A 72089-nucleotide genomic window follows, 5' to 3' on the forward strand; every position below is an offset into this window, starting at 1 on the left:
CACTGCTGTTTGTTTGTTTATTTATTTATTTATATTTCAGCTTTACTGAGGTATAATGAACTAGTAGAACTGTAAGATAAATTGTACACTGTGGTGATCTGATGCATGTACACATTATGAAAAGAGTCCCTCCATCTAGTTAATTCACCCCTCTATCATCTTATGTATTTGTCTTCTTGGGTTTAGTTGAGAATATTTAAGTTCTATTATCTTAGCAAATTTCAATTATGATATACAGCATTATCAACCATAATTACCATGCCTTATATTAGAACCTTAGCCTTTATTCATCTTATAGTTGGATGTTTGTACCCTTTTATCCCCACCCCAGTCCCTGGCAACCCCTTTTCTCTACTGCATCTATGAGTTTGCCTTTTATCTTATCTCATCTCATTTGATCTTATCTTGATTTCAAATATAAGTGATAGTATGTAGTATTTGTTTTTCTCTGCCTAGCTTATTACACTTAACAAAATGCCCTCAAGTTCCACCCTCATTGTCGCAAATGGCAGTAGGTCCTTCTTTCACATTATTGAATAATATTCATATATATATATATATGAATTCATATAAATACTTAAGTTGCTTCCATTTCTTGGTTATTGTGAATAATATTGCAATAAGTATGGAGTGCAGAGATCTCTTTGATATCCTGTTTTAATTTCCTTTAGATATATCCCTAGAAGTGGATGTATCATATGGTAGTTCTATTTTTCATTTTTTGAGGAACCTCCATGCTGTTTTCTGTAGAGGCTGAATGAATTTACACTCCCACCAGCATTACACAAGTGCTCTCTTTTCTCCACATCTACACCAACACTCATCATCTTTTGTTTTGCTTTTTATGATAGTTATTCTAACTGGTATAAGGTGATAGTTCATTGAGGCTTTTATTTGCATTTCCCTGGTGATTAGTGATAGTTCCTGATGATTAGTGATAGTTTATTGAGGCTTTTATTTGCATTTTCCTGATGATTAGTGATATTGAGCACATTTCATATACCTGCTGGCCATTTGTATATCTTCTTTGGAGAAATGTCTATTCAGTCTATTTATTTTTATTTATTTACTTTTAAAGATTTTATTTATTTATTTGACAGACAGAGATCACAAGTAGGCAGAGAGGCAGGCAGAGAAAGAGAGAAAGGGAAGCAGGCTCCCTGTGGAGCAGAGAGCCGGATGCGGGACTCGATCCCAGGACGCTGAGATCATGACCTGAGCCGAAGGCAGCGGCTCAACCCACTGAGCCACCCAGGCGCCCCAGTCTATTTATTTTTAAATGAGATTTTTTTTTAATTTGTTTTTTGTTTTCTTTTGTTTTGTTTTGTTTTGTTTTTTTGCTATTGACTTACACAAGTCCTTATAATTTTGATATTAACTCCTTAGCATTTATATAAAAACAGTACAGATTTGGCTTAAAAATAGACACATAGACCAATAGACTAGAATAGAGAGCACAGAAATGAGTTCATACATATATGCTCAATTAATTTACAACAAAAGTGCCAAGAACATTGGGGAAATGGTAGTCTTTTCAACAAATGGCATTGAGAAAACTGGATATTCAGAAAGCAAGAGAATAAAACTAGATCACTATCTTACACTATAAATATACACAAAAAATCAACTAAAAATGGATTAAAAACTTGAATGTAAGACCTGAAACCAGAAAACTCCTAGAAGATAACATTATGAAGTAAGCTCCTTAACGTGGGTCTTGACAATGATTTTTTGGATTTGACATCAAAAACAAAGGCAACAAAAGCAAAAATAAACAAGTGAGACTGCATCAAACTAAAAAGTTTCTGCATAACAAAGGAAACCATCAACAAAATGAAAAGGTAGTCTACAGAATGGAATAAAATATTTGCAAATTATATATTTGAAAAGGAGTTAAATTTCACTACCATTTAAAAGCCTTTCGTGATTTAAATTGCTCTAATCCTAGCAAAAGTATTTACTTTTACTTACTTTTAATATATGCTGCATTGTGAAAAGATTCAAAGGCATATATTTTTTCCAAAGGAAGCCTTCTACTCTCTCAAACTACATATCTGTCAAGTTATGGGATATGTTCGCAATGATTTTTCTTTTAGAAAGAGACGTTTCTACATACAATTTTGCACATAGGAAGCTGCCAACTACCAAACAAAGAGATTTTGCTATTGCTCACTTTTATACCATTTATCAATTATCTGATATTTGTAAAGAATATGTAAGACTCTCTGATGCCTTTGTTGACCTCTCAATGGTTATTCATGAACAGGGAGTAGTCAGGGGCAAAATAGTCTTAAGTTCAAGACACGAGCTGTTGTCAGGTCAATGAGGGAAGAGTAAAATTCTTCAAGGGCTACTGTAGGGTTACAGGGGTGTATTCCTTTAAGAAGATTAATGTATAAAAAAAGACTAATTTACATCATAAATTAGATTGATAGTTGCTCAAATAATCAAAATCCAGGTATGAGTGTGTTTCCTAAGACAGCTCAGGCTACCCTATTATTAGTATTAGTCAGCTCAGGCTACCCTAACAAAACACTATAGGCTAGGTAGCAAAAACAATAGAAATTATTTTCCAAAACCAGTATTATAGGTGTGCATGCATGTAGTAGAAATTGTCACATTCTCTTATCATTTACATTGGATTTTTTTTTTAATTTTTTATTTTTTATAAACATATATTTTTATCCCCTGGGGTACAGGTCTGTGAATCACCAGGCTTACACACTTCACAGCATTCACCAAATCACATACCCTCCCCAATGTCCATAATCCCACCCCCTTCTCCCAAACCCACTCCCCCCGGCAACCTCAGTTTGTTTTGTGAGATTAAGAGTCACTTATGGTTTGTCTCCCTCCCAATCCCATCTTGTTTCATTTATTCTTCTTCTACCCACTTAAGCCTCCATGTTGCATCACCACTTCCTCATATCAGGGAGATCATATGATAGTTGTCTTTCTCTGCTTGACTTATTTCGCTAAGCATGATACGCTCTAGTTCCATCCATGTATAACATTTGTAAATGTTAGGCCCACATCAAGAACTGACCAATTCCAGTATGGAGTGTTGTAAGCCTCCAAAAGAGGCAACAACATTTGATTACTAAGGTGGTTTTTTGAAGTGGAAGTAAGAGTAAATTACTATCATAATTGAAATAATTTATTCATCAGAATCTAAAGAATTTAAGTTATGTGTAAGAAACTCTACATAGGGTAAAGATAGGGTGGTAGTGATATAGAGGTACATACTTGGGTCTTTCTCAAAAAAAAATTTTTTTTCTGCTAAACAATCTACACTCAGGAAGTCATAGATGGAGTCTGTATCTAAAGTTGATATTCCTATAGAAACATTTTTTTTTCAGGTCGGGAAACTAATAATGCCTTGACAGGGACGACTTCATCCCTGCCCTAATTCAATTCCAAGTCTAACTCAGAAGTGACTTAAACCCTATATTTGTAAAAAGTGTTTGGCTGTTGGGAGGGAGACAAACCATAAGTGACCCTTAATCTCACAAAACAAACTGAGGGTTGCTGGGGGGAGGGGGTTTGGGAGAAGGGGGTGGGATTATGGACATTGGGGAGGGTATGTGCTTTGGCGAGTGCTGTGAAGTGTGTAAACCTGGTGATTCACAGACCTGTACCCCTGGGGATAAAAATATATGTTTATAAAAAATAAAAAATTGGGACGCCTGGGTGGCTCAGTTGGTTAAGCAGCTGCCTTCAGCTCAGGTCATGATCCCAGCGTCCTGGGATCGAGTCCCACGTCGGGCTCCTTGCTTGGCAGGGAGCCTGCTTCTCCCTCTGCCTCTGCCTGTGCTCTCTCTCCACCCCCCCCCTCTGATAAATAAATAAAATCTTAAAAAAAAAAAAAAAAAAAAAAAAAAAAAAAAAAAAAAAAAAAAAAAAAAAGTGTTTGGCTGTGTGTTTTCCCTTCTACACCAGAAGACTCTTACCTCTGAGATCACAAAATATTCTATGCATGTCCCCACCAAAGTACTTCTATTTATTTAACTGCCTGCCTGACACCTCCTGCCAGATAATGTCTTTGATGATAAAAACTCTATCTTATTGTTCTTTGTTATGGTGATAGGGGTCAAGATGTTGAGATAGTCCTTGGATTAGTCCCAACATATGTGATTTTCTGAATTATACAGTGGAGTTCAAAATTGGCATGCATTTGATGCCATGAGCACAAGGTTAAAGGAGATAGAGATGCAAAGGACTGACTTCTTCATTAAGACAAGGGTTTAACACTAGCTAATTCAGCACCCTGGATAGTGCCATGGTGGCTTCTAATAATATTTGACATAAGCTTTCATCTGTAAAAAAACCCACAATGAATGATCTTCTGAAGTTCCATGATTGGCAAGCATTTTATAATAAACTTTTTTCTAATGGTTCTTTGGATCTGTCTTCACCACTCTCCCCACCATGTTACATTACCAGCTTTTAGTAATATCTTAGTCAGAAACAAAGTTCACCTCTTATTGCCCACTCCATTAGGATAGCCACACCCTTGAAAGGATACAACTAATTGACTGAATGGTCTTTTACCTTTCATAGAACCTTTTTGCCCCCTTTATGAGCTTAGATATTGCTAATTTAGGAGTATAGACTTCATTCCTTAAAAGATATGAAATGGATAGGAAAAGACTATTTGACAGAATTTCCATAATGGAGTTAGTCCATGAATGATCCCTTCTATATGTTTCACAGAAATGATAGTAATTGTTATTTTAATCCTTTGTGCTGTTACACTTTCTTTGGGGTTTCTGAATTTTTAAAATAAATAACCCCAGTTTTTTTTTTTCTCACTTCAAAACATCTACTGTCTTTATAGATATTCCTCCCAGTTCCTTTCAGCTTTATACTACAGCTTTATTTCTGGTAAATCATAACTGAGACATAGTAAATACATCATTAGGTAAGCAACTTGAGCTGAAAATTGGCTATATTTGAAAAATGCTGATGTATGGGATTTGGAGGTCTTACCTTACCTGACAGATGGCAAAAGAAAATTAAAGAAAATAGTCACAGCAGATCCCTTCCTCCACACTTCAGTGCTTTGTTAAATAAGAATAAACCTATTTAATTAATATTGATTTAACACTGACTGTCCTTGAGATATATTACCCTTTGACACATTTTTACCTTCAAAACTGCCAAAATTGCAAAATGCATAATAACAAAATTCAAATCCATTTTTAAGCTCAGAGTTATTGTGGTTTGTTATCACCAATTCCCAGCTACTCCAGGAAGGAGCTACGTGTCTTAGCAAGTGGCAATGTCTTTATTTATGACCTCCAGTGATTAGTTAGGTTTGCCACACATTTCTCAGAACATGGCCTAGGTCACCCAGGAGTAGGACTCTAGGGCAGGATAAAAGGTTCTGGTAAATTTGGCTTATGATCTTGGCATTTGTTAGAACATGACAACCTCACTTTGATAGAAATATTAGGTAGTTATTTCTTTCTAAGTAAATAATACAAAGGAGACATTTATCAGCTAGAAGAAGAGGAAACATTTATTACTCTTGACACCTTCTATCTGGTCATTTGAATAATGGGTAAATAACCAGAAACCCTTGTTTACCTATGGCTTTTTTACTTGAAAATTTGCTTACTCAATTCTCACTCTTTTATTTCATCCAAACTTCAGAATAGGCCTAAGTATGGTCCCTTCCAATAAAGCCCTATCTTCTGTGAGGGGAGATAGATACATCATTAGATTCGGAAGTTCCTCTGAGATTCCCACCCCACTTACAGTCTCAGAACAATAGGTCAATCATTCTACATATAAGTTATACTCAACTATCTTAAGTAACCGTGACCCTCCTTTGTGTCATGGTGCATATCACAATATTTTTCCTAATGCTGACTCACCCCCCCCATAAGTGAATGACAAGAAAGGAGGCCAAATATCCATTGAACTTTTCAAGTAGACACTGATTGGAAAAGGAGATTGACCATTTTTGCTCTCATCACCATGTAAGTCATTTCCCCTTGGAAGTCCTCTGTCCAGATATGAGGAAAAGCATTTGCAGTTTTCAGAACAGCATGATCAGAGGTTCTCTTCCTGGGGCAATGTGAAGCCAAAAGTTAGAGCCTTAGAAGTGAAAATCTAAGCTACCTTCTCTTTGAATTTTCTGCTACTTTTATCTCTGTAATAATGGAATGGATTTGTAAATAATGACAGAAAACAGAAAAGCCTGGGACTAGGGCAAGCCATCATTCCATCTAGCTTAAAGGAAAATGCGTGGTCACTCAGACTGGTGTGATATTCTTGGTAGGGTTGAGGCTAAATGGTTGGACATGAAAAGGGGTCAATATAAAATCAGTTGACAGAACAAAATGATTCTGAGTTGAAGTACAAAAGTCAGGGCTGGTAAAAATGAAAAGGCCCTCTCTGGAGCAACTTGCACTAAAAGCATCAGGGATAATTCCACTAATTGTTACTGCTGTGAGAATGGGATTTTATAGAAACTGGTGCCTTATTTTCCTTTTTGGTAGTTTTGCTCCTCTTCTCTGTTTTGTTCATAGAGTGAGCCATAGGCCCTTTCTCTTGATCATAACCCTATTCTCCCTCTAGACTTAGCATGTGTGGCTACAACTTATTTCCACACTCCCATGAAGTATATTGTCACAGAGAATCAATGGTTTTGTTGTGTTGGGGGCAGAAAAATAATGTTAAATATGCCTCTTTCTGAAAAAACTGTAAATTACTCTAGCATCTGAAGAGTCATACTCCCATTTCATTCTCTATGATAGCTCACCTGTTTGGCACCCTCCTCTAGGAACACAGGGAGCCACACTTCAGAAAAGGCTTCTTCTAATGCAGAGATCACAACAAAGGTTTTAGTGGAGTCTCCCACATGTGCATTGTCATTGTCTTCAATCCTAAAAAAGGTAATTGTTATAATTCCATATGTGGGTATCTTTGAGGAGTCCCTTGGGCACATACACCATCCATTCTGAAACCTCTGACTCTCCCCAAATCTTTCCAATAAAAAAAAATTATGTTTGGGGAAAAATAGAAATAATAAGTTATGACTGTTAACTATCATTATCAAGTAAATCACCTCAAGATATATGCGCTTCCTTTTTTCTAGAAGATGTTTGATATTATTTCTACAAATATAACATGTCACACTTGCAAAATTCACACTTGAAACATCTGCATAAAGGTGTGACAATACCTTGTTTAATACTTCTATAAAAGAACAGAAAGAAGGAGCTACACCTTGACTCTGCCTCAAGTGAATCTTGGAATTTTGACTTTACATCATTGCTGCCAATCATTTCTGCTCTGGAGGAAACTATTAAAGGAGTTAGAAAAATCCCACTGTTAAAACTTTCCATGGTTATAGTCAAATTTTTCATTTGACTGCTCCTAAATGATAAATACTTGAAACAAAAGAACCTTGCAAAATATAGGGAGAACTGAAACTGATGGGGGTTTTCAGAAATGGTAGTAATATTGGTTAGATTGGAAAATGCAAAGGCAATCATATGAATTCTTAACTAAACTCTAATCTCTTGCTCTCTTAAGACCACCTCTTTGGTCATTGCATACAAAGAAAAATTAGACCAACACTAAAAATTGGAGCCATCCTGATTTTGGCAAATACCTAAAACAAGAAATCAGTTCTAAGCCTGAAAGAACCATGGGCTTGGCATTCTGGAACCCAAAGATGAACTTCACATTTCTCCACCTATTTGCCAATCTGCAAATATCTTAGCCTTCTGGTACTTTCTACATACACATTGTCATAATTTCCCCTTGTGTAACAAAAAAATAATGGTCCAGTAAGAGACACCTATATGTGAACAATGCTCAGATGAGCTCAAGAATCTCCTGAGCATTCTGTTAACCATCCCTGTATTCATATTGATTTATGGGCCTCGGGTCCATCATTTCCTCACCATTAGCCATCATTAGACCATTATGACTCCCCATAGTCCCTCAGCTTACTGCTTCCAGGGAGGTGGTGTAATCTTGCCCAGCTGTGTTGAGCTCATTTTCAATACCACTAATTTTCTGATAGAATCTATGAGTAATATTACATTTCATGCTGTTCCAATAAAAACGTTTGCTCCTTGACAGGGAGCTTGTTGGAGAAACTGTCGCAAGTCCCTAAGGGGGCAAAGGTGACTGAGGGACTTTGTCATGAGAAAAATTGAATACCTGCCTCAGCTGACACAGCAGATCAAAACAAAGAAAAAAGGAATGAGGTAATCAGGTCATGACCCAAAGACTTTTAGACATTTATTCATTTACCCAACAATATATTTTGAGCACCTACAATGTGCCAGACACTGTGCAAATAGAATTGTCATGTCTGTTGGATACAATCCCTTGGAGCCAGAAGGTCTGGGATCTGCTCCATGTTTCCACTTTACTGAGCTGTGCAACCTAATAAAAATTGCTTAACTTTGTGAGGTCCCTGGCTTCTAATCTTCTAATCTACCTAACAGACATTTGTTTCCTAATATCTCTTTGTAATAATTTATGCAATATAATCTACATAATAATCATGTAGGTCTCAATTTTTTTATAGAAATTCATGGAGAATGGCATTATAATTGGAGGCATTTGGAAAAATGTGTGTGTGTGTATATATATGTATCCATATCTATAGAGAGAGAAGAAAAGGAATGGACTCTTAAGAGGAGGATATTTTCCTATGCACACACTCATCTATTCACTGTAGCAGAAAGGCAGGCCCTCACAGCATTCAGCTAACACATAAGTGTCACCTCCACATTGCCATACTCATAAACCAAACACAAAAGTCAGCTGGACACCAGGCAGAATAATGGAAGCACCCAGTTCTCTAGGGCATAATTTTAAGACTTATGCTCAGGTGATTGAGACATCAGGAAATGTGCCTGAAGTATTGCCTCCAGAGGAAGGCACTGTCAATCACAGAAATCTCAGACCATCCCATCAGTTTCTATTTACATCACTGAGAAAATCTGAATATGCTGATGCTTCACTGAAGTAACATTCCCCATCTCTGCATTAGCCTCCAATATGTTGTTATTGCTGCTCTGAGGCTTTGAACTCCATTTATATGAAAATTGCTGGAACCTTAGATAAAGTAACCATGGTGGTTACTTAGTATATTCCATACAGGTTGCCCTGCATTCCTTTTTAGACCCCATTAGCTGTGTCTCAAGGTAGAAATGGGATGTCTAGACCTCTAATTCCTCAATCCTCAAATGACCACCATGAGGGAATCTACTCTCAGTAACTACCTAGAATATGCACCATGAAATGCCCTCTGACCAGGGCTCTGTTTCCAAGTGCCCAATCTGTTCTCCCATCATGGTTCTAGAACTATATGGCCTTCACTGCCTCTAGTTCATGTCCTGGCCAAAAAGCTCTCCAAGGAGCTTGCTTAATGCTCCCTTTTCCCTGAACCCCACTCTGGTTATTTCTTGAAGTTGGTTGTGGGTTCCTCTTGAGAGGGAGGCATTCCCAGGCCCATTTCATAGGACCAAAGAATATCCTTGATAAAGAGTAAATCAAAAACATTTGCAGAATGAGTTGATCTAAAAATTAAGAGAGGAATAGTGGAGCCATCTTCCACCAAAGCCCCTCTGTGGACTTATGAACTCCATCCTGTTCCTGAGACCATGTTAGAACTCTCTTAAGAACGAAGGCTAAAAGATGGATGAAATACAATGAAGAATGAAAGGCAAAATGGGTGAAGGTGGTCAAATGTGTGAATTCCAGTTATAACATAAACAAGTCCTAGGAATGTTAGTACGGTGTGGTGGCTACAGTTAACAATACTTCATTGTATATTGGAAAGTTGTTAAAAGAGTAGATCATCAAAGTTCTCATCATAAGAAAAAAATGTTTGTCACTATGTGTGGTGATGGATGTTAACTAAACTTATGAGGTAATCATTTTGCAATATAGAAATATATCAAATTACTATGTTGTATACCAAAAACATACAATGTCATATGTCAGCTATACCTCAGTTTTAAAAAAAAAAAAAAAACAAAAACAGAACAAAAATTGCAGGTGATGGTATTTTGAGTATCAGCTTAAAATTTCCTACTATTATCCATCTACCTGTGTCTCACCTCAGTCTCACACTCTTGCAAAGGAGCGGACTAATGAGCTAATGATCCTTTCTCGCCAGGGGATAATTAGAATTTAAAACTAAGACAATTCAGATTGCTTTGGAACACTCCTTGTAGGGCAGGAGGTCTGTGAGCAGTATTTTTGGTAACAGGCCCACCTGCTGGGCCATCACAGCTGGTATGGCTAGAGGGGCCCATCTCAACTGTTGAGGGCAAGTAAAGCCAAGGTAGAATTGCTTACATATTATCTTGTTCTGCCCAATACTCCTGCCACCCTGTTCTGTACTTCCAATACACACATCCCTGTTCTCCTGACAAGATTCACATGGTTTTAAAAATAATTTACAGAGAGGGGAGTCTGAATGGCTCAGTGGGTTAAAGCCTCTGCCTTCAGCTCAGGTCATGATCCCAGGGTCCTGGGATCCAGCCCCACATCAGGCTCTGCTCAGCAGGGAGCCTACTTCCCCATCTCTCTCTGCCCTCCTCTCTGCCTACTTGTGATCTCTGTCTGTCAAATAAATTAAAAAAAGAAAAAATCTACAAAGATTTTATGAAGTTCAGGAATGTTCCCTCTATCCCTATACTTTGAAGCGTTTTAATCAAGAACGGATGCTGGATTTTGTCAAATGCTTTTTTTGCATCAATTTAGAGGGCCATGTGCTTCTTCTCTCTTCTCTTATTGATTTGTTCTGATTGATTTGTGAATGTTGAACCATCCTTGTAACCAGGGATGAATCCCACCTGGTCACAGTGGATAATCTTTTTAATGTGCTGTTGGATCCTGTTTGCTAGGATCTTGTTGAGAATCTTAGCATCCATATTCATCAGGGATATGGTCTGAAATTCTCTTTACTGGTGGGGTCTTTGCCTGGTTTGGGTATCAGGGTAATGCTGGCTTCATAAAAAGAGTTTGGAAGTTTTCCTTCTGCTTCAATTTTTTGAAACAGCTTCAGGAGAATAGGCGTTATTTCTTCTTTGAAAGTTTGGTAGAATTCCCCAGGGAATCTACCAGGTCCTGGGATCTTGTTTTTTGGGAGGTTTTTGATCACTGCTTCAATATTGTTACTAGATATTGGTCTATTCAGATTGTCAACTTCTTCCTAGTTCAATTTTGGGAGTTCATAGATTTCCAGGAATGCATCCGTTTCATCTAGGTTGCTTAACTTAATGGCATATAACTGTTGATAATAACTCCTGATGATTGTTTTTACTTCCTTGGTGTTAGTTGTGATCTCTCCCTTTTCATTCATAATTTTATTAATTTGAGCTTTCTCTCCTTTCTTTTGAATTAGTGTGGCCAATGGTTTATTGATCTTATTGATTCTTTCAAAAAACCAGCATCTGGTTTCATTGACACATTCTGCTGTATCTCTGGTTTCTACTTCATTGATCTCAGCTCTAATATTGATTATTTCCCTTCCTATGTGTGGAGTTGGTTTAATTTGTTGTAGATTCTCCAGTTCTTTAAGGTGTAGAGACAGCTGGTGTATTCTGGATTTTCCAATTTTTTTGAGGGAGGCTTGGATGGCTGTGTATTTCCCCCTTAGGACCGCCTTTGCTGTATCCCAGAGGTTTTGGACCAAAGTGTCTTCATTCTCATTGGTTTCCATGAATTGTTTAGGTTCTTCTTTGATCTCCTGGTTGATCCAAGCTTTCTTAAGCAAGGTGGTCTTTAGGTTCCAGGTGTTTGAGTTCCTTCAAAACTTTTCCTCGTGATTGAGCTCCAGTTTCAAAGCATTGTGATCTGAGAATATGCAGGGAATAATCTCAGCTTCAAAGTATAGGGATAGAGGGAACACTCCTGAACTTCATAAAATCTATCTATGAACGACCCACATCAAATATCATCCTCAATGGGAAATAGCTCACAGTCTTCCCATTGAAATCAGGAACACTACAAGGATGCCCATTCTCACCACTCTTGTTAAACATAGTATTAGAAGTCCTAGCAACAGCAATCAGACAACAAAGAGAAATAAAAGGTATCCAAATTGGCAATAAAGAAGTCAAACTCTCTCTCTTTGCAGATGACATGATACTGTATATGGAAAACCCAAAAGACTTCATCCCTAAACTCCAAGAACTCATACAGCAATTTAGTACGTGGCAGGATACAAAGTCAATGTACAGAAATCAGTGGCTTTCTTATACACTAACAATGAAAATACAGAAAGGGAAATTAGAGAATTGATTCCATTTACTATAGCACCAAGAACCATAAAATACCCAGGAATAAACCTAACCAAAGAGGTAAAGGATCTGTACTCAAGGAACTACAGAACACTCATGAAAGAAATTGAAGAAGACACAAAAAGATGGAAGACCATTCCATGCTCTTGGGTTGGAAGAATAAATATTGTTAAAATGTCTATACTGCCTAGAGCAATCTATACTTTTAATACCATTCCGATCAAAATTCCACTGGTATTTTTCAAACAGCTGGAGCAAATTATCCTAAAATTTGTATGGAATCAGAAGAGACCCCAAATTGCTAAGGAAAGGTTGAAAAACAAAAATAAAACTGGCAGCATCATGTTACCTGATTTTAAGCTTTACTACAAAGCTGTGATCACCAAGACAGCATGGTACTGGCATAAAAACAGACACATAGACCAGTGGAACAGAGTAGAGAGCCCAGATATGGACCCTCAACTCTATAGTAAAATAATCTTCAACAAAGCAGGAAAAAACATACAGTGGAAAAAAGACAGTCTCTTCAATAAATGGTGCTGGGAAAACTGGGCAGCTATATGTAGAAGAATGAAGCTCAACCATTCTCTTACACCATACACAAATGTAAAATCAAAATGGATAAAAGACCTCAACGTGATACAGGAATCCATCAGAATCCTAGAGGAGAACATAGGCAGTAACCTCTTCGATATCAGCCACAGCAACTTCTTTCAAGATATGTCTCCAAAGGCAAAGGAAACAAAAGAGAAAATCAACTTTTGGGACTTCATCAAGATCAAAAGCTTCTGCACAGCAAAGGAAACAGTCAACGGAGCAAAGAGGCAACCCACGGAATGGGAGAAGATATTTGCAAATGACAGTACAGACAGAAGGTTGATATCCAGGATCTATAAAGAACTTCTCAAACTCAACACACACAAAACAGATCATCATATCAAAAAATGGGCAGAAGATATGAACAGACACTTCTCCAATGAAGACATACAAATGGCTATCAGACACATGAAAAAATGTTCATCCTCCCTAGCCATCAGGGAGATTCAAATTAAAACCACATCTGAGGGTTTTGAAGGGGCGGGGGGTGGGAGGTCGGGGTACCAGATGGTGGGTATTATAGAGGGCACGGATTGCATGGAGCCCTGGGTGTGGTGCAAAAATAATGAATACTGTTATGCTGAAAATGAAAAAATAAAAAAAATTAAAAATTAAAAAAATTAAAAAAAAATATTGAGATACCACCTTATGCCAATTATAATGGCTAAAATTAGCAAGACAGGAAACAATGTGTGTTGGAGAGGATGTGGAGAAAGGGGAACCCTCTTACATTGTTGGTGGGAATGCAAGTTGGTGTAGCCACTTTGGAGAACAGTATGGAGAATCCTCAAGAAATTAAAAATAGAGCTTCCCTATGACCCTGCAATTGCACTACTGGGTATTTAGATGTAGTGAAAAGAAGGGCCATCTATACCCCAATGTTTATAGCAGCAATGGTCATGGTCATCAAACTGTGGAAAGAACCAAGATGCCCTTCAACGGACGAATGGATAAGGAAGATGTAGTCCATATACACTATAGAGTGTTATGCTTTCATCAGAAAGGATGAATACTGAACTTTTGTAGCAACATGGACGGGACTGGAAGAGATTATGATGAGCGAAACAAGTCAAGCAGAGAGAGTCAATTATCATATGGTTTCACTTATTTGTGGAGCATAAGAAATAACATGGAGGACATTGGGAGATGGAGAGGAAAAGGGAGTTGAGGGAAATTGGAAGGGAGGTGAACCATGAGAGACTATGGACTCTGAAAAACAATCTGAGGGTTTTGAAGGGGCAGGGTGGTGGAAGGTTGGGGGAGCCAGGTGGTGGGTATTAAGGAGGGCACGTATTGCATGGAGCACTGGGTGTGGTACAAAAACAATGAATTCTGTTACACTGAAAAGAAATTTTTAAAAAATCTACAAAGAAATAGTCTGAATTTGCTGAGTTCTTGCTTGATCATGTTTTGCCGTTATTAACTTCTTCCCATGATTAAGCACTGTACACTCACCTCTCAGCCCTCCAGCACTCCCACTAGCATCCCAGCACCCCCAGATCTACCAGTTCCTTCCATTTCTCCAGGCCTACAGTGACCTCAACAGCATATACAAGGTGTGCCAGTCTTTCCTGGGAACCAGTAATGATGTGGATTCTCAATTTCCTTGATTCCATGACCTCATGATGCCAGTCTGATGTTCTTCATGGCCATAATATTGACCGAGAGAGTGTTTATGAAAGAAATAATAAGTTTAAACCTCCATGTTATGTTCATTCTCCACATGTTGGTGAGGACAAAAGAATAAGCTAATTACAATCTTCTCAGGAATGGAACTCCATAGACAAAGAACAAAGCTTTAGTTAGCCAATAGACTGCTTGCCATCATTGATTTATGGCAATGCCTCTCTAAATTTAGTTTGAATAAAAATTATCTGGGGAGGGGTACTGGGGTGGCTCAGTCGGTTGAATATCCAACTCTTAGTATCGGCTCAGGTCATGATCTCAGGGTCATCAGATCAAGCCCTGCATCCTAATTTGTGCTGGGCTTAGAACTTGCTTGGGATTCTCTCTTTCTCTCCTTCTTCCCCAACCCCATGCTAGCTCTCTCTTTCTCTCTGTCTCTCTCTATCTCAAAAAAAAAAATTAATCTGGGGATTTTCTTATAAATGATGAGTCTATACTCTCAGAACTTCTGAGCCTTGATGGTCCCCGAACAGGGGTATATCAGAAATTTCTGAAGGTCACGCTCTGTGGACAACACTTTATAAAATATTGGATTACAGTTAGGGGGAAAGTTTGACTTTATGATTTTCCTATTCAACTGATACTGGTTTGGGCTTCTCTTCTTTTGTACTGCCTTTATGTGGTATTGGTATCAGGATAATATTACCTTCATAAAATATATGGGAAAGTATTCTCTTTTTTTCTATTTTATGGGATAGAGTATGTAGTATTGGTGTTAATGATCTTTTAAATATTTTCCAGTGAAGATATCTAGCACTACAGATTTCTTTTGGGGGATCTTAAAATTCAATTCCATTGGGGTGTCTGGGTGGCTCAGTCAGTTAAACATCAAATTCTTGGTTTCAGCTCAGGTCATGATATTGTGGTGGTGGGATCAAGCCCTGCATTAGGTGTCTGGGCTTGGTGATGATTGCAGAGTCTGCTTCAGCTTCTTTCTCCCTTCCCCTCTGTTTTTCCCACATCCCTGCTTATTTGTGCACTCTCTCCTGCTCAAATAAATAAATACTTCAAAAAAAATTCAATTCCCTTAATAGTCATAGGATTATTCAAATTATCTATTTCATATTGGGTGAAATGTGGACATTTGTGTTTTCCTAAGAATTGGTCTATTTCATTTTAAGTTAGCACATAATGCATGTAAGTTGTTCATGGTATGCCTGTATATGTTAGTTTTCTATGACTCTGTGGCAACTGACCACAAACTTGTTTGCTTGAAACAACAGAGATTGATTTTTTTCATACTTCTGGAGAAAATTAATTCAACACCAGTTTTACTTGACCAAAATAAATTCTTCACCTGGCCCATGTTCTGACAGTTCTAGGGAACAATCCATTCCTTATCTTCTATCTTCTGATGACATTCCCTGACATGAAGCTGCATCACTCCCTCCCCACCTGTGGTCACATTGTCTACTCCTCTTCTATGTGTATCTAATCCCCCTCTGCTCCTCTCTTTAATAAAATACATGCAACAGCATTTAGAGCCCATCTGGATAATCCAAGATAATTCTCCTTCTCAGTCATTAATTTAATCACATCTGCAAAGAACTTTTCCACAAATAAGGTAATATTTACAGATCCTAAGGATGAGGACATGATATTTTTGAGGCTACCATTCATCCCACCACACCTTATTATCCTTTTGATACCTCCATGGTCTGTAATAATATCCCTCGTTTCCTCCTTGATATTGGTAATTTGTGTCCTTTTTCTCTCAATTGTTCAATCTGTCTCTGTCAGTCTTATACATGTTTGTCAATTGTATTCAGTTTTTCAAAGAACCAGCTCTGTTGTATCTACTATTTTCAGTTTCATTGATTTATCCCTCTACACTATTTTTCCTTCTTATTACTTGCTTTAGGTTTATTTTCCTACTCAAGAACTCTAGGTTCTTGAGATGAGAATTTCAATTATTAATTAGAGATTTCCTATTTTCTTATATGTGCATCCAGTGTTATAAAGTTCGCTCTCATTATTGCTTTATCTGTATTTTATAAGTTTTGTACTTTTGTTTTTATAGTTCAATATACTTTTTAATTTTCTTTGAGATGTCTTCTTTGATCCATTGAGTATTTAAAAGTTTATTTTTTAGTTTCCAAATACTTGGTAATGTTCCCTTTATCTTTCTGACATTGATTTCTAGTTTGATTCTATTGTAGTCAAGGAGCACACTCTGTATGATTTCAGTTCTTTTCAATTCGCTAAGGTTTGTTTGATGGCCAATGACAATTCTTTTTTTTTTTTTTAAAGATTTTATTTATTTATTTGTCAGGGGTAGAGGGAGAGAGAGCGAGCGAGCACAGGCAGACAGAGAGGCAGGCTGAGGCAGAGGGAGAAGCAGGCTCCCTGCCAAGCAAGGAGCCTGATGTGGGACTCAATCCTAGGATGCTGGGATCATGACCTGAGCTGAAGGCAGCTGCTTAACCAACTGAGCCACCCAGGCGTCCCTGGCCAATGACAATTCTACCTTGTATGTATTCCAGGAACACTTGGAAGAATGTACAATCGGTTGTTGTTGGGTGTAGTGTTCAATGACTGTCAGTTAGATCTATTGTTAACAATGTCATTGAGTTCTTCCAAGCCCTTGCTGATATTCTGTTTTATCAATTGTTGAGAGAAGGAAACTGAAGTCTCCAACTGTAACTGTGGATTTGCTTGTTTCTACTTTCCGTTCTACCTTGCTTCACAGAATTTGCTATTCTATAGCTTGGTGTATAATATTTAAGACTATTATGTCTCTTGGTATATTGGCACATTATTTTATTTATTTTTTTTCAGTTTTATACCTTTATTTGACAATCACCAATTAGTTCTGATCCATAGTAGCTGTCTGTAGATTTTTTAAAGTGGTGACAGAAACATAGGTAACCAATGTACAGGGCTTGTTTGGTGAATCCTCATCCTCAGTACCTTTCCTGGACAACTGCACACAGAGATGGTATGGAACTTTCCTTATTCCTTTGGCCCAGGCAGCTTTGTTCAGCCTGGCATCAATGCACCTATCTGAAGTTCCCATCTCCTTCATGACAAATTTCTAGATCTCTTTGAGAACTCAAGGGGCACACTTCTAGAAACTCACCCCATGCATGTACTTGCAAATATTAACAGTGTGTTCTCTTTTAACTACCTCATTGGTGGCAGAATGGCCCTTCTCACCATGCTTCTTTTTTTAAATTTATTTTCGGCATAACAGTATTCATTATTTTTGTACCACACCCAGTGCTCCTGCAATCCATGCCCTCTATAATACCCACCACCTGGTACCCCAACCTCCCACCCACCCATCAATTCAAACCCTTCAGATTGTTTTTTTTAGAGTCCATAGTCTCTCATGGTTCTTTATGGAAGCCATTCTGCCAGGCCCTGGTTGGAAAGAAAGAGGGCACATCATTTTAAAGCACCCTTCGCAGTCTCTGGTAATATTTTTTTGCCTTGAACTGTACTTTATCTGGTATAATATAGCCACTTCTGCTTTCTTTCGATTTGTTTGTATGATATATCCTTTTCTATCCTCCTATTTTCAACCTGCCTATATCACAGTATTTGAAGTGAGCTTCTTGTAGACAGTATATGGTTGAGTCATGTTTTTAATCCACTGTACAAAATTATATTTTAATTGGTGTATTCAAATAATTTGCATTTAATGTAATTATTGCTTTATTGGGACTTAAGTCTACTATTTTATTTTTGTTTTATATTGTCTCTACTTTTTATGTCTGTTTTCTTCTGTGGTCACCTGAACATTTTTAGAGTTCTATTTTGATTTGTCTGTAGTGGGTTTGAGTGTATATTCTGTTCAGTTTCTTTTAGTGATATTCTAGGTAATACTAGTATTACTAATATTACTCTAGTACATATATATGTGGAGATATATACATATATGGGTATATGTATATATACATAGATGTGTATATATATATATATTTGGATGAGTGGCTATTGAACCCAAGTTCTAACTCCTCAGTCTCCTTCCTGGGTTGCCTTCCCTTCTTATGTGTTGGCTCAATGGATCTTGTCATTGGAGTGTTAGCTAAGCTGTGATAGTCCTCCCACGCATTCCCTCACACACACCATTGAACAACCATTCTTTACTGAGGATTGTACACATCTCTCCCTTAGATGTTCCACTTCTTTAAAAGTACAATTTGAAGCATTTTTTAAAAATTTATTTCTTTATTTGAGAGAGAGAGAGGAAGAAGCAGGCTCCCTGTTGAGCAGGGAGCCAATGTGGGGCTTGATCCCAGGAGCCTAGAATCATGACCTGAGCCAAAGGCAGATCCTTAACCAATTAAGCCACCCAGGCACCCCCAATTTGAAGCATTTTAATTTTAGTTCCTTCATGAATCTGATTCTATCAGATTTGACATTTTCATAGGAACCAGTCTCACTCCCCAGTGAAAGGAAAGTCTCCTTATTTTGAGGTTGCAGTAAACTTGCTGTCTCCTTAGGAGTCCTCTCAGCTCTTTGCTTCTGCATTTGCCTCTGACTTACCAAACTGAAAAGAACTACAAGTAAGCCACAATTGCATACATATTAACTTGGTTAACCTTGAAGTAAAAATAGAACCAAAATGCATGACTAATTCTGGCGAGTCAATAAATGGAAAGCCAGGTAGGAAGTAGAGTGGGAGAATATGAGAGCTGGTGGTTTAGAGGGAAAAGAGGTTTCAGGTGACATATGAATTCTAGAAATGCAACTCAGTGTACAGAGGGATTGCTTCAAATCATGTTAGAGGTCATTTCATTTCTAAACCAATACCTTTTCACAATTTGACTATTCATCTTGACTTGAGCATAGACAATATTTGGAAAGGCAAATTTCAGAGCAATGTGATTTAATTGTTCGTCAGATTAGGCCAGTCTCCAAAATGTCATTTGCTGCTTTCTCCTGCCAACTAGAGCTAGATACATACTCAGAGGACTTTAACGTCAGGGCCCAGGAAGATTGGCACCTCCCAAGATCTGAAGTGGCTCAAAGGGGATTTTCTCCTGGACACATAAACTTCATTAGGCAACCTGCCTCTCAGTAGTCTCAAATACAGATACCATGTGGGGTGTTTGCCTTTCTGCTTCTTTTCACCTTGGCCTCAATGAAAATCAAAGCTATATAAATAAATAAAGGTTTGCGTCGAATTTCAACAGCATTTCTAGAGAAATCTTTGAGAGTTTATTTGACACTGGCTATATTTATAAAATAGGCTGTTTGGGTTTTCATTTTTTTCTTCTTCTTCTCCTGGTTAGTTTCCAGGTAATCTTAGATTTAAGCGTTGGTCTAGGGACCTAACACCACCTCTGCTCTTCATGTATAAATCTCAGCCATAGGATCCCTCACCCTTCTATTCCTCCTGCCTTGTAATGAGCTAAGAATGGGAAACAGATGTAATTTTGAGACTCTTTCATGCTGTGACACTTCAGCTGAAAATGACATCCAGAAAAAGGTTGTGTTCTGATCATAATAAATGTGTTACAAAAGGAAGATGAAGCTACAGTCTCATGTATTGTCTGTTAAGTATATGACATAACTTTTTTCTACAATTATTTGCCTTCATTTTAATGTTTCTCTTTCATTAGCTCTCCTGGGCAAAGAAAGCTGGAACACTTAAAGCCAAGTTAATGCAAAATGTTTAAGCAATGTTGCTAGGAGCCAGTGTCCTGAGGATATTGATGGAGTCATTACCACCGAGTATTCCTCTGGCTCTGATGCAGCAGATTTGACTTTGAGCATTTATAAGAAGCAAGTTTTGGATATGACCCCTTCCACCTGATAGGCTAGAGGCCAAGAGTTATAGTACCAGCCTTGTAATAAAGTAAACTAGAGTAAATGTAAACATGTTAACATATGAATAAAAGAGGAAGAGACATGATAGATAGATAGACAGACAGCCTGAAGTTAGATCCAATATATTCAAGTAGCAAGTATCTTGTCAGTAGGCTCAAATCTTGCAGAGTATGCAAAATACAGGGCCATAGTGATAAATAAATAATGAAAGATTGAGCTAAATTTGCAGACCTAAAAACAGGTAAGTTTTCATGCTTATCTCGACCAGTTTAGCAAGAACCCATAGAAGAAATTATTTCAGGATTTGCTTGCAAGCATTGTAATAACAGGGAGGATGTGTTTGGGATAAGCTGCCAAGTCCGAGGAACATTACATAAATTCATTTATGAGATGTCAAAGGGTTGGGTTGAATTGTGGTTTAAGAGACACGCGGGATTAGGTAAAGATCAAACTATGGGTTGTGAAGGTACAGGACTCAATAGTTATCCAAACAATATGGTTAAAAATTTTGAAAAACAAACAAACAAAGAGGTTACTTTATGTCAGAAGATGCTTTTGAGACAGAGCTTATCTAGCTCATGCCAATTAGTATGACTAAGTCTGGCTATGTCCAGAGCCCATCCTTCACGGAATGAAGGCACAGAAAGCCTAGGCTCTGGTTTACTGAGTTATTTGTGTTCTGACAAGCCTAGCTGGACTTGTTTAGAAGACCAGGATCAGAATCGAGGACTCCCCAAATGCAGGAAATAAGCATTTGTGTATCATTCAAGTCATTCATGGCCAGTTCGGAATCTTTTAGAAGCACAATGGTGAAGACAAAGGACTTTGGGTCCAAAGTCTAGATTCTAATCTCATTTCTGTGATTATCAGATGTGTGCCCTTGGACAAATCATTCCATATGTATGTCTCAATATCTGAACCTAGGAAATGTTGAGTTTGTTCTATATTAGGATTTCATACAGTCTTCCAAAACCCATTTGTTCAGTGGCCCATGATAGATCACACTCAAAGATAGCCACAATTTCTTCCTCCATTCCATGTGCCCTTTTGTGGTGTGAGTGTCTGTTCTCCCATCAAGTGTGGACATTAATTCATGTGTCCCTTGAATATTGCCTGGTTTTGTGACTTGCTTTGTTTAATATGATATATCAGATGTAATGTTGTTTGACTCAAAGTCTAGGCCTTTAGAAGCCTTGTAGTTTCTGTTGTTTGTTCTATTAGAACACTTCCCTGAGTCCACTTTGTAGGGAAGACTTGAGGGGGATAAAAAACCATATGGAGGGCCAGGCCATCTTGTACCTGCCAACACAGAAATCCACAGAACTGTGAAAGATAATCCATCATTTTATTTTATTTTAAAGATTTTATTTATTTATTTGACAGAAAGAGATCACAAGCAGGCAGAGAGGCAGGCAGAGAGAAAGGAGGAAACAGGCTCCCTGCTGAGCAGAGAGCCCGACGTGGACCTTGATCCTAGGACACTGAGATCATGACCTGAGCAGAAGGCAGAGGCTTTAACCCACTGAGCCACCCAGGCACCCCTAATCCATCATTTTAATGAAGCCGCTAAATTTTGGGGGGACTCACGATGCAGCAGTAGATAACTGAAGTGGTATTCAACAGAAATGTGATTTTTACTATCAAATAAATTTGGGTGAAGAGCAACTTAACAATGTCAATAGGTTTCTCAAACTGGAATGTCAGAGCTTTGACTATGCTAACATTGATTTAAAATGCAAAATTGTGAAAGAGATTTGTATGCTGTGTCTTCCAGACTTATTTAATCACAGAATATTGTTTTTCCTAGAAAACTGTTTAATCACTTGTGAATCAGTTTGAGAAACGCTGATGTAGTTGAATTCCAAAGGCCGTGCCAGCTGTAGCATTCAAAAAATCTGCAAATGAAGCAAGGAGTGTTTTGGTCACTATTTCTTCTTGATTATCTTGATGACAAGAAAACTCATTCTCTAGTTGGTTGCTACCAAATTTCATTATTCACTTCCACTGAAACCATTTTTTAATCAATTAACAGAAGAAAGCAGTATCGGAATTATTAATGAGCAATTAAATAGAGATTAAAGAGCTATTAACCTGCAGCTCAGTGGTGGAGACTCGGCTGTCAGGTGGTGTGGGAGCCTGATGGATGTAGACCCATGAGAGACTGTCACAATGATGAAACAAGCAAAGAACAGGCTAATAGATTTATCTATTTCTTCTTGGCAGATTGTAATAGGATATGAAATTGTCCTGCTGATCTACGGATCTATAGAAAGCCCTTCATAAAAAGAATGTGAATAGAACAAGATGAAGTATACTCTCTATACTCCATGTGCTCACAGACTAGTCACATGATCAAAGTGTGTGCACGGGATGCTTGTGTGACATCCGAGATTTGTGTGACAGCGGGTATGGGTGAGTGTGTTTGAAAGGACTGTCTTTCATGCTGATTATATGTGGCCTGTCTGTGTATATTTATGTTGATCAGAGTGTTCCTGACTTAGTCTATACATATTTGTGTGGATATTTTTCTATGTATTTTCTTGCATATTCATGTGGTTTTATCTGTGGAGGCAAACATACATGCACACACAAATGATAGGACAGGATGTGATTGATAATGATCCACTGTTCTCTGTGTACCTAAAGGACATAATCCAAGGTGATGGGGATAAATCAGAGGGCAGGAAAGGGGAGCCATCATGGTACAGCGATTTATTAAGGCTAGTATACTGCTTAAGTGGCTCCATTGAAGGGAAGCTTTGCCTTTGTCTGGAGGCGAGTGAACTGGCTCCCTGTCTTGGCCAGTTCATCCCCTGTCACGGTGAGGAAGATCACATACAACAGATAGAAATGGACCAATAAGAAAACACAAGCCTAGGAATCAAATCAGCAAATTCAATCAATTCCTGGCCCTGACTGTTCCAATATCTCCTTTGAAATAGAAAGCTGAGAAGTATAAATAAAGCTTTTTAAAAATGGCTTAAATGGGAAAGGGAAATTCCTCAATTTTCTCCATACTTAGTATTTGCCCCACGTAAATTATCACTCATTTGTGGTTTCTTGTTTTATTTTGTTTTTGATAAATCAACCCAATCCAAACTCATTTGGGATCCTATCACTCAGTAATTTCTAAACTCTGGAATTGATAGTATGGCAAGGAGGCTCTCACTCTTAAGTAGTTTGTGGCATTTATTGAGTAATGTCAAGCCCTCCGTTTGCATTTTACATGCATTGCCTCATTTAATCTTCATAACAGCTGAATTAGTAGTGTTATTATGCCCACTACACAGAGGAAGTACATAGGGTATAGTGAAGTTTAGAACCTGGGCCATGCAGCCACATATTCAAGCAGATTTCAACTCAGAGCTATTGTGGATTGACCCCAAAACCCATGTTTGTGATAACTGTACCATATTGGTTCCTTTAAAGGGAAAATTGCCCAAGCTCTTTATCTACCATCTCTGACCTATTGGGCTTCGAACATGAGCATGGAAGAACCTTAGTTTGGTTGCCTGTAGCTGATGAAAAATCTCCAGGCTTCCTTCCATTATTCCTGTTCGCCAAGAACAATTTTGCCCAAGACACACACGTGGACACAAGGAGAGGTGGTCTTCCTGGCTTGAATGGTTCCCTGAACTCTGTTTCAAGGCCCTCTACCAGAGAAGGAGGATACATTTTGCTTTGGGAACAATGACTGGATAGGTCTGGGAAAGAGCACCTGGGAGCAGGTCTAGCTTCTACCCCAAAACAAAAGTGTGAGTCCTCTGGTAGTTAGGAAAGTCAGTCACAACAATGACAATGATTGCATTTTAACAATAACAACAACAAAAAAATCCCAGAATATATTCCTTATGGATCAACAATGTCTATGACTTCCAGTGTGGGAAAAGATCAGCTGCTATGATCTGAGGAACTTGGAACAAGTATTACCATGTTTACCTGAGAACTTTTACCTTGTCAAGTAGACAGGTAAATAGGTTAGGAAGGCTCCAAGAACACCATGGGATTATTAAAAATTCATTTCTGCAGAAAGTTTAGAATTAATCCTTGACTGCCCTCTTCCTTTTGATTACAAATAGTGATGCGGGGTGCTGGCTGGCTCTCTTGATAGAACATGTGACTCTTGTTCTCAGGATCATGAGATTAAGCACCACATGTGGCATAGAGTTGACTTCAAATAAAATTTAGAAGTTTTTTTTTAAAGTGATTATATAATAAAATTTTCATGATTTTGTGGTCCTGAGTTCTCAAATTTCCTTCACATGAAACTGACAGTCTGTAGCCAAATGGTGGAAGTACACTACTGAGATAACTTTCAAGAGAGGAAAGAAAGGTGACAGCATATTATCAAACACCTATTTCATGCCAATTACTATGATGCCATCTCTGCACATGTTACCTTACTTAATGCTCATAAAAGACCTAGGTGGTAGATATGAACATGTCTATTTTTTTTTTTCAGTAGGCTCCACACCCAGCATGAAGCCCAATGCAGGACTTGAACTCACAACCCTAAGATCAAGACCTGAGCTGAGATCAAGAGTCTTATGCTTAACTGAGCCACCTAGGCACCCCTGATCTTCTCTATTTTATAATTGAAGTTGCAAGATATTAAGAAAACTTCCTAATGTCTTGTGGTTGCTAAGAGGCAAAACCTGACACCAACATCAGTGTATTCCTCCTTTTCCTCAGTCTGCATTTGCCTAAACTAGGTCATTGTTATTATTTAAATAAATGGTTTATAAAGAGGAGATTTCCCCCAAACATGTACATGTCCACTACCTCACTACCAAGGGGAAGCTTTGAAACTGATAGAAGAAAACATGACATGCTCAGGAACATAGAGTTAGTCTATGTTCAGTGGGGTAGGAATTTTTGTGGGAAAAGTGAAGTATCCAAAACAGAACCAGACTGCAGAAAATCCTCCCTTCATTGTAAGGATAGGTCTTGTCTTCTGCATCTAGCTAGTAAGATGAGATTCATGACTACCTTCAGCTGTTGTCTTCGTATAAACAAGAGGGGAGGCAGGAAGGAGCTTCAGAGAAAGTCTGAAGTCTATGCAGCAAGACTCTGAAGCATGCCTTCAACTGTGGGTCCTGGACTGAGACAACAGCTACCTCCTGTTTGACCACATGATGGCTGATCAGGTCATGAAAGTAGAAGCCATGGGGTACTGGGAATTAGAGCTCCTGCTGGAAATCAAGACTGTTTCTGACATTTTCCCATACATACATCCTGCCACCCATGGTGGGGAAGAGTCAGGACAGTGATCAAGTATTCAGACATCTAGAATGTATAAAGAAGATGTGGTATATATATATACAATGCAATACCATACAGCCATCAAAAAAACACAAAATCTTGCCATTTGCAACAACATGGATGGAACTAGAGGGTTTAATGCTGAGTGAAACAAGTCAATCAGAGAAAGACAATTATTGTATGATCTCTCTGATATGAGGAATTTGAGAGGCAGGGTGGGGTGTCATGGGGAGAAGGGAGAGAAAAAAAAAGAAACAAGATAGGATCAGGAGGGAGACAAACAATAAGAGACTCTTAATCTCAGGAAACAAACTGAGGATTGCTAGAAGGGGAGGAGGACCTGAGGGATAGGGTGTCTGGGTGATGGACATTGGGAAGGGTGTGTGTTACAAGGAGTGCTATGAATTATGTAAGACTGATGCATCACAGACCTGTACCACTGAAGCAAATAATACATTAAATGTTAATAAAAAGTTTTTTTTAAAGTATTCAGACATCTAGATTCTGGCATTCTTTCTCACTACAGATTTATAATCTTGCTTTATATGGGAGGAAATTGAGGGTTCTGAGAGATAAGTCACATGAAACCAGGAAGTGATTGTACCAGCATTGCACCCAGTCTGAAGCTAAAGTCCATTATCTTTCTTTGTACCCCCTCCATTTCAGTCTAGGAAGCTATTTGAGAAGGGTCAGGCAATAGGTTACCATTACTATTCCAGGACATGAATTGAGTTGTTATGTTCTGGGCTGACACTGTGTTTGCATGGCAGGATACAAAATTAAGTCTTGTCCCTGCCCTCCAGTAGCTCCTGATCTAGTGGGAAAGACTTACTAGAGTAAAAAGCAAACCACAAGAAGAGGTATAACAAAGGCTATTATAGCAGAGATTCACAAGCATGAAAAACATTGAGTTTATATTCTCCTGGGAAGCTTAAAAGAACACTTTATTGTGAAAGCTGTTCTCTGAAGGAAGGGCCATTTCAAGAAACAGCACTGTGTAGGACCTTTCAAGCAGTGAGAATAATATGAACAATGACAAGGGTCTGGAAGCCTCGAGGACATACTCAGGAATAAGCAAGCTTTGTTGGGGTGGGAAGGTCACTGTAGCAGAGGGGAGCTGAAGCAAAAAATATCACTGAATTTGAAATCCATATTAACTGATAATAGACATGCTTACATTCCAAGTAGTCCTGCAGTACATACCTTTCTTAGGACTATACTATTTGCATAATAGGGAGACCCAGAAATTCCCTGAAAAAGGACCTATAGGAACCTCTCTGGTAGCCACATAAACAGTAAAGAGAGCAGGTGGAGACCCAGAGCCTGGGAGTTCAGGCAGAAGTGTTCACTTCCGTGAGGGTGAGAATGATGGGTCTGCTGCTCATTATCTTGCTCTGATCTTTGTTTTTCTGCCACTTTGTGAGACACAGGCCCCAAGTCCCCGTGTGTGCCTTTCACAGGCAATGGTCCACAGCTGGGAGGTAGTGATTTTGCTAAACATCCAGATTAAATATTTAGGGCAGGATTACCAGAGAATGTGTCAGAGTTTAAAATATAGAGTTGCACAAAGATATCTCTATGTACTCCAAGTCACAGTGAGGAATCAAAGAGAGCTGCCAAGATAATAGCTGTGACAAAGCAGAGGGGGATGATTCTCCCCTCCCTCTGAATCTAAAGAGAGAATCCAGATCACAGAATTCATTTTGCAGAAAGGAAAACCAACCATTGGGACAGTGGCCAACTAGGGACATAACCTGGAAAGAGTTCACATAAGTTCAGGTACTGGCACTCATGGTCTACTGCCATCTATTCCAATGCCAGGATGACAGTTTTGTGCTTCAGATCTAACTGGTTCTAGTTAGTTCCTAAGCAGGCCTGGTTGTTGGTTCAGAGACTCGTTCCTACTAGGAATGGATCTTCTTTGGATCCCAGCAGACAGGCGGTCTTCAAATCAGACACCCCAAGTGTCTCCCAGTCTTGTCTGTGCCTATGTATTGGCTGAGTCTGGACTCCTGCCATGAACATTTGTCCAAATCCCCTTGTCCTGTTGGTGCTCACTCTTCTCACCATCCCTCCACCCCACAGGAAGGGCAGGTCTGGGTCCATCTGCCCCTGACAGAGGCAGATTTAGTGGAGGCATGTCTCTACAACTTCTTACCTATTACCCCATACTCCAGGGTCCTGATATTTTGCCATACCTACCAGGTTAGACTCCTCGCTCACCCTACAACTTACACCAGCCCAGCGGATTCTAAGTTTTAAAAAATAATGTATGTTAGCCTATAGTCTTTCCTACTACATTTTGATATACCTTAGGATTTCATCCTACTCCTGACCCCACTTGACTTTGTATCATCCCACCCTACCCTTCTTCAACCTGAAGTCATTTGGAGGCAGTGTGATCTTGGGTAAGTTAACAAACTGTTCTCTGTCCCAGTTTCTTATCTGTAAGTGTGGATAAATGATGACTCCTTCAGAGCACTGTCAGGACAATAATATCAAGCCTATGAAAGGGCTGGGTACAATGGCTGACCTAACACGGACCATCATCAGATAATGGGGAGTACCATGGAGAACAGCGCTTCTGGGGGAGGGGATCAGAATGTTTGGATGAGAGTGGAAAATACGGGGGCTTTTTTTTTTTTTTTTTTTTCAGGATTGATCTCCCTGCAAAATACTTAGCTTCAAAACTCTGGGGCATCAGCCACTTCAGAGACTGTGTAGCCCAAGGTGGCCCAAGCCAGCTTTGAAGCTCACCCAACTCTGGATGGAGGGTGATGGTCTCTTCTCCAGTTGCCTTTCACCCTTCTTGATGCTACCTAATTCTGGAGTGGAAAAATGCTAAAAGGAAGGATAGGAACTGTGCTCCCAAACACAAGTATCTTAATAATTTAGGCTGTCATGTGTTAAGTGTCACCTGCCCCTTCTATCAGGATGCCCTGCACTTGCTTCCTCATGGGATTTTCTTTTTTTTTTTTTTTTTTTAAGATTTTATTTATTTATTTGACAGAGAGAGAGATATATACAAAAAGAGAGGAAACACAAGTAGGGAGAGTGGGAGGGGGAGAAGCAGGCTTCCCGTGGAGCAGGGAACCTGATGCGGGGCTCAATCCCAGGACCCGGGATCATGACCTGAGCCGAAGGCAGATGCTCAACAACTGAGCCACCCAGTCATCCTATCCTCATGGGATTTTCACTGCTGCAATATTTTCTGCATCCCTGCAGCACTATGATCTCCAGACAAGCCGGGTGCCTGTTGTTTTCCTCTCTCGCACCATATGGGAGAAAGTCTGGCACAAAGTAGGGCTGGCTCCCTGATCCCTTGCAGATATGAATGCATGACTGAATTAAAGCAAATGGTCCAAGGGACTCCAGAGGCAGGAGACTCAAAAAAGATGTAAGGCAGAATAACTACAAAGGCAGTCTATACTTCCTGCTATCTTACCTCCAAGTTTCCAGAGAGCTGGTTAAGGTTTAGAGTAGACAAGTTTTTTTCAGTATTTCCACAAGAAAACTCCAAGATCTTATTCTTGCCCTTCCACAGTACCTGGGGAGCAACTCTGGTCTTGCCCAAATATCTCAGCTCTCCGTCTGACCATTCCTCTGTTCTGTGTGAGTCTTAGCAAGATAATTTAACCTCAGCCTCATTCCTATGAAATGCAGCTAAGAGCACTCCTGTGAGTGGCCCTATAGCCCTTGGGGGGTGAAATTACATGAGGCCTACTCTGCAGATGAAGATAGGGACAGATAACAAGGAATACTAAGAGGACAGCACACACTGTATTATTCTCCATCTGCCTGAATTAATTTTTAATAAGGCAAACAATGAATGTTTGAGTTTCCTCCTAAAATATTTTGACTAGCAATTCCATGAGTGGGAAGGTTTTAACCAGGCTGTCTCCAAAATAGTAAGTAAAGAAAACAAAGTGAAACATTCTAATTTTTGAGAAAATTAAATCACAACATGGCTGATATCAAGCAATGTTAAAAAATAACATGTAAGAAGAGAGGTAAATTTGATTCCCACCCTTGTACTGTGAGGATCCTACTCTACAACCCTAGGACTTGGCCCCATTTGACAATCTGGGGTGCCTTGTACCCTGTTAGAGGAAGCAATATCTTCCATCAATATCTTCCCATAGCAAGACCAAGTATCTAAAACCAGAAGGTTCTGAATACATTGGGTCTTAGCCTGACTTTCTCCCTCACCAGCTGACCTGCACTGAAGTTCTTCATTCCAAAAAAGTCCTCAAATTCATCAACAGTCCTGTTTCTTCTTCTCTGCTCATTCCTGTCTTTTCCTTTTGCTTCACTGCATAAGGTATAAGACATAGCCTTTTCTTTACCTCAAGCCTAGGGCTTAGAGAATCTGAGGACCCCTGAGGGTTCTGACGACTGGACGGAACACACTGCTTTTGATGGTCATGTTTCCTTTCCTGGAGCTTGAAGGGCCTTGCTTGTGCTACATGGGGCTCAATGCATTCCATGCTCTTCCTAAGCAAAGCAGGATATTGTCCTTTAAAGTTCTTTTGTTCTATGTTTGAAGGTTTCAGTTCACATATCTATATAGAGGCAAAGAGGCTGATCTTACAGTTAATCTTTTGTCCTCAACTATTCTATGAGAATTAAAATATTAAAATGCCAACTCTTAGAGCAGTCTGTATAAAAACACCACATAAAAATATATGTTTATAAAAAATAAAAAATTAAAAAAAAAAACAAAAACAAAAAAACACCACATAACTGTAAGCTTCTGCTCCCCCAACAAATTTTGTGTTTCCATGCGCAATCTGGGAACCCTGACACTGCCAAGTAGACAGTCCCAGTCCAGCATGCTGAAAAACAACAGATATGTGACCCAATGGTCCCCACACTCACCCAATAAACAGCTAACCACCGGAAATGAGCATGAGAGCATCCTAGACCAGCCAATCTTCTGCAATCTAAGCAAACCCAATAAACATCTGGGAAGCCCAACGGAGACCAACAGAAGTGTTCATTCATAGATCTGTGATCAGTAAAAACATGTTGTTTGAAGCCACTAAGTGCTTGGGTTGCAGGGTTGTTATGCAGTAACAGGTAACCAATGCACTAAAATCTGTGATCATGTCATTTCCTCTCCTGCATCTTTGCCTCGGTTAATGAGAGAATTTGTGAGTACATTAACTCCAGCCCAGTAGAGTCTGGGAGAGTGGATCAGCAAGTTCAGAGAGAACAGCTTTGCAGCACAGATGGTACTATCACACAGATTTGTTTTTGTTTTTTTTTTTTTTTGGTCACTATCTCTGCCTCCAATACTTTTTGAGGTTGTTATGAATACAACACAATCTTTTTTTTTCCATTTTCTGAATAAACATGATTGTTTATATATTTTTTTTCAACTATAATTTCAGCATCAGGAAATATAATAGCCAGGCTGCACAAGAATAATCACAAAGGCTACTTGGAGGATATAGAGAAGTACCTAAGTTCTGAAAATGGGTTAGACATAGATATTGAAAGGAAATTTCCTGTCCAGGGAAGGAAGAATTGGGGAGGAAAAGGTATTGATTGATTCACCCAACATGATTGATCACTGCCCAGGGTCAAGTCCTATTCTAAGATGAATATAGATAAATCAGTGAACAAAACAGACAAAAGTCCTACAGCCAGGGAGGTAGGGAGTAAATACGTAAAAAATTGTCAGATGGTGATAGGAGCTGAAGTAAAAGAAAAAGAGGGATTTCTAGGGTTTGGAGATTGGGTCACAATTTTAAATAGGCTGGTTAGAGAAGGTCCCACTCAGATGACATTTGATTTATGTTCTAAAGGAGACAAGATTATAAGTTTTGCAGATATACAGGGAAATAGTATCCTAGCCAGAGGAAAGAGAAAGTGCACAGGTCCTGAGGGATGAGCACATCTAAGGTTTTCAGGGGAAAATAAGGAAGTGAGTGCAGCTCAGAGAGGCTGATCAGGGTTAGCAGGGTAGAAGGCTGCTAGTTGCAACCCCGATACGGATAATCATACAGTCCTTGCTTTCCAGGAGCTCTGATTCAAGTTCCCAGACCTGCAGCCCAGGTCCCTCAGGGCATCCTGCTTTTCCTTACCTTTCCTTTTCCATTAGTCCCCCTCAGAGGATAAACTGTTGGCCGATTCATGGGCCAACATCCTTGGAACTTCGACAAGATAGTATGGTCCTGGGTCCAATGACACTACCAGATCTTCTTCTCTTCCTGTCATGATTAGAGCTCCTGGCAATAAGGTTGGTAGTTTTCTAGACCCTCTGCACACACTATTTCCTCTAGCAAGCACGATACTAAGACTCCCTCTGCATGCAAGAGGACATGGCTAGACATCTGGGGAATCTAAACCCCTGGATGAGCCCTGTACCCATGACAAAGGGACTTGGCACACATACATGCCACCTTCCTTGCTTTGTGCATAGGACAGGTTAGAGGCACATTCTACACTGTCCCCAGCAGTCCCAGCAAGACTGAGCCCCAACTGCCAACAGTGGTAACCTACTTACGAACATACCCTCCACTGACTTCCTGCTCTTCCTTATCTCATTTTTTACTCCCTTCCTGGTGTGTCCTGGCACAAATATTCACACTCAAGACCTTGTCCCAAGCATCACACACTCCCCTTCACTGAGTGACGGAGCAAGAGTGCTATTAGGATGAGTACCAACATTTGCAGGCCCCTCAGCAGGGGCTGGATCCTTAAGCATGCAGGGACTCTGTGACAAACAAGCTGATTTTTGCCCTTTCCAAGCCTGGATTTATTGACAAATGCCTAAAACTCTGCTTGAAACAAAATGTTTTTTAACTCGGTTGTAAACAAACTAATCCTCAAACAAAGCATTCCCTCTGTTTCCTCTCTCCTCAACCCCCAGCACAATTTGTTCAGGATCCTTGGTTGACCTTTTAATTGTATTTCAGTGGTGGATGGAGGGGAAAATAAATAAATAAATAAAACCCCTCCCATCTGCATTCATACAAGCAAATGGTTACAGCTTAGGACAGCGTCTGTGATCAAGACAGGGACAGGGCTCTACCAGCTGCCTAGATAAGCCAGTGACCTTTCCAACCCAGCAGATGCCCAACTTCTGCTCCCCAAGCACAGAGCTTTTAGGGAATCCCTTTGGCTGGCTTAATTGGGGGGTTACTCGCATCTGTTCATCCGGCTTAAGAAAGAGAAAGAAACAGGAGAAAGACAGCTTAGACAAGCAATGGACTCAGCATAGTCCCTGTCCTGATTTCCGGAACCTTGGGAGTGGCTCCCTATAGAATCACATTTCTTCTTCATCCTTGTCTCTCTGTACTCTTTCCCTGGTGTTAATGCTGAATTTCTCCTTATATTGTAGCACGTACAGTCAAAATAAAGGTAGATCATAATGACTGTGCTGGCAAAGAATGTGTGTCCTGTTTTCTAATGTGTCCTGGGTGCCTTGCACGCGATCTGCACACAGTAGGCATTTAAACACTAAGTACAGAATAACTAAACAAGCAAACACATAGTCTCAGGGAACAAAATGTATACAGGGTATGTATAGTTTCAGGGTACAAAAAATGTATACATTTGTAGTGACAAAACAAATTGTGGTTATAATGTCTTCTGTTATTAGAGTTAAACGAACAGCAGACACACGTGCACATGGCATGCACACACACACACCAGTTCCTGGTGCATGAAACACATAGCGATGTTCCAGATTCTGAAAGAAGGTATAGGCAGTATGTCACAGGGATATTGTGGCTCAGCCTCCTTTTTCAGCTGATTCTCCAAAGCTGTAAACAAGTTCCTAGCACTTAAAACCTATGTTAAAATCATTTTTCCTTTTTGCTAACTTGTTAAGCCCCATTTGTCTCCGATTTGCCGACTCAGTGATTGCTCCAGCCCTCTCTCACACAGTTTTCTCACCTATAAAAGTAGTTATAATACCCGCCTGAAGAGGTTCTTCTAAGACGATTAAGTGAATTATTTCAGGAAAAATACAGAGAACAGTATGTGGTGCATGGTAAACTCTAAAAACCGTTAGCGACTGAGTTTATCTGACTCCCGAACAATGGTAGCGTGAGCGAGATGACAGGAACCTTTGTCCATTCTAAATCCCATCAAATTCTTTACACCTTCCCAAAAATGTCATGTCTCAGTCGTAGGTGTGAGTAAAACTGGTGACAACTCTACCACATTTCAGAGAAACCAAACTAATAAGCATCTCTCCTCCTCTCTCTGGCCTACCCTCATGTTACCAGCACCACCTTGCCAGTTGCTGGCTCAGAAATAAACTCTCCAAGAGTAAGACAGAAGGAAAAGCAGGCCCTGGCAGCAGCCTCCTTTGCTGTCCCTTGTGGGTCTGACAGACCCCCGCCCTCATGCCTGTAGCAGAAAGCTGCTCCGAGGGCCAGCCCCTCAGACTTACCCTTGGGCGTCAGAGGTCCTCAGAGGGCAGGCTCCAACCTCCAAACCTTGGGCTGGGAGGGCAGATCTCTGTGAAGGTGAATAGACGTAAGGAAGGAGGCCCAAGCGCCAGGACTCCCGCATCCCCATTCTTGAGGGTGCCTCTCCTTCAGGTTCAACACGAACCAAAAGAGCCCACTCAGCCCCTCCCAGGAGATATGAATACTTTAGTCCTGGCTTTGGGGAAACAGGTAGATGGATGGGAAATGGAGAGACGGAATGAAGAGTGTTTTAACTCTGGAACTCCCCTTTTGTGACCTGATTATCTGATGGGCTATGCTCTAACCGAAGCTTCACTCACAACCCATACCAGGAGAGTGTGGTTAAAAGCAGTCTTTTCTCTGCCATGATCTGCTGTGACTTTCTGTGACAGTTCCCCTAGAGAGAGTTGGAGAGAGAGGAAAAATGTCAGGGAGAAAGACGGATAGACAGAGACACATAGAGAAAGACAGAGAAAGAGAAACATAATCAGACATGTTAGCAAGGCAGTTTGCCAAATTAAACATAGAATTAGCTACTTTGGAATTCATGAATTTAAGATTTAAAGATAAACAAAATCCAAACAGAACAAAATTTGATTAAAACCAATTCCAGAGGGCAGTCTTGGCATTAGCCTCTTGGACTGATAATTAGGAGGACTAGAGAGTGTAGCGGCCCATGATACAGTTTGGTAGAAAACTGTGATGGACAAATCCTCACTAATGTCTGTGTATCCATTTCCCTGGGCTGCCGAAACCACGCCATGAACTGGGAGACTTCATCAACAGAAGGGCATTGTCAAAGTTCTGAAGGCTGGAAATCATAGATCAAAGTATCAACAGAGCTGATTCCTTCGAAGGACTGTGACGGAAAACCTGTTGCCTGCCTCTCTTCCTGCTTCTGGGGCTTTGCTGGCAAGTGTTGGTATTCCTTGGCTCCTGGGGCATCACCACGACCTCTGCCTCCACCTTCACGTTCATTTCCCCCATGTGCATGTCCATGTCTGTGTCCAAATTCCCCTTCTAATGAGGATACCAGTGATACTGGATTAGAACCTGCCTTCATGACCTCATTTTTTTTTTTTAAGATTTTTTTTTAAATTTGTTTATTTGACAGAGATCACAGGTAGGCAGAGAGGCAGGCAAAAAGAGAGGAGGAAGCAGGCTCCCAGGGAGCCCGATGTGGGGCTCGATCCCAGGACCCTGGGATCATGACCCAAGCTGAAGGCAGAGGCTTTAACCCACTGAGCCACCCAGGTGCCCCTTCATGACCTCATTTTAGCCTGACCATCTGCAATGACCCTATTTCCAAATATGGTCCCATTCACAGGCCCCGAGACTTAGGACTTCAGCATCTTTTTGGTGGTCACAATTCAACCCATAAGAAGCTGAAGGCCTTCCATTCCTATCTTTCAAGACAAACAACTTCCTCAAGTGTGTAGAACTTTGGTTCCTGTAGTTTTTGTCTCCTTTAAGTCAGGCACAATTAGTGCTGACAGTAATTTATTTTATGATGGAGTATTGCAAATCGAGCAAAATTTTGGGATGATTTTTTTGCAGAACAGAGTGCTCCAGTCTGGGTCAACTTGGAAACTTAATAAACTTTTCTGGTATCATTGATACTAGCTTCCTATGGCCACTGTAACAAATTACCATGAATTTGGTGGCTTAAAACAACATAAACCTATTCTCTTACAGTTCAGAAGACCAGAGTTGTGAAAGGGGTTTCACTGGGCTGAAATCAGAGTGCTGGCAGGGCCATGTTCCCTCTAGACCATCTAGGGGAGAATCTGCTTCCTCGCCTTCCATAGCTTCTGTTGGTCGCCCATATTCTTTGGCTAACCTTCCTCCATCTGCAAATTTCTTTGCTCCAGACCCTGCTCCCACCATCACATTGCCTCCTCTTCTGTAGTAAGTAATTACATATCCACTTTTGCCTCCCTTTCCTAAGGACACTTAGAATTACATTTAGGACACACCCAGATAATCCAGGACAACTTCCCATTTTAAAAGCCTTAATTTAATCACAGCTCTAAAGTCCTTTTGCCAAATGAGATAACATCCACAGGTTCCTGGGATAAGGATCTAAATATATATGGGGAATACTCTTTAGTTTACCACACCAATCATCCTAGAACAACTCATCCTAGCCCACCTCGTTTCCACAACCATAAACCTTTCCCATAAAAGAACATTAGTTTTCCTGGGAATTTCCTCAAACTTCAGTTTTCTTCTTAGATGCAGTTCCCTCTATTCAACACCATATCAAAGCAGAGTCTTATTTCCAACACAGGGGCGCCCCACTGATCAGAGCATGGAGAGATCTGAACTGTAAGAATATTTGTAACTGTTATTAACCTTCAATTCTGCAGACACACTGTAATTTCTCATGCATTATCATTTTTTTTCCAAATAAGAGGAATTTATTACCTTTGAATCAAAGCATGTGGATTTTTCAAACTGGCAATAAAGGAATATGGACACAGAATCCATAGAATATCATATTTTAGATATCTAAAAGACTTCAAAGTGAAGAGTATACATTTTTTAAATGCTACATAATGCTACATAATGACAAGATGACAGGTTGTGACAAATAGCATTTTAAAAGCTCTACTCATAATGGAACGGAAGGTGTCATTTCCCTATAATTTTATATATGTCATTAATTTACTGTATCTGGATACAACATATTACCAAACAGATGTTCATCAAAGACTAAATCATTTTTAATGGAACATAATAATTTGACCCTACATCTATTATTCATTTTTTTCGATCTAACATTTATAGTCTTGCTAAACATTTTATCAGTTGTCGACAAATTAAAATAAAATAGGATAAAAAGTCGTGTTTGGAAAAGTAGATTTTCTTTGAAATTTGAATTTAAATGAAAATATTTGCTGATATTTTCAAAACTTTAAATGTAATTTTATATCTATCTGACCTATCAGATGATATAAAATTTTTGGAGAAAATATGACATATTTTTTGATCTTGGTTGAAAGTATTAATAAAGAGCAACTGTTTGTATTATATGTATTGTGGTATCTTAGTTAATAAACATGAATAACTGGTATAAAATATGTTTTTTTAAAAAATTTATTTATTCCCTTGACAGAGATCACAGGAAGGCAGAGAGGCAGGCAGAGAGTGAGGAATGGAAGCAGGCTCCCTGCTGAGAAGAGAGCCCATTGTTGGACTCAATCCCAGGAACCCGAAACCATAACCCGAGCCGAAGGCAGAAATTTTAACCCACTGAGCCACCCAGGCGCTCTAAAAATATGTTCTTTTTTTATATAGAATTATAGTTCTTGCCAAAATATGGAACTAGGTGGAACTGAATGCCTCCTTCAAAGTCAGCTCTGGAGAAATTATGCAAGTGTAATATGGAACTATTTCAGATATGAACCAAAAACAAAGAAATGATGATAAAATCCTTAAAAGACTCAAAGTTGCTCTTGACTGGTATGTTTCAAGCTCTATTCCTGGTTTGAGGACAGGTTTTAACAGGCCTGTCACTGTAGAAATCAGCTGGATGTTTAGAGGCTATCAGAACTGTACAAAAACCTTGAAGGTGAAGGTGTAAAGCCTGGAAAATTCTTTAGATAGATTAGCTCCCTAAGGCATTATTCATCCACACATTTTCCTCCAAACAATTAAGGCTGATGGATGAGGGGCACCTGAGGGTCTCTCTCATCACGTGGGTGGTGGGTTAAGCCTCTGCCTTCATCTCAAGTCATGGTCTCTGGGTCCCGGGATCCAGCCCCACATCGGGCTCTGCTGAAAAGGAAGCCTGCTTCCCTCCCTGCCTGCCCGCCTCTCTGCCCACCTGTAATCTCTCTCTCTCTCTCTCTGTGTCCAATAAGTAAATAAAATCTTTAAAAAAGGCTGATGGATGATAAATTATGAAAACTGCTCCCTCCAAATGATGCTTCTTCATAAGGATTTAAGAATTTAAAATATAAAATTGTAAGAGTTTAAAATTGAAACTTGATCATAGGATATATGTTACAGGATAACATCAATTGAAGGCAGTTATTATTAGATTTGAAGTTTGAGATATGAATTCTTGGCCTCATTAGTAAATTTATTTTTAAATTCTCCCATGGAGTGGTGATTGGCCGTCAGTCTTTCATTGATGTACATCATTGGGTCAAATTAGATGTGTGTGCCCAGAAATATATATAATCTTCTTTGTATTTCACTGGAGATGGCATTTCTGAGTTTTGTTCAATTGAATTTGGACAGATGTTTTAATATAATTTTTTTTTTTTTTTTGCTTTTCTGCCAAGTTTTTATTTAAATTCCAGTTAGTTGGCATACAGTGTAGTATTAGTTTCAGGTATAACATACACTAATATTAGTTTCAGGTATATTATACAATATGGTGATTGATCACTTACATACAACACCCAGTGTTCATCACAACAAGTGCCCTGCCTAATCCCCATCACCCATTTAACCCATCACCTGCCCACTTGCCTTCTGGTAACCATCAGTTTGTTTTCTTTAATTAAGAGTCTGTTTCTTGGATTGTCTCTCCCTGTTCCCCCCATGTTCATTTGTTTTGTTTCTTAAATTCCACATGTAAGTGAAATCATATGGTATTTGACTTTCTCTCACTGACTTATTTTTTTTTTAATTTTTTATTTTTTATAAACATATATTTTTATCCCCAGGGGTACAGGTCTGTGAATCACCAGGTTTACACACTTCACAGCACTCACCAAATCACATACCCTCCCCAATGTCCATAATCCCACCCCCTTCTCCCAAAACCCCTCCCCCAGGCAACCCTCAGTTTGTTTTGTGAGATTAAGAGTCACTTATGGTTTGTCTCCCTCCCAATCCCATCTTGTTTCATTTATTCTTCTTCTACCCACTTAAGCCTCCATGTTGCATCACCACTTCCTCATATCAGGGAGATCATATGATAGTTGTCTTTCTCTGCTTGACTTATTTCGCTAAGCATGATACGCTCTAGTTCCATCCATGTTGTCGCAAATGGCAAGATTTCATTTCTTTTGATGGCTGCATAGTATTCCATTGTGTATATATACCACATCTTCTTGATCCATTCATCTGTTGATGGACATCTAGGTTCTTTCCATAGCTTGGCTATTGTGGACATTGCTGCTATAAACATTCGGGTGCATGTGCCCCTTTGGATCACTACGTTTGTATCTTTAGGGTAAATACCCAATAGTGCAATTGCTGGGTCATAGGGCAGTTCTATTTTCAACATTTTGAGGAACCTCCATGCTGTTTTCCAGAGTGGCTGCACCAGCTTGCATTCCCACCAACAGTGTAGGAGGGTTCCCCTTTCTCCGCATCCTCGCCAGCATCTGTCATTTCCTGACTTGTTGATTTTAGCCATTCTGACTGGTGTGAGGTGATATCTCATTGTGGTTTTGATTTGTATTTCCCTGATGCCGAGTGATATGGAGCACTTTTTCATGTGTCTGTTGGCCATCTGGATGTCTTCTTTGCAGAAATGTCTGTTCATGTCCTCTGCCCATTTCTTGATTGGATTATTTGTTCTTTGGGTGTTGAGTTTGCTAAGTTCTTTATAGATTCTGGACACTAGTCCTTTATCTCATATGTCGTTTGCAAATATCTTCTCCCATTCTGTCAGTTGTCTTTTGATTTTGTTAACTGTTTCCTTTGCTGTGCAAAAGCTTTTGATCTTGATGAAATCCCAGTAGTTCATTTTTTCCCTTGCTTCCCTTGCCTTTTGCGTTGTTCCTAGGATGATGTTGCTGCAGCAGAGGTCGAAGAGGTTGCTGCCCGTGTTCTCCTCAAGGATTTTGATGAATTCCTTTCGTACATTGAGGTCCTTCATCCATTTTGAGTCTATTTTTGTGTGTGGTGTAAGGGAATGGTCCAATTTCATTTTTCTGCATGTGGCTGTCCAATTTTCCCAGCACCATTTATTGAAAAGGCCGTCTTTTTTCCATTGGACATTCTTTCCTGCTTTGTCGAAGATGAGTTGACCATAGATTTGAGGGTCTATTTCTGGGCTCTCTATTCTGTTCCATTGATCTATGTGTCTGTTTTTGTGCCAGTAACATGCTGTCTTGATGATGACAGCTTTGTAATAGAGCCTGAAGTCCGGAATTGTGATGCCACCAACGTTGGCTTTCTTTTTCAATATCCCTTTGGCTATTCGAGGTCTTTTCTGGTTCCATATAAATTTTAGCATTATTTGTTCCATTTCTTTGAAAAAGATGGATGGTACTTTGATAGGGATTGCATTAAATGTGTAGATTGCTTTAGGTAGCATAGACATTTTCACAATATTTATTCTTCCAATCCAGGAGCATGGAACATTTTTCCATTTCTTTGTGTCTTCCTCAATTTCTTTCATGAGTACTTTATAGTTTTCTGAGTATAGATTCTGTGTCTCTTTGGTTAGGTTTATTCCTAGGTATCTTATGGTTTTGGATGCAATTGTAAATGGGATTGACTCCTTAATATCTCTTTCTTCTGTCTTGCTGTTGGTGTAGAGAAATGCAACTGATTTCTGTGCATTGATTTTATATCCTGACACTTTACTGAATTCCTGTATAAGTTCTAGCAGTTTTGGAGTGGAGTCTTTTGGGTTTTCCACATATAGTATCATATCATCTGCGAAGAGTGATAATTTGACTTCTTCTTTGCCGATTTGGATGCCTTTAATTTCCTTTTGTTGTCTGATTGCTGAGGCTAGGACCTCTAGTACAATGTTGAATAGCAGTGGTGATAATGGACATCCCTGCCGTGTTCCTGACCTTAGCGGAAAAGCTTTCAGTTTTTCTCCATTGAGAATGATATTTGCAGTGGGTTTTTCATAGATGGCTTTGATGATATTGAGGTATGTGCCCTCTATCCCTACACTTTGAAGAGTTTTGATCAGGAAGGGATGTTGTACTTTGTCAAATGCTTTTTCAGCATCTATTGAGAGTATCATATGGTTCTTGTTCTTTCTTTTATTGATGTGTTGTATCACATTGACTGATTTGCGGATGTTGAACCAACCTTGCAGCCCTGGAATAAATCCCACTTGGTCGTGGTGAATAATCTTTTTAATGTACTGTTGAATCCTATTGGCTAGTATTTTGTTGAGTATTTTCGCATCTGTGTTCATCAAGGATATCGGTCTATAGCTCTCTTTTTTGGTGGGATCCTTGTCTGGTTTTGGGATCAAGGTGATGCTGGCCTCATAAAATGAGTTTGGAAGTTTTCCTTCCATTTCTATTTTTTGGAACAGTTTCAGGAGAATAGGAATTAGTTCTTCTTTAAATGTTTGGTAGAATTCCTCTGGGAAGCCGTCTGGCCCTGGGCTTTTGTTTGTTTGGAGATTTTTAATGACTGTTTCAATCTCCTTACTGGTTATGGGTCTGTTCAGGCTTTCTATTTCTTCCTGGTTCAGTTGTGGTAGTTTATATGTTTCTAGGAATGCATCCATTTCTTCCAGATTGTCAAATTTATTGCCGTAGAGTTGCTCATAGTATGTTCTTATAATAGTTTGTATTTCTTTGGTGTTAGTTGTGATCTCTCCTCTTTCATTCATGATTTTATTTATTTGGGTCCTTTCTCTTTTCTTTTTGATAAGTCGGGCCAGGGGTTTATCAATTTTATTAATTCTTTCAAAGAACCAGCTCCTAGTTTCGTTGATTTGTTCTATTGTTTTTTTTTTGGTTTCTATTTCATTGATTTCTGCTCTGATCTTTATGATTTCTCTTCTCCTGCTGGGCTTAGGGTTTCTTTCTTGTTCTTTCTCCAGCTCCTTTAGGTGTAGGGTTAGGTTGTGTACCTGAGACCTTTCTTGTTTCTTGAGAAAGCTTGTACCGCTATATATTTTCCTCTCAGGACTGCCTTTGTTGTGTCCCACAGATTTTGAACCGTTGTATTTTCATTATCATTTGTTTCCAAGATTTTTTTCAATTCTTCTTTAATTTCCCGGTTGACCCATTCATTCTTTAGAAGGATACTGTTTAGTCTCCATGTATTTGGGTTCTTTCCAAACTTCCTTTTGTGGTTGAGTTCTAGCTTTAGAGCATTGTGGTCTGAAAATATGCAGGGAATAATCCCAATCTTTTGATACCAGTTGAGTCCTGATTTAGGACCGAGGATGTGATCTATTCTGGAGAATGTTCCATGTGCACTAGAGAAGAATGTGTATTCTGTTGCTTTGGGATGAAATATTCTGAATATATCTGTGATGTCCATCTGGTCCAGTGTGTCGTTTAAGGCCTTTATTTCCTTGCTGATCTTTTGCTTGGATGATCTGTCCATTTCAGTGAGGGGAGTGTTAAAGTCCCCTACTATTATTGTATTATTGTTGATGTGTTTCTTTGATTTTGTTATTAATTGGTTTATATAGTTGGCTGCTCCCACGTTGGGGGCATAGATATTTAAAATTGTTAAATCTTCTTGTTGGACAGACCCTTTGAGTATGATATAGTGTCCTTCCTCATCTCTTATTATAGTCTTTGGCTTAAAATCTAATTGATCTGATATAAGGATTGCTACTCCTGCTTTCTTCTGATGTCCATTAGCATGGTAAATTCTTTTCCACCCCCTCACTTTAAATCTGGAGGTGTCTTCGGGCTTAAAATGTGTTTCTTGGAGGCAACATATAGATGGGTTTTGTTTTTTTATCCATTCTGATACCCTGTGTCTTTTGACAGGGGCATTTAGCCCATTAACATTCAGGGTAACTATTGAGAGATATGAATTTAGTGCCATTGTATTGCCTGTAAGGGGACTGTTACTGTATATGGTCTCTGTTCCTTTCTGATCTACCACTTGTAGGCTCTCTCTTTGCTTAGAGGACCCCTTTCAATATTTCCTGTAGAGCTGGTTTGGTATTTGCAAATTCTTTCAGTTGTTGTTTGTCCTGGAAGCTTTTAATCTCTCCTTCTATTTTCAATGACAGCCTAGCTGGATATAGTATTCTTGGCTGCATGCTTTTCTCGTTTAGTGCTCTGAAAATATCATGCCAGCTCTTTCTGGCCTGCCAGGTCTCTGTGGATAAGTCAGCTGCCAATCTAATATTTTTACCATTGTATGTTACAGACTTCTTTTCCCGGGCTGCTTTCAGGATTTTCTCTTTGTCATTGAGACTTGTAAATTTTACTATTAGGTGACGGGGGGTGTGGGCCTATTCTTATTGATTTTGAGGGGCGTTCTCTGAACCTCCTGAATTTTGATGCTCGTTCCCTTTGCCATATTGGGGAAATTCTCCCCAATAATTCTCTCCAGTATACCTTCTGCTCCCCTCTCACTTTCTTCTTCTTCTGGAATCCCAATTATTCTAATGTTGTTTCGTCTTATGGTGTCACTTATCTCTCGAATTCTCCCCTCGTGGTCCAGTAGCTGTTTGTCCCTCTTTTGCTCAGCTTCTTTATTCTCTGTCATTTGGTCTTCTATATCACTAATTCTTTCTTCTGCCTCATTTATCCTAGCAGTGAGAGCCTCCATTTTTGATTGCAACTCATTAATAGCTTTTTTGATTTCACCTTGGTTAGATTTTAGTTCTTTTATTTCTCCAGAAAGGGCTTTTATATCTCTCGAGAGGGTTTCTCTAATATCTTCCATGCCTTTTTCGAGCCCGGCTAGAACCTTGAGAATTGTCATTCTGAACTCTAGATCTGACATATTACCGATGTCTGTATTGATTAGGTCCCTAGCCTTCGGTACTGCCTCTTGTTCTTTTTTTTGTGTTGAATTTTTACGTCTTGTCATTTTGTCCAGATAAGAGTAAATGAAGGGGCAAGTAAAATACTAAAAGGGTGGCAAGAACCCCAGGAAAATATGCTTTAACCAAATTAGAAGAGATCCAAAATCGTGAGTGGGGAGAAAGGGGATAAAAAGAGGTTCAAAAAGGAAGAAAGAAAAAAAAAAAACAAAAAGAAAAGGAAAAAAAAAAAAAAAGAAAAGAAAAGAAAAGAATTTTTAAAAAAAGAAAACACCTGAGAAAAATGTAAAAAAGAAAAAATATATATATTAGATAAACTAGTAAAAAATCGTTAAAAAAGAAAAAGGTAACAGTTAAAAAAAAATTTTACCCGAAGGCGAGAAAAAAAAAAATGAAAAAGAAAAAATTAAATTAACTGCAAGACTCAAAAAAATCACAGGAAAAAAGCCATGAGTTCCATGCTTGGCTTTCTCCTCCTCTGGAATTCTGCTGCTCTCCTTGGTATTGAAACCGCACTCCTTGGTAGGTGAACTTGGTCTCGGCTGGATTTCTTGTTGATCTTCTGGGGGAGGGGCCTGTTGTAGTGATTCTCAAGTGTCTTTGCCCCAGGCGGAATTACACCGCCCTTACCCGGGGCCGGGGTGAGTAATCCGCTCGGGTTTGCTTTCAGGAGCTTTTGTTCCCTGAGCGCTTTCCGTAGAGTTCCGGAAACAAATTTTGGGAATACAAATGGCGGCCTCCTGGTCTCCGGCCCAGAGGAGCCGAGAGCCCAGGGCCGCACTCCTCAGTGCGCGCTCAGAGAACCGCGCCCAGTTACTCCCGTCTGCCTGACCTCCGGCCGCGCTCCGAGCTCACCGAGCCTGCAACTGGTTCAAGGTCACCCCGAGCTGCGAGCTTACTGTCGGCTCTGTCTCTGTAGCCGGCTTTCCCGTTCCAATACCCGCAAGCTCTGCGACACTCAGACACCCCGATCCTTCTGTGACCCTGCGGGAGCTGAGGCCACGCTGACCCCGTGTGGGCTTCGCCCCGGTTTAGCCTCTGGAGCGATGTCCCTCAGCGGAACAGACTTTTAAAAGTCCTGATTTTGTGCGCGGTTGCTCCGCCGCTGCCGGGAGCCGGCCCCTCCCCCCGGGGTCTATCTTCCCGTGGCTTTGGATTCACTTCTCCGCCGGTCCTACCTTTCAGAAAGTGGTTGTTTTTCTGTTTCCAGAATTGCTGTTCTTCTTCTCTTCGATCTGCCGATGGATTTTCAGGTGTTTGCAATCTTTAGATAAGCTATCTAGCTGATCTCAGGCTAGCTGAAGCAGTCTCAGCTTGCTACTTCTCCGCCATCTTGACTCCTCCTCGTGCATTATCATTTTTATGAAATCTGCACTACAAGTTTTCTGTAGGATGCTAAGAAAGCAGCAGAATCTTTTTGGCAAATCAAATAATTTCAAGTATTGTAAATTAGGGATGTTTAGTACCTCTTCTTTTAAATTTACTCAATAATTTTAAGCGATTTTTTTACATGAACTCGGAGTATCCTCTGTCAAAGTGAATATAAGGATAAATGTGTCACATCTGCCACTTGTAGAGATAAGATTATTGTTCAGCAAATATTCTCTCTTACATCCCCTATTCCAGCTTCTGTGGGGAAAGTCTACTTTCTACCACTGATGTAAGACTTAACCATGTTGTCTATTTCCAGTAAAGATATGGGCAGAAATGACAGAGTATCCATTCTGAGTTTAACTCTTTAAATGCTTGTTGCAAATTCCCGAGGATGTGGTGGCACAGCATTTTATAGCAGTATTGGGCAAACATGGCCACTGTTTCTTTTAATCACTATAAACAAACAGAAGCTTTCAAAAGCAATTGACCCAGGAATGCCTCGGTGGCTCAGTAGGTTAATCCCAGGGTCCGCATGGAGCCCAGCATTGCATCTGGGCTCCTTGCTCAGCAAGAAGCCTGATTCTCTCTCTGCCTGCCACTCCCCAGGCTTGTGCTCTCTTATTCTTTCTGACAAACAAATAAAATCTTAACAAATAAAAAAAGCAATTGACCCTGGTAGTTAACCTTTAATTAATGTATGGGTAAGAAATATAATATCAAAACATCTACTTTAATTTCAATCAGCATATTTATTATTTCTCAAATTATGTTTATTTTTATTAATATGAGTTATTCTTAAGCTATCAAAGAAACAGCAGTATGTGAAATTATACATACAATGTGATCTCAATTATGTAAAAAAAATCCATAGAAAAAATAATAGTGAATTATTTGGGGTAAAGTTTATTATCTGAGTACTCTGTTATTCATCAGATATGATTTATACTACAGAGCTTGTATAGTTATTATGTATTACTTGATATCATGTTTGTGATGTAGCTGAAATAACATGAACAATTCTTGTGCTTGAGAAAAAGAATCCAGATATTCATTTAGGAAACTGAACCACGGATAAAATTGTGAAGTTATGATAAGGATTATGATGAGGAGCAAAGAGATATGTGACCATGACGGATATTAATTTTGAATGAGTATTTGAGGTTAAGTTTTTCATGTCTTTCTCTGCAAAATGTTAGTTAAGTAGGAACATTGTGGTTTTATTTTTTTTAATCAAGTGTTATATTTTTTCCTTTTCAGCTGAAAGATGATGGTGTGTGATATGTTTTCAAATAATAGAAATAAGAGCTTCAGACATATTGTCCTCACAAAATGTACTATGACTTGGCTCATATTTTTAAATAACTGAGTTTTTTTTAACATTTATTATGTTACACCTACAGAAAGTAAAAGAGCTGATTTTTCAATTGTGATTAATTACATGAGTTTTACCTTTTCCTACTTAAAAGCAAGGAGAGAAATATTCCCACTTATTCATACAGAGATCAAGGCTCTGAAGTGGTCATGGCATGTATTTTTCAAATTCAGAAAAGAGGGTTTATATTTTCTAAATCTTTAGGAGCAGGGGACCATTAAGAGAGTAGGGAGATAAATTGTGTCAAGGTACAACTTCCTAAAATTATCTTGGAATATGATAATTTTCATTTATTAAGGCATCTAGGTACTCATTCAGCAAGACTGAGTTATACCACACATTGTTTTAAATAGGGAAGTCCAATAGATTAAGAAGATGTGGTGTGTGTGTATATATGTATATATATATATACATATATACACACACACACACACAATGGAATACCATGCAGCCATCTAAAGAAATGAAATCTTGCCACTTGCAACAACATGGATGGAACTAGAGGGTATAATGCTGAGTAAAATAAGTCAATCAAAGAAAGACAATTATTATATGATCTCTCTGATATAAAGAATCTGAGAGGCAGGGCAGGGGGTCTGGGGGGTAGAGAGAAAAAAAAAAAGAAACAAGATGGGATCAGGAAGGAGACAAACCACTTTTAATCTCACAAAACAAGCTGAGAGTTGCTGGGTGAAGGGGGGTATAGAGAGGGTGGTTGGCTTATGGACATTGGGGAGGGTATGTGCTACGGTGACTGCTGTGAAGGGTATAAGTCTGATGATTCACAGACCTGTACGCCTGAGGCAAATAATACATTCTATGTTACTAGAAATAATTTAAAATAAATAAATAAATAAGGAAGTCTAGAGGTAAACAAGAGATTAGGATCCGAACTTTGTAAAGCTTAATTTTTTAGTGATTTAAAAGCTGTTTGGCTTTTTGAAGAATGAGAAGAAGAGGGAAATTGTGATTCTAATGCTGCTACAGGGTTTTTTTTTTTTCTATTTAAAAGAAAAGAACAACAGAAAACACATACACATACACACACAGCCAGAGTTAGAATATTTGGAAATCATTTAAAAGTAAAATTTTTCTAAGTGTGGACAATCATTTAGTTAAAACCCAAATTTTCTGTCATTTTATTAAAGCTGTAGATTCCTAGGTTCCACGTGGGCCAACTCAACACAAATCTCAGGGAGGAGAGGCCAGGAATTTCCATTCTTAAGGAGCTCTTCAATAAGCACAACATCATGCCAATGTCTGAGAATTTTCAAATGTAAAACTTGGAAGGCATTCTACTAAAAGTTTAAATCTGAATTTATAAATTACAGATTGATTTTGGTGAATCTTAAAAACATAAATGTTTAAAATTAACATCCTTTTTGGTTTCAAGAAAGAAAAAATATTTAGGAACTATAAGAACAAATCTGCACAAGCACACTAAAAGGACAGTAAGAGGACAAACACATAGTGACTACATTCCTCAATGGAAACATTCCATACTATAAAAAATGCAGTTCTTCCCTGATTAATCTGTATTAATGTAGTTCTAGCCCAACCACAATGTTCTTTGAATCCTTTTTATATGTGCATTGAGTTTCCTAGATCTATCCCACATCTTGCACCCTTTATCTTTATACTTCTGCCTCTCTTTCTTATTCTGAATTCTAAGATAATTATCCCACTGGCAGAATAAGTGTGCTTAGGCTTCCTTATAACCAGATAACAATCCCAACACTTCAGAGTTTATTTCAAGAAAGGATTTTTTTTTTTTTTTCCTCATGCTACTTGGGCATTGCAGTTTAGCACAGACTCTCTAATTCCATGTTATCTTTGGGAAGAGACCAGGACTGAAGGAGCAGCCCCATCAAGGATATCTCCAACTTGAGATGGGGAATTGTGTTACACTCTGGAAGCTCTGGTTCACATGTAGCAATTCTGCTCACATTTCACTACCTAAAGCAAATCACATGTCCAAACCTGATGACAGAGGGGTGAAGAATAATCTAGTTTGTGGGCAATATCATCTTCAAGGGGCCCACAGAGAGGGAAAGTTTTTTTGTTTGTTTGTTTGTTTGTTTGTTTTGGTGGAACAGTAATAACATATCATATTAGACTTGGAACTATCTGATTTTTTTTCTTTTTGTTTTGTTATGCAATATCTACTACCTCTGCTGAAATTTTAGTATAATTCAATGATTTTTTTAAATCTACAAGATATTATTCTCTTGTTCTCAGATTTTTTAGGGTGCTCTGTCTGATCTTTAAAACTTTCTAACAATGCCATTTTTAAAAAAAATTTATATTTTCTCAAGGGTTACTCATGGCACAAACTTATAATAGATGTATCTATTGAGAGCTTAAATAGACTCATTCAGAAAACAGTTATGTCATGGTTTAATTGATTTGCTCTATGACCTATATTAGTGGAGGTGAGGTGGGAGAGGGTAGAATCTTTCCTCTTACTCCTTACTGAACTCTTCTTCCCACTTACTCCCCACCCCCAAGTAATCTCTCCACCATAATATACCCCATTTATTGCTGAATTTGTTAAATATTTTTGGTGTGTTAAGTATTATACTTTTTGTATTTTATGTGTTATGTATTTTATGTAATCTTATCTACTGTTTAGATTTTTCCTTGTTACATTGATAGGGTCATTTCAGCAGGACATTGGAAGTGGGAGAGAGAAAAAGTGTGAGCTGTGGTCATACTATTGACCATCATCTTAGAGAATCAATGAAATGAACATTCAATCAAAGAAGCCAAAAAATGTAAAGCCTTAAAAGTGAAACAAAGGGTATAGGAGGAAACATTGCAGTTGATACATAATATTGGTTTTTAATTTGACAAGACCAACAAAATACATGAAGGCAAACAAGTCTGATCAAGGAAAAATAAAAGGAAATAGAAGTATGTATTTTTTGGAATAATAAAATAGGTATTTTCTCAGATATGGAGAAAAGATTAATTCCATGCTATTTAAAATATTTAATAACATTTTTAAAAATTGGAAAACATTTCCATTTATTAAACTAGCATAACCCTGATAACAAAATTTGTCAAATAAAGCACTTAGAAATTATCTACAGACCAATCATTCCATTAAATTTACAGACACATAAAATGATTAAAATTGTAGGCTTGGGAGATAAATAGATGTATAGGCAAATACTTGCTGTATTTTAAAGAAATATTTTGTGACTTGGATACTTAACTATTCTATACCCTTTCTGTAAAGTAGGATTACAACACCTATCTTAAGAATAACTGTGAGGTTTGTACAATTTAACTATTTTAGAATTTTATTTGCCAATTACATCCCCAATAAAGCTGAAAAAAATCAAAGAAAAGAGTAACCATTAGGATTAAGAAGTGATGTAAATAAGTTAAAAAATACAGTATACATTCAGTTTATGGCTGATAATACATGCTAATGCATGGTGATGATAATGATAGTTGTGGTGGTGGTAGAGTTGCTGAGACTCTACTCTAAAATAGAGGAAACTGAATCCTGGCATGTGTTATAAAATAAATAAAAAAACATACATGGTTTATTCTGGGAATGTAAAAGGAGTTCAAAATTAGAAATATATTTATTTAATTCACCATATTATAGGTAAAAGCAGAAAAAACTGCATGAACATTTCAATAAATGTTAGAAAACATTAGATATATTTCAGCATTCCCTTATAATTTTTAAATCTAAAAAAAAATTCAGAATAGAAAGCTACTTATTTAGTATGATATAAAAATAGCTATCTGAAGTCAAGAGAAAATATTGCCTATATCTTGAAACATATTCATTAAAATCAGAAAAAAAGGAAGAAACCTAGCATCACCGAAATTATTTTGTATTTTCTAAAACTTCTACTTAACATCACAAAGAAAAATAATCTACTAGTAAAATGAAAGGGTCAAAATCATCATGGTTTTCAAATATGATGGCTTGTCTAGAAGAAACTAAAAATAGCAGATTGAGAGGTATTGGAATAAATAAGGATATTACATTAGTACATATTTAGATATATGCACAAAGATATATGTTCAAGAGACTCATTGTAAAATTTAACAAGTAGCAAAATTAGATATTCAACCTAAAAGCTTATTAATAAAGGACTGGCTAAATAAAACACAGCCATACCATACCATTAAGGTTAGCATGCCCTAAAAATAATGGTGCAGAACTAATATTGCCAAAATAAATTGCTTTTTCAGAATTTCTAGATGATTTTCCAAAAGGATGTATATATTACTTTTAGAATCATAAAATCAAAACTTAGCTATTTATTTTTTACTAATTTTGGCTAAAACAAAGGAAAGCATATCGTCTCATTAAAGGGTAAATTTATTAAATCATTCTGAGGGCAGCTTCGTCTACATTTACTAAAAGTCTTTAAAATGTCCACACTTAAAAAGATAATTGAATCTCTAAGAAATTTTCTTAAGAAAACAATAAGAGATATCTAAAAATGCACTTCAGAGATGTTGAGTATCTACTGAGTGAAAATGTCAAAGTCCTGAGACTAGCTCACGTTCACCGAGCTCTTACCCCTAGGGGGCGCTGTGCCAGACACAGCTGGGCAGGGTCTCATCGCTTGGGGCGCCTGATAGGTAGAAGTAGAGGCCTTGGGGGATCATGAGGGTTCTTGTCCGCCAAACAGACTCTTGTTCACACTGGTAGATTTCAGGGCAGGAGAGCTAATGAGGGGGCAGTCTCAGACTCAGTGAGTCACTACTAGAAAGATGGTTTGTGGGTGCGTTGCCTTATACCATCTATCCCTTATCCTCACTTTACAACAATGCAGAAGAAAAGTGGTCCCTGAGGCTACTCTGCAGAGTGGGCCGGAAATGCCAGGACAATCAGATGGCCCCTCCTCCTTGTTAGACTCACCCAGTTTGGAGGCAGGAGCATTTAATTTACAAGTACATATACAGATTGTCTTTCTTTTACTTAGACTGGGAATACTGGAACTTTAATTTGCAAGCATTTGCTGTCTTTGTTTTGTGGTTCCTTGGTGAGCGAGGCTATCTATCACTCTGACGTGGGAGGGGTCACGGTGGAATGACAGCCAAGAACACTTGATGAGGGTGGAGGGCAGGATGGAGGGTAGGCATATGATTATGACTTGAAATATTATCCTGCGGCACAACCATCATTTTATCTTCACAAAAACCCTAGAGAGACAGTAGATGGTTTTCTTTTCTTAAAAACAGTATTTAGATAGGGCAGACTTCATTTCCGTTTTGTAGACCGGGAAAATGAAGCTTAAAGAAGTCAAGACCCTTGTCTGGAGTCACACAGTAAGTAATAGACCCAGGATTTCAAACTCAGACTGACAAATCTCAAGGATTTTTTTTTTTAAGATTTTATTTACGTATTTATGTATTTATTTAGAAAGCATGTACACAAGTCGGGGGAGGGACAGAGGAGAAGGAGAGAACCCTAAGCAGACTCCAGGTGGCAGAGGCCCGCTCCATCTCACGACCTGGAGATAAGCACTCCATGTGACCTGGAGATCACCACCCAAGCCAGACTCAAGAGTGGGTTGCTCAACCAACCAAGCCCCCAAGATGCTGCTCAAAACCCACGAATTTTTTTTATAAACATATATTTTTATCCCCAGGGGTACAGGACTGTGAATCACCAGGTTTACACACTTCACGGCACTCACCAAAGCACATACCCTCCCCAATGTCCATAATCCCACCCCCTTCTCCCAAACCCCCTCCCCCAGGCAACCCTCAGTTTGTTTTGTGAGATTAAGAGTCACTTATGGTTTGTCTCCCTCCCAATCCCATCTTGTTTCATTTATTCTTCTTCTACCCACTTAAGCCTCCATGTTGCATCACCACTTCCTCATATCAGGGAGATCATATGATAGTTGTCTTTCTCTGCTTGACTTATTTCGCTAAGCATGATACGCTCTAGTTCCATCCATGTTGTCGCAAATGGCAAGATTTCATTTCTTTTGATGGCTGCATAGTATTCCATTGTGTATATATACCACATCTTCTTGATCCATTCATCTGTTGATGGACATCTAGGTTCTTTCCATAGTTTGGCTGTTGTGGACATTGCTGCTATAAACATTCGGGTGCACGTGCCCCTTTGGATCACTATGTTTGTATCTTTAGGGTAAATACCCAATAGTGCAATTGCTGGGTCACAGAATGGGAGAAGATATTTGCAAACGACATATCAGATAAAGGACTAGTGTCCAGAATCTATAAAGAACTTAGCAAACTCAACACCCAAAGAACAAATAATCCAATCAAGAAATGGGCAGAGGACATGAACAGACATTTCTGCAAAGAAGACATCCAGATGGCCAACAGACACATGAAAAAGTGCTCCATATCACTCGGCATCAGGGAAATACAAATCAAAACCACAATGCGATATCACCTCACACCAATCAGAATGGCTAAAATCAACAAGTCAGGAAATGACAGATGCTGGCGAGGATGCGGAGAAAGGGGAACCCTCCTACACTGTTGGTGGGAATGCAAGCTGGTGCAGCCACTCTGGAAAACAGCATGGAGGTTCCTCAAAATGTTGAAAATAGAACTGCCCTAAAACCCACGAATTTAACCGCTAATCCATACTGAAAGAACATAAAGGTCAAAAAATAGGTAGTTGGACATATACTTTATAATAAATTTATTTAGATGATTAAATCTCACCTAGCCATCACAGATAACTGCTTGGAAGATAATTTAATTGCATAGGGATATGTCATAATGAATAAAATTAAAAATTAGATCAATATTTTTAAAAAATAAATTGCAACATATAAACACTGAAAAATATTGGAAACACACTGTGAAATTTAATACTAGTGGGATTATAGGTGATTTTTATTTTTTCTACTATATTTATTAAATTTCTACAATACACATTAATATTTGTATAACTGGAAGACAATAACAAAAGAACTACCCACATTACTTCTGTGCTAGCCACTATAAAAATGTCAGTTCGAGGCAGAGTAAAGAATTCGACCTTTCACTTCAGAGCATGCATCTTCAAATGCTAAATAACAGAGCTGCAGAAATAGTATCAGAATGACTGTAAGTGAGATCCTAAAGAAACTTTAGAGACCACTGCATTCAGCCTCTTCACTGTGCAGATGAGGACACACAGGTAAGTGTGGAAGAAAGTCAGCATCGTCATTCCAATAAATCACCGTCTTAAAAAATTAAGAATAGACATTAATTCCTTAAAAGGTTTTCTATATCTCACCCTCTGAAAAAAATCAATGCCTTATAAAAATGTTATCTTTAGACTCTGCCCTGAGTGCAAAATTTAACTATCACAGAAGAAATGGGTGTTTTGCAGCATTCACTTTCCCTTTAAAAGCTACAGAGATTAAAAACAAAAACAAAATTATCTCACAGCCCCTCTGTCAATGCTGTGCTGTTCTTGTTTGCACAAGTGGAGAAGAAAAAGACTCCTCAGAGGACATTTTCCTTCTTTCATGCATGTGTGTGCATGTTGTTTCTGATTATGAAAACATTAGTTATCCATTATAGAAAACATGGAAAATGCTGAAAATTATACAGAAAATCCTAGTCATGTATTTTGTATTGCCTCTCCAAAACAACATAGTTCCAGATTTCTCTCTTCTCTTTCCCCTTTTCTCTTTCTCTTCTCTTTTCTCTTTCAATAGTCTGGTTTTTGTTTTGGTGTTGGTTTTTACTCAGTTGTTAGCCTGCTGAAAAAGAAACCAGTCTCTGAACATGTGCCCAAGTCTGACAGCTCTGGTTAGCATCCTGCTCATCCAGACAGGATTTCATAGGAACAGAGGTGATACCACTTGTTCAGAAACATTCACTCCCTCACCCCAACCACAACCACTAGAGGAGTAAGAACTTCCAGTCCCTGATATGCAGCTGAGCACGTGACTGGCTTTGACCAATGAGGTGTTAGTAGAGGTGATGCAAACAGAAACTAGAAAGGTGCCCTCTGTGGATAGGCTTGTCCTCTCCCACAAAGGACAGAGACGCAGAATTGCCCCCAACAGAAACACACCTGAGAGAGTCAAGGATGGTTGCTTTAAGCCACTAAACACTGGTATTCAGGAACCACACACAGAAAAGCACCTCAAGGCAGAGTGCCTGCTCCAGATGCTAACCAATGTCCCTAATGGTGGACAACTTCCTGTCAGGAAGAAAATGTTCCTCTCTTAGAGTCACCATGACTTCTCTTGAATGGGTGGTACTCATCTCAATAAACAAAACACCCCCTGCCAGAGTGGACTAAGAGCTATCTTCTTTCACCAGTCATATTCCTCTTTACCCTGGGGCACCATGGTGGGTCTAAGAAAGTTTAGTTCTTCATAGAGATATCTTTTTTCAATCTGACTTTCCTTGGGTCATTTATCCCTTTTACTGAGACAGTTTATAATGCATCTTCAGCTGTTTACTCTGCTTTGATATATAACTGTCTCGTGTGTCCACTTAAAGAAGTGCACCTGAATTCCAACAAGCAAAACTGGTGTGAAGGAAAAGTTGGGGCAGTGCCTGCGGGCCCTGAAGGAAAAGGAGTCTGGTGAATGGACATGGAGGAGAGGACAGCAGGCTGAGCCCCTAGTGCCCTTGGGAAGGAAGGGACAGTCCAATGGACACAACCTTAGCAGTGGGTGTTACCTCAGAGGGTCCAGGCTCTGGTGGACTCTCAGCCTCTATGAGCCTGTGCATGGACATTTGGTGTTCATTTGTTTTAAACTTTCCAGACTGTCTACCCATTTATTTTGGTTAATGCACCCCAATCTCTCTTAGGAAATGATCCACCTGCCCTATTGCATTTAATCTTGGTGGGATTGAACAAAGTCTGACCAAGTGTTGAGCCAGTGATCCCAACTTGGACAGTTGGCCATTCCTGCTTAAGATGTCGAATCTTGTCCACAGTGACCCCAAGAAAGATAACTCTAAGACATGATTCATCTTGAATTACTGGGACATTGTTCATTAATTCCCATTTCCTAGACTTTGGTAGCTATGTATGCCATTATCCTTCCAAAAGGCTAAGGTAGAGCTTTTTCTCCTTCAACTCAGAATATTCTAATCAATTCCCTGTTTTTTGTCATTAGTCCTCCAGTTTCTGGTGTTTCCCATCAAAGACATTTAACCAACATAGCACAGATTTGCAAAAGGCCCAGGCTGATACCTGCATTGGAATGACCCCATTGCATTTTGCTTTTTTTTTTTTTTTTTCCAATTTCCATCATGGAAAAAAAAATTATCCTGTGTTTTTATGATCATATATTCTTGTCATAAACATTGTGAATAATTCACAAGAGGTAAAAATAAGAATGTAATCTTTGGAAAATCCCCCTTGACATCATGAGTACCACTAACAGGGCTTTGGCCGCCTCTTCACATGTCTCTTTATGCAGCTCTGTGTAAGTGACCGTGAATGGGACCATGTTGTATGTGCTGTTTCTATGGTGAAAAACATCTGAAAGCAGTCTTTTTGTTTGTTTTTGCTTATCTCTCCTTTTTCTCTCATCTACCACTGCCAATATAACCCAGCTGATATCTTTTATAGCTTTCCCTCTATTTAGATAATCATGTCCATATATATTATATGGACCACCACATACAGATAGGTTTTCTGTTGTTTTAGAAAATAGGATCACATTACTGCATTCTGCTTTTCTCACTTCACCCTTCAGAGTTGAAATCTCTCCAAGTTAAGTTATTTCCACAGTCAGTGAACATTCAATTTTGTGAACCAGCCAACATTTATTCAACCATTCCCATACTGATAGGCATTATTTTTTTGTAGTTTTTGTTTGGTTACTAGATTAATGAAGCAATATACATTGCTTTGAAAATTAGGAGAAAAGGGTGAAATTATTTTTCATCATTTATAAAATCATTTTAATAGTAGAAGAAAAGGATAAAAATTGTGTCTGCTGATATCACGATTATATGCTTGGAAAATTCAGAAGACATCAGCAAAAAGAAAAGGAAAAAAAAGAAATTACTAAGGGTAATTAATCAGGTGACTAAGTGTAAGCCTGATATACAGTCAATAGTGTCTTTCTATGTTAGGCATATATGAAGGAAAGTAATTCAAAATAGTCATCAAATGAAATAGGTTTCTTAGGAAAAATTTGACAATAAAAAGCATTTTATCTATAATACAAAAACTATTAGATCATAAAGGACATAAAGTACTATAGGAATAAATGAAAATTTATATTTTGGATGTAAGACCTAATATGATTTAAAACATGGTTTATCCCTTAATTAACATAAAATATATAATAACTGTATTTGGTTCAATTCCAATTTTTGTTGTTGCTCTTTTGAAACATGATAAAATGATATTTGAGATAACATGGGGAGAAAAGCCCAATACTATTTAAGAAATGCGTAAAGAGGACTAATGAGAGGGACCCTGCTTTGAAGATGTCAGAAGGCATTATAAAGTTGATGTACACAAGGCAAGACACTGACATATGTTCCTAATCCTCTTGCTAAGCATAGCTGAAAATTGTGGACATTATATACAAAACAAACATAAGATGACTCTGAAAGTTGGGGAAAAGAAGCCAGATGGATTAGGGATCTCAGGATCCAATGAGTAATGGAGTGGAGTTCTCTACATTCTCTTTTTGTTTCACATACTTCAGACTTCAAGTTGAAGGAACCAGCAACCTCAAAATTCCTAGAAGTCCCAAAAGGCACAGACAATCCCCACCAAGCCTGCATTTTCTAGCCAAAGGATCAGGAAAGGGGAAGTCAGGCAAAGGAAGAAGGTATCAGATAACTACTGCTCAACTCCCACCAAACGGTAAAGAAAAAAAAAAAAAAACCTAGCCCTCACCAAGGAAGGTAGAGAGTCTAGATTTCCACACTTGCCAGATTATACAGGAGATGCCCTTAGCCCCCATGACCACCACCACCACCACAGTTATTAGAAAAGGCTAAGTAGAAAGCTAGCAGCAATCCCCCAAATCCCACCTGTGGTGTCAGTGGAGATCTTGTGGGTAGCCTGGACTTGGACCCCTCAACTGGCAATAAAGAAAAATCATTTTCACTTCCAGGGTAGGCCAAGTGGAGGGTCAAGACTCTTACCACTTTTGCCTGTGATGTCTGTGAAGGACATGTAGGGAACATTCAGGAGGCATGCCTATCCTTGCAGCCAGGATGAAATGATCCAAGGCTAGTGAGAAACCAGAACCTAAGCCTCACATGGCAGTCATGCAGCATCCCACCACCCCCACCTTGGGTGCTGAAAAAGGCTGAGTGGAAAACTTGGACTTCCACCTCAACCTGGCAGCAACTATGCAACACACTCCCTTCCACTACTGGAGCAAAGTCAGACAAACCCAACCTAAAGCAGTTAGTTCAACTAAGATGAAGGGTCTCAACATAATACTCAGTATGTCCAGGTTTCATCTGAAAATCATGTGTCATATCAAGAACCAGAACATTCCAAAGTGAATGAAAAAAGACAATCAATACCAAGAGGGCAGAAGTATTAAAATTATACAAAGATAGTGAAACAGCCATCATAAAATGCTTCAGAGAGAGGTGCCTGAGTGTCTTAGTCAGCTGAGCATCTGACTCTTGATTTTGGCACAGGGCATGATCTCGGGGTCATGGGACTGAGTCCCATGTCTGGCTCTGCTCTCAGTGTACAGTCTGCTTAAGATTCTTTCTCTTGTTCTGCCTCTTTCCCCACTCATGCTCACTCTCTCACTCTCTCTCTCTCTCAGATAAACAAATATCTCTCAGATAAATAAATATTTAAAAAAAATAAAATGCTTCAGTGAGCAATTATGAAAAAGCTTCAGAGAAAATGAAGGAAACAAAAAGTCTTAGAGAAGAAATAGAAGATATAAAGAATCACTAACTAGAAATATGGAACAGAAAAATACAGTCACTGAAATTAAAAACTCAACAATGGGCTCAACAGAATAGAGCGATAGGGACAACAATTGGTGAACTGCAATGGAAGATAGAACAGTAAAGCTTACCCAGTCTGAACAAAGAGAGAAAATGACTGAAATTTAAAAAACAAGCAGAACCACAGGGACCTGTGGGACTATTAAAAAAAAAAATCTAACATTCCTGTTATCTTAATCCCTGAAGGAAAGAGGAGGGCAGTCCTGAAAAAAATACTAGAAAAAATAATTGGCTGAAAAACTCCTAAATTTGGTAAAAGACATAGAACTACAGATTCTGGAACCTGAGAAAACCCCAAATAGAATAAACTTAAAAATCCACAGCAAGGGGCGCCTGGGTGGCTCAGTGGGTTAAGCCGCTGCCTTCGGCTCAGGTCATGATCTCAGGGTCCTGGGATCGAGTCCCGCATCGGGCTCTCTGCTCAGCGGGGAGCCTGCTTCCCTCTCTCTCTCTCTGGCTGCCTCTCTGTCTACTTGTGATCTCTGTCTGTCAAATAAATAAATAAAATCTTAAAAAAAAAAATCCACAGCAAGACACATCATAGTCAAATGCCTGAAAACTGAAGATGAAGAAAACAACTTGAAAGCAGCAAGAGATACAACACCTTACCTATAGGGACACATCAACTCCAGTGACAGTGGATTTATCAACAGAAACTCTGGAGGCTACAGAAAGTGGCACACTTATTCAAGTGCAGAGATAAAGGAAGAATCACAAGCTCCTATACCCACTGAAAATATCTTTCTGGAATGCAGAGAAAATCGTGATATTCACCAATGAAGGAAAATTAGGAGAATTTGTTACCAGCAGACCTAATAAGAGAATGGCTAAAGGAATTCTCTGAACGGAAACGAAATGATAAAATAAGGAATATTGATGATAAAGAAAAAATAGGACATGGTAAGCAAAAAATGCAGATAAATTCATGATGCTTGACCATCGAAGCAAAAATTATTACACTCTCTGACATGGCTCTAAATGTGAATAGAAAAAATGTTTAAAGACAATTTACATTATAAAGAAGGGAAGAATAAAAAGTCATAAAAAAGATAAAGTGTTTCAATTTTATTCCAATTGGTAAAATGATGAAACAAGTAAATTACAATGGATAGATAGATAGATAGATATAACTAGAGCAACCACGGAAGGAGATATACAAAGACATATACTCAGAATTTCTATAAATGAAAATAGAATGCTAAAATCTATTAACGAAATCCACAAGAAGTCAAACACATGAGAGGTTGTCCAACATTGTCAGCCATTACAGAAATGCAAATTAAACTCATGGTATGTCATTAGACACTAACAGAAGGACTAAAATAGAGGGAGAGGCAAGATGGTGGAGAAATAGACATTAGATCCCAGAAGTTCAGATAGATAGGTATCAAACCATTCCAAACTCAACAGGAGATACAAACTCAACAGGAGCTAAAAAAGAAGAAGAGCAGCAATTCTAGGAGCAGAAAATTGACCACTTTCTGGGAGGTAGGACATGTGGAGAAGTGAATCCAAACTGACAGGAAGACAGACCATGGGGGGAGGGGCCAGCTCCCAGCAAGTGGCAGAGCAGTCTGGCAAAAAAATTACAATGTTTAGAAGTCTGCTCCACTGAGGGACATTGCTCCAGAAGCTAAGCAGGGGTGGAACCCTCACGGGGACAGTGTGGTCTTGGGTCCTGTGGGGTCACAGAAACATTGGGGGTGTCTGAGTGTGGCAGGGCTACCAGGTATCAGAGCAGGGAAGCCAAATACTGACACAGAGCCAAAGAGTGAGCTTTCAGATCTGGGTTACCTTAAACCATGATCCAAGGCACAGTCACACCACTGCTGTCCACTGCAGGGACCCCACAAATGGCAGATCCAGGGAGATTCACCTTCCTCCTGTGGGTCGAGTGGCACAGCAAGAATCTGCTGGGTTTGGAGATTCCAAAGGGGGCCATGTGCCATAGAAACACTCGGTCCCAGGATGGGTGAGCACGGAGTGTGGCCGGAGACTAGGCAGACAGGAGCGATTGACTGCTTATCTGTGAGGGCAGACTGAGGAGTGGGTCCCTGAACTCTTGGATCCTCCAGGCCAGAGATTAGGAAGCCACCATTTTCATTTCTGTCCTCCAAAGCAGAACAGAAAGCATTCAGGGAACAAAAGCTCCAAGAGCAAACCTGACGAGATTACTTAGTCTGGTCCCTGGTAAGGATGGTGCAATTCCTCCTTAGGCAAAAACATTTGAAAATTAAGGCAACAGGCCTCTCCTGCAGAAGAGCAGCAAGAACATCCAGCCAAGACCAGGCTCACTGATAAAGGAGAACAGCAGAATTCCAGAGATAGGGGAAAGCAACACATAAACTTCATAGCTTTTCCCCCATGATTCTTAAGTCTTGCAAAGTTAATTTTTTTATTGTATTTTTTTCTTATTCTATTTTTAAAATTTTTCCTTTCCTCTTTTAAAGTTTTTTTTAACTAGTTTATCTTAATACCTTTCTAAAAAAAAACTTTTTAAACCTTCATTGTTATAGTCATATTTTATCCCTTCATTGTATTTAATCTTATTTTTTGTATACATACAGTTTTTTTTTTCTAAAAAATTTTGGGATACAATTTCTTCTAATAGATCAAAATATATCCTAATCTAGCACATGGCTTTATTCTAGTCTCCAGCCTGAGCACATTCCCTCCTCTTTTTTTGTGTGTTTTGTTTTTCTAACCAACTTATCTTATCAATTCCTTTTTTAGATTTTTTAAAAAAGATTTTCTTTACAGTCATATTCCATCCCTTCATTGTGTTTACTCTTACTTTTGTATATATCTAAGATTTTCATTCTTTAAAATTTTGGGAGGTAGTTTCTTCTAAGAGACCAAAATATACCCCAAATCAAGTGGGTGGCTCTGTTCTATTCACCAGTATATATAGATATATATAATCATATATAATTTTTTTTTTACTTATTTTTCCCCCATTTTTCTCCCTTCAGTTTTGGATCTCTTCTGATTTGGTTTGTGTACATTTTTCTGGGGTCTTTGCCACCCTTTTAGTATTTTATTCTCTCGTTCATATATTCTTATCTGGATAAAATGACAAGGCAGATAAACTCACCACAAAAAAAAAAAAAAAAAAAAAAAAAGAACAAGAAGCAGTACTGACAGCTAGGGACCTAATCAATGCAGACACTGGTAATATGTCAGAACTAGAGCTCAGAATAACAACTCTCAAGGTGTTAGCTAGGCTCAAAAAAGGCATGGAATATAGAGAAATCCTTTCTGGAGAAATAAAAGAACTAAAATCTAACCAAGCTGAAATTTAAAAAAGTTATTAATTATGTGCAATAAAAAATGGAGACTCTTACTGCCAGGATTAATGAGGCAGAAGAGAAAATTAGTGATATAGAAGACCAAATGATGGAGAATAAAGAAGCTGAGGAAAAGAGAGACAAATAACTACTGGACCACGAGGGGAGTGTTCAAGAGATAAGGGATACCATAAGATGAAAAAGTATTAGAATAGTGATTCCAGAAGAAGAAGAAAGAGAGAGAGAGGGGCAGAAGATATATGGGAATGAATTATAATAGGGAATTTCCTTAATATTGCAAAAGGAACAAGCATCAAAATCCAGGAGGCACAGAGAATCCCCCTCAAGATCAATAAAAATAGGTCCACACCACATCATCTGATAGTAAAACCTACAAGTCTCAGTGACAAACTGAGATACCTGAAAGCAGCTTGGGATAAGAAGTCTGTAACATATAATGATAGAAATATTAGATTGCATCAGACTTATCACAGAGACCCGGCAGCCCAGAAAGAACTGGCATGATATATTCAGAGTACTAAATGAGAAAAATATTTAGCCAAGAATGCTATATCCAGTTAGGCTATCATTGAAAATAGAAGGAGAGGTAATAAGTTTCCAGGACAAACAGAAATTAAAAGAATTTGCATACACCAAACCTGCCCTACAGAAAATATTGAAAGGGGTCCTCTAAGCAAAGAGAGAGCCTAAAAGTGGTAGACCAGAAAGGAACAGAGACAATATACAGTAACAGTCACCTTACAGGCAATACAAAGGCACTAAATTCATATCTTTCAATAGTTACCCTGAATGTAAATGGGCTTAATGCCCCAATCAAAAGGCACAGGGTATCAGAATGGATTAAAAAAAATCATTACGCCTAGTGAAATAAGTCAATCAGAGAAAGACAATTATCATATGATCTCCCTGATATGAGGAAGTTGAGAGGCAACGTGGGGGTTTCGGGGCTAGGAAAAGAATAAATGAAACAAGATGGGATAGGGAGGGAGACAAACCAAAAGAGACTCTTAATCTCACAAAACAAACTGAGGGTTGCTTGGGGAGGGGTCTAGGGAGAGGGTGGCGAGGTTATGGACACTGGGGAAGGTATGTGCTATGATGAGGGCTGTGAAGTGTATAAACCTGGTGATTCACAGACATGTACCCCTGGGGCTAATAATATATTATATGTTAATTTAAAAAAATGAAAAACAAAAAAACAAAACCCATTGATATGCTGTCTACAAGAAACTCATTTTAGACCCCCAAAGACCTCCAAATTTAAAGTGAGGGGGTGGAAAACAATTTAACATGCCAATGGACATCAAAAGAAAGCTGGGGTGGGAATCCTTATATCAGATAAATTAGATTTTAAGCCAAAGACTATAAGACAAGAGGAAGGACAGAATATCATACTTAAAGGGTCTGTCCAACAAGAAGATCTAACAATTTTAAATGTCTATGCCTCTAATATGGGAACAGCCAATGTTATAAACTGATTAATAACAAAATCAAAGAAACACATCAACAATAATAAATAATAGCAGGGGATTTAATACCCATCTCACTGAAATGGACAGATCATCCAAACAAAAGATCATCAAGGATAAAAAGGCCTTAAATGACACACTGGACCAGATGGACATCACAGATATATTCAGAACATTCCATCCCAAAGCAACAAAATACACATTCTTCTCTAATGCACATGGAACATTCTTCAGAATAAATCACATCCTGGGTCACAAATCAGGTCTCAACTGGTACCAAAAGATTGGGATTGGTCCTTGCATATTTTCAGACCACAATGCTTTGAAGCTAGAACTCAACCACAAGAGGAAATTTGGAAAGAACCCCAATACATGGAGGCTAAAGAGCATCCTACTAAAGAATGAATGGGTCAACCAGGGAATTAAAGAAGAATTGAAAAAATTCATGGTAACAAATGATAATGAAAACACAACTGTTCAAAATCACTGGGACACAGCAAAGGCAGTCCTGAGAAGAAAGTATATAGTGATACAAGTTTTTCTCAAGAAACAAGAGAGGTCTCAAGTACACAACCTAATCCTACCCCTAAAGAAGCTGGAGAAAGAACATCAAAGAATGCCTAAACCCATCAGGAGAAGAGAAATCTTAAAAAGCAGAGCAGACATCAATGAAACAGAAGCCAAAAGAAGAGTAAAACAGATCAATGAAACTAGGAGATGATTCTCTGAAAGAATTAACAAAGTTGATATACCTCTGGCCAGACTTATCAAAATAAAAGAGAAAGAACCCAAATAAATAAAATCATGAATGAAAGAGGAGAGATCACAACCAACACCAAAGAAATACAAACAATTATAAGAACATATTATGAGCAACTATATGCCAACAAATTTGATGATCTGGAAGAAATGGATGCATTCCTAGAGACTTATAAATTACCAAAACTGAACCAGGAAGAAATAGAAAACCTGAACAGACCAATAACCAGTAAGGAGATTGAAGCAGTCATCAAAAATCTCCCAACAAACAAGAGCCCAGTACCACATGGCTTCCCAGGGGTATTCTACCAAACATTTAAAGAAGAATTAATACCTATTCTCCTGAAAGTGTTCCAAAAAATAGGAATGGAAGGAAAATTTTCAAGTTCATTTTATGAGGCCAGCATTACCTTGATCCCCAAACCAGACAAAGAACGCATCAAAAAGGAGAATTACAGACCAATATCCTAGATGAACACAGATATGAAAATTCTCACCAAAATACTAGGCAAATGATCCAACAGTACATAGAAAGGATTATTCACCACAACCAAGTGGGATTTATTCCTAGGCTGCAAGGTTAGTTCAACATCCACAAAACAATCAATATGATAGAATACGTTAATAAAAGAAAGAACAAGACCATATGACACTCTCAATAGATGCTGAAAAAACATTTGACAAAGTACAGCATCCTTTCCTGATCAAAACTCTTCAAAGTTGTAGGGATAGAGGATACATACCTTAATATCATCAAAGCCATCTATGAAAAACCCACAGTGAATATCATTCTCAATGGGGAAAAACTGAGAGCTTTCCCCCTAAGATCAGGAACAAGGCAGGGATGTCCACAATGAGCACTGCTATTCAACATAGTACTTGGCCTTCTAGCCTCAGCATCAGACAACAAAAAGAAATTAAAGGCATCCAACTCAGCAAAGGAGAAGTCAAAATCTCACTCTTTGCAAATGATATGATACTTTCTGTGGAAAACCCAAAAGACTCCACTCCAAATCTCCTAGAACTTGTACAGGAATTCAGTAACGTGTCAGGATATAAAATCAATGCACAGAAATCAGTTGCATTTCTATACACCAACAGCAAGACAAAAGAAAGAGAAATTAAGGAGTCAATCCCATTTACAATTACACCCTAAACCATAAGATACCTAGGAATCAACCTAACCAAAGACGCAAAGAATCTGTACTCAGAAAACTGTAAAGTACTCATGAAAGAAATTGAGGAACACACAAAGAAATGGAAAAAAGTTCCATGCTCATGGTTTGGAAGAACAAATATTGTGAAAATGTCTATGCTACCTAAAGCAATCCTCATATTTAATGCAATCCCTATCAAAATACTATCAATTTTTTTTTCAAAGAAATGGAACAAATAATCCTAAAATTATTATGGAACCAGAAAAGACCCCAAATAGCCAGACGAATGTTGAGAAAGAAAGCCAAAGTTGGTGGCATCACAATTCCAGATTTCAAGCTCTATTACAAAGCTGTCATCATCAAAACAGTATCATACTGGCACAAAAACAGACACATAGATCAATGGAACAGAATAGAGAGCCCAGAAATAGGCCCTCAACTCTATGGTCAACTAATCTTCGACAAAGCAGGAAAGAATGTCCAATGGAAAAAAGACAGCCTCTTCAACAAATGGTGCTGGGAAAATTGGACAGCCACATGCAGAAGAATGAAACTGGACCATTTCTTTATACCACACACAAAAATAGACTCAAAATGGATGAAAGACCTCAATGTGAGACAAGAATCCATCAAAATTCTTGAGGAGAACACAGGCAGCAACCTCTCTGACTTCAGCCACAGCAACTTCTTCCTAGAAATATTGCCAAAGACAAGGGAAACGAGGGCTAAAATGAACTATTGGGATTTCATCAAGATCAAAAGCTTTTTCACAGCACAGGAAACAGTCAACAAAATGAAAATACCCCTGCAGAATGGGAGAAGATATTTGCAAATGACATATCATATAAAGGGCTACTATCCAAAACCTATAAAGAACCTATCAAACTCAACACCCAAAGAACATATAATCCAATCAAGAAATGGGCAGAAGACATGAACAGACCTTTCTCCAAAGAAGACATCCAGATGGCCAACAGACACATGAAAAAGTTCTCCACATCACTTGCCATCAGGGAAATACAAATAAAAACCACAATGAGATACCACCTCACACCAATCAGAATGGCTAAAATTAACAAGTCAGGAAATGACAGATGTTGGAGAGGGTGCAACCTCCTACACTGTTGGTGGGAATGCAAGCTGGTTCATCCACTCTTTAAAACAGTATGGAGGTTCCTCAAAAAGTTGAAAATAGTGCTACCCTATGACCCAGCAATCATACTACTGAGTATTTACCCTAAAGATACAAATGTAGTGATCCAAAGGGGCATGTGCACCTGAATGTTTATAGCAGCAATGTCTACAATAGCCAAACTATGTAAAGAACCTAGATGTCCGTCAACAGATGAATGGATAAAAAAGATGTGATACACACACACACACACACACACACAATGGAATACTATGCAGCCATTAAAAGAAATGAAGTCTTGCCATTTGAAACAATGTGGAGGGAACTAGAGGGTATTACACTGAGTGAAATAAGTCAATCAGAGAAAGTCAATTATCATATGATCTCCCTAATATGAGGAATTTGAGAAGCAAGTGGGGGATTTGGGGGGTACGGAAGGAAAAAAATGAAACAAGATGGGACTGGGGAGACAAACCATAAGAAACTCTTAATCTCAAGAAACATACTGAGGGTTGCTGTGGGGAGGGGAGGTGTGGAGAGGGTGGTTGGGTTATGGACATTGGGGAGGGTACGTGATATGGTGAGTGCTGTGAACTGTGTAAGCCTCATGATTCACAAACCTGTACTCCTGAGGCAAATTATACAATATATATTAATAAAAATAATTAATTTTAAAAACGGGCTAAAATTAAAAAAAAAAAACATTTGACAACACCAAATGCTGATGAGGATATGAAAAAACCGTACAACTCATGTAAGAATGTTAAAAATGGTACACACACTCAGGAATACAGTTTGGGAGTTTAAAAAATAAAGACGCAGCTACTGTACAACTTGGCAATCATGCTTTTGGGCATTTATCCCAAAGAAAATGAAAACCCAAAGAAAACAAAGCCTATGCAAGAATGTTTATGGCAGGGGCGCCTGGGTGGCTCAGTGGGTTAAAGCACCTGCTTTTGGCTCAGGTCATGATTCCGGGATTGTGAGATCGAGCCCCACATCAGGCTCTCTGCTCAGCAGGGAGTCTGCTTCCCTTCCTCTCTCTCTGCCTACCTTTCTGCCTACCTGTGATCTCTGTTGAATGGATAAATAAAATATTTAAAAAACAAAAACAAAAACAAACAAACAAACAAACAAAAAAAACCAAATAATGTTTATGGCAGCTTTATTTGTTAGAGCCCCAGTCTGAAACCACTCTAGTCCCTCAAAGGGTGAACTGTTAAACTATAGTACATCCATACCACCAATGCTACACAGCAACAAAAATGAATAAACTCCTCTTGGGCAAGAACCTGGATAAGTCTCCAGGGAAGTATGCTGAATTAAAAAACAATCCCCAAAGGTTCAATACTGCATGATTCCACCCATGAAACAATCTTGAAATAACACAGTTAAACAAATGGAGAACAGATTAGTGGTGGCCATGGGTTAAAGAAGAGGTTGGATTGAGAAGAAGGGGGTGTGGTTATAAAAGAACCACAGTGGGGCACCTGGGTGGTCCCCTTGGTTGAACATCTGACTCTTGGTTAGGACTCAGAGTCCTGAGATCAGTCCTTGTCCTGCTTCACAGTCAGGGTGGCGTCTGCTTGAGATTTTCTTTCTCCCTCTACCCCTCCCACTCATGTGCTCTCCCTCTCTCAAAGAAATAAATAAATCTAAGAAAGAAAAAAAACCTAAAAGGCCATATGGTTTTATGGTCTTCCCCTATGAATTTACCTGTTCTCTAAGATTGACAAGGCCCTATGAAAATATGATGATCCCAGGGGCTTGAATGCAGAGGAGGGCAATTTCCCAAACAAAGTGAGTACAGGATAGATAATAAAACAAATCTCTTCCCTTTTACTAATAACCTTTGCTCTAAAAAATATATATTTTTGGATATCTTGTATTTCTCTTTGTTGTCTGATTGCTGTTGCTAGGACTTCTAATACTATGTTGAACAAGAGTGGTGAAAGTGGGCATCCTTGTCTTGTTCCTGATCTCAACAGGAAGGCTGCAAGCTTTTTCCCATTGAGGATGATATTTGCTGTGGGTCTTTTATATATAGATTTGATGAAGTTCAGGAAGAAGTCAAACTCTCTCTCTTTGCAGATGACATGATTCTTTATATAGAAAACCCAAAAGACTCCACCTCCAAACTACTAGAACTCATACAGCAATTCAGCAACGTAGCAGGATAGAAAGTCAATGTACAGAAATCAGTGGCTTTCTTATACACTAACAATGAAAATACAGAAAGGGAAATTAGAGCATTGATTCCTTTTACTATAGCACCAAGAAACATAAGATACCTGGGAATAAACCTAACCAAAGAGGTAAAGGATCTGTACTTGAGGAACTACAGAACACTCATGAAAGAAATTGAAGAAGACACAAAAAGATGGAAGACCATTCCATGCTCTTGGATCAGAAGAATAAACATTGTTAAAATGTCTATAATGTCTAGAGCAATCTATACTTTTAATGCCATTCTGATCAAAATTCCACCGGTATTCTTCAAAGAGCTGGAGCAAATAATCCAAAGATTTGTATGGAATCAGAAGAGACCCTGAATCGCTAAGGAAATGTTGAAAAAACAAAAATAAAACTGGGGGCATCACGTTACCTGATTTCAAGCTTTATTACAAAGCTGTGATCACCAAGACAGCATGGTACTGGCATAAAAACAGACACATAGACCAGTGGAACAGAGTAGAGAACCCAGATATGGACCTTCAACTCTATGGTCAAATAATCTTCGACAAAACAGGAAAAAATATACTGTTGAAATAAGACACTCTCTTCAATAAATGGTGCTGGGAAAACTGGACAGCTATATGTAGAAGAATGAAACTCGACCATTCTCTTACATCATACACAAAGATAAATTCAAAATGGATAAAAGACCTCAACGTGAGACAGGAATCCATCAGAATCCTAGAGGAGAACATAGGCAGTAACCTCTTCGATATCAGCCACAACAACTTCTTTCAAGATATGTCTCCAAAGGCAAAAGAAACAAAAGCGAAAATAAACTTTTGGGACTTCATCAAAATCAAAAGTTTCTGCACAGCAAAGGAAACAGTCAAGAAAACAAAGAGGCAACCCACGGAATGGGAGAAGATATTTGCAAATGACAGTACAGACAAAAGGTTGATATCCAGGATCTACAATGAACTCCGCAAACTCAACACACACAAAACAAACAATCATATCACAAAATGGGCAGAAGATATGAACAGACACTTCTCCAATCAAGACATACAAATGGCTATCAGACACATGAAAAAATGTTCATCATCAATAGCCATCAGGGAGATTCAAATTAAAACCACATTGAGATATCACCTTACACCAGTTAGAATGGCCAAAATTAACAAGACAGGAAACAACATGTGTTGGAGGGGATGTGGAGAAAGGGGAACCCTCTTCCACTGTTGGTGGGAATGCAAGTTGGTGCAGCCTCTTTGGAGAACAGTGTGGAGATTCCTCAAGAAATTAAAAATAGAACTTCCCTATGGCCCTGCAATTGCACTACTAGGTATTTACCCCAAAGATACAGATGTCGTGAAAAGAAGGGCCATCTGTACCCCAATGTTTATAGCAGCAATGGCCATGGTCGCCAAACTGTGGAAAGAACCAAGATGCCCTTCAATGGACGAAAGGATAAGGAAGATGTGGTCCATATACACTATGGAGTATTATGCCTCCATCAGAAAGGATGAATACCCAACTTTTGTAGCAACATGGACTGGACTGGAAGAGATTATGCTGAATGAAATAAGTAAAGCAAAGAGAGTCAATTATCACATGGTTTCAATTATTTGTGGAGCATAACAAATAGCATGGAGGACATGGGGAGTTAGAGAGGAGAAGGGAGTTGGGGGAAATTGGAAGGGGAGGTGAACCATGAGAGACTATGGACTCTGAAAAACAATCTGAGGGGTTTGAAGTGGTAGGGGGGTAGGAAGTTGGGGTACCAGGTGGTGGGTATTATAGAGGGCATGGATTGCATGGATCACTGGGTGTGGTGAAAAAATAATGAATTCTGTTATGCTGAAAATTAAAAAAAAAAATATATATATATATATTTTGTATTATTACCATATAATGTATTATTTGTTTCAAGGGTACATGTCTGTGGCTCATCAGTCTTACACAATACACAGCACTTCACTAACACCCTTTTCCTCCTACTTTCCTCATCACTGGGTACAGTCTGATCTTTTGGGGTTTGTTTTTAATACTATCCATGTGATCAGAAATCTAAGGTACTACACTGTTGTTATAATTCACATTTTCCTGATTAGTAGTAAAGTTGGTTTTTTTCTTTTTCAAATGTTTATCAGCCATTTGTAGTTCTTTTGCCTGAATAAGTTCATCTTTTACCTTTTATTCTGTCAAGGTCTACTTTTTACTGATTTATAAGAACTCATTATATATAAGAAATATTAATCCTATGCACAATATTGGTGTGGCAAGCATTTTCCTTAAAATAATTAACTTTGTTTTCAGTAATTTTTGTTGTTCAACTAATCTCAATTAGATGTAGTCAAATATGTAGATATTTATCCTTGCAGCTTTTGGTAAGTACCAAAAAAGGGTTTAGACCAAAAAAGCCTTACTACCACCAAATCATTAAGATATTTTATAGGTTTTGTTTATTCTGTGTAGATTTTTATTCAGTCCTTTTATTCTTTATACATATAATTAAATAACCTCTGAGGCTGGGATACAACTTTATTTGGCCTTCAAAAAATGGTCTAATCTCATTTATTTTAGAATAGTCCATCATTGTTCACTAATTAAAATGCCATGATCTTCCAAAACCAATATCTCATATATCTAAGAGTCTCTTTTATATTGTCAGTTTATCTTTCTGTTCCTAGGCCAGTACTCTTTAAGTCTTAGAGCTTTAGGGGTCATTATAATTTGGACAACAGCCAAGCACATTCTGTATTTAATGTCTTCCAGGCATTTACTCCTGCTTTTTCATTTCCCTGTACTGTTAAAACCTGTATTTCCAAGTCCTATCCATCTTTAATGTGCAAATCAAATGCTGCCTTCCTGAGAAAACAGTTTCAGAGCCCAGGGTCAGTGGAAGATACTTGCTTCCTGAGTGAATTAAGCAACTCACTTTACCTCCTTTTTTTTTTTTTTTTTTTTGTTTATTTGTCATTTTGTTTTTATTTTACCTTCATGAAATAGGAAACATAAAAGCAACTACATTAAACACACTGGTTGCCAAATACAAATCAAAACCACAGAGAATATCACCTCATATTTAAATCAGGAAATGACAGATTTTGCTACAATGCAGGGCACTGGAAAATGATAAGGCTCCTAAATGTCATTTTGTTTTTATTTTACCTTCACAAATACTGACACTGGTTGCCAAAATCAATTAAGAGAATATATTTAAATGTACTGCTACTATTTCTCATAGCAGTATTATTTCTTTAGTTATGGTTAATCTCTGTACTTCTGTACCCATAATACTTAGTGCTTCTGTTTGCACACTAATTATATTCTGCCTTAAGCTATTTTCCTTTTTGAAATTGTCTTCCTCTCACACTAGACTTTAAGCCTTGTCTTTGCCTGAAGACAGATTAAGTTCTTTATCACCTCGCACAGGTTTTAATATAAACAGTAGCTTAATAAATGGTAAAGTAAACTACACTGATGATATGGTTAGGTAATGACTATTTTATTCATCTTGGGAAAATATGCTTAACGATCATAATAAATATAATTCATTTCCTCGCTAGGCCACTGCTCTGAACACAACCCTGTCTTCTAGGTTCCTGAGCTGAAAGTCAGACTGCAATTGAGGGAGGGTGGGGTAGCTCTGTGGGAAGAAGGTTTAGGGAGATGGATGGAATTGAAATTTTGTTCTCTG

General features: G+C 38.6%; 1 pseudogene; it reads right to left on the reverse strand.

Moving 5' to 3' along the window:
* Positions 1 to 16983: 16983 nt before the first annotated feature.
* On the reverse strand, positions 16984 to 55892 carry LOC101686136 (annotated as a pseudogene).
* Between the last annotated feature and the right edge of the window lie 16197 nt (positions 55893 to 72089).

This window comes from Mustela putorius, unplaced genomic scaffold (assembly GCF_011764305.1).
Source record: "Mustela putorius furo isolate JIRA1106 unplaced genomic scaffold, ASM1176430v1.1 tig00003909_pilon_pilon_pilon, whole genome shotgun sequence".
Lineage (NCBI taxonomy): Eukaryota > Metazoa > Chordata > Mammalia > Carnivora > Mustelidae > Mustela > Mustela putorius.